The 65,883-nt window shown below is 41.4% G+C and overlaps 1 protein-coding gene across 1 annotated transcript; it reads left to right on the forward strand.

Moving 5' to 3' along the window:
- The first annotated feature begins 33,606 nt into the window (after positions 1-33,606).
- Positions 33,607-57,974, forward strand: RNF11 (ring finger protein 11). Its single transcript, XM_088536830.1, has 3 exons — positions 33,607-33,766; positions 56,791-56,960; positions 57,452-57,974. Exons 1-3 carry the CDS (start codon positions 33,644-33,646, stop codon positions 57,621-57,623), a joined length of 465 nt encoding a protein of 154 aa, XP_088392956.1. The 5' UTR covers positions 33,607-33,643; the 3' UTR covers positions 57,624-57,974.
- Positions 57,975-65,883: the final 7,909 nt, after the last annotated feature.

The raw sequence follows: 65,883 nt of genomic DNA on the forward strand, positions 1-65,883 counted from the left end.
GCAGTGAACCACGTTTCCAGTTGCATTTCTTTGTTCCTCTGTAAGCAATTGCTTTCTGCTACGAGTAGAAGTAATTCAGAGGGCAACTATTATTTATGAGGGTTTAAAATAATAAAAAAGAAAACTGATTCCGTAGAGGAGAAGATGAGACATTTTGCTACACACTGCGACCACTAAAAGGTTAAAGTCAATTCGGAGCTCCCGTTGAAAGTTTTTCTTCAGCAGATAGTGCCTATCAAGATGCTCTTTCTCTTTGCCTCTCACACACTGCGAGCCAGGAGCAGGGCAGTGTTTAGAGGACAATGTAGCCCTGCTCACTCCTCAATATTAAGATTACTATCAACAAAATGATACTTTAGACAGCACATTCGCAGAATTAATTAAAATTTAAATGAAAAGACACATATACAACACACTGCACAACAAAATGTGATACCCTGTGAGCACACAAAGATTTCAGAAACCAGTGCAGAGGTTCTTTTTAGGGTTTAAACCTAACGAAAGACCAGAACCACACCTGGTGCACATCACATGTGTACTCAGAGTCTACTGCAAACTTGAATAAGGGCTATTACTAAAGCTGTTCGAAATTTTCTGCTGAGTGAGGATTGCATATTTAGGCCTTAAGTTATTAACATCTATTAATATGTAAATAAGGACATTTGGAAACACTTTGTAAATCACTAGGAGTGTTTTCTCCTTCAGGTAGGCTAATAGTGAGGTGATGTATCATATGGATATCTGCACTTCTTAATCAGACACTCGAGGGTGCGAATATATCGATAAAGAAGCCTAAATCATGAACTTTTGCTTATATTTAGTAATGCTGGAAAAACAGGCAGAGAAGATTTGCAGTCCCCCCTCGCTAGAACACAAGCAGGCCTGGAAACAGAGCTGTTAATTGCGTGTTTGTTTTCCCTACAGATAGAATTTTTAAGTCTTCTAAAAGGAGAAGTACACTCTTGTAGAAAAAGCAACATCAAATCTGTGCATAATATATAGTCCTTAAGGGTGTGATTGTAGGTACACAAACAGAGCTGTATTTAATCTCTTTAAGGGATTTTTATAGGAAACATCTGGTAAAGAAGAAAATGTATTTGTTTAATTAACACTGTAACTTTTAATAATATCCCCTTCTTGCACCCATGGATTTTCTCTAATTGGTGTGATGTATGGGGATTTTTCAGCTGTATTTCTGTTTTAGCTTCCATAAAGTAAGAGGCAGAGATAAAAAGCTGTGCTACACCATGGTCGATTCACAGCATTCACAACCCAGCAGTAAATCCATATACTGAAGGGAATGATAATTTCTTTCTTGTACGAACATTTTAATTTAGAGAAACATATTGTTTTATATAAAAGAAGGTAGTAGATAATTAACTGTGTTCATTTAATCTAATTATAGGCCTCTGAGGCAAAAATCTGACACTTTTCATTGTGGTATATTCAGAGAAGTTAATTGAAAAAACATTGCAGCCACAAGGCACAACATGCCCATCGCATATTTGATACTAATTCTTTTTTTTTTTTTTGAAAAAAATCATATGAATCTGATGCTCACTAAAGATAAGGATAACTATTAGTCACTATAGAAAGGCAAATTCTGTGCAAGCTTGTTATGCAATGCTGCAGTGCACTGCAATATCTCTGCAATTCCACAGCTAACCACAGACAACTTAATTTGCCAAATTGCGAGATGGTTTTGTAATGTACACAAGTATCTATTGCAAATTAAGAAAAGATTGAACACATTTTTAGCTGGGACGGAGGTCAGAATGAGAAGAGAGATCTGCTTCGATAAGTGATAGGTCAGTCTATCAACTCTGTTTAACCCCCTTGATAAGAATTTTTAGGAGGAACCAAGTAACATCAGCAACCGAACATTAGGAATTGTTTATTAAGAGCGTCATTAGTGCTTTTAAGCTATCAATATTATGAACGGATTAATATACGTCAAATTGACAGTTGCAACTCCATGTTTTATCAGAATAAATGCATAACAGACCACTTGCAGTTTATGAATAGCTTTTCCTACCACCAGATATACCAGATACATATCTTGTGACAGTACTTTCATTCTCAAAAGGAAAGTAAAGCAGCTGAGCTCTGCAAAACTTGCCTTCCAGATGAAAGAGAATATAACACTCCAGCTCTGCTGGCCATGGGGAAAGAGATTACCAGTTATATTAAAGAAATTCCAATTTCCAAACTGAATTATCGTGTCAGACACAAATACCACCCTCCCCTCACCCCTTTGTGAGCAGCATGGTGAAATTCTCTGGTGTTTCTGTAGTCCTAGCAGTCACTGTACAGGAGCCCTCCCACGCCACCTCCTGCTTCTGCGCTCCTCTGCTTTCTAGTCAAGTGACCTCCATTTCTGCTCTGCTGCAGGCGTGCAGAGGCACTCAGAGCGCAGCCAGGCGCTCTCTCCTTCTGGGGGCTCCAGTGCAGACACTTGGAGCTGCTGCAGCTGCCAATTGCCAGGGCAGTTCTGCTCAAGCTTCTGATCAACTGCACCTACTTACTGTGGCAACAGGGCAAACACTCATGCAGGGATATTAAAGAGCAACCGAGAAAAATGACATCAAGCTGAGTGCAGGGCCTTGGTTTGTTCTGCCAATGGGAGGTATTGCTGGCAGCTCTACCTATAATTTTTAAATTACTTTAAATATTTTCAAATGAATTTTGCAGAAATATGTTTTTTTTGCTGTGGTTAAAAAAAAATAACCCTATTGCACTTCAGGCAATTAACATGTTTGTTAACCATTAGCAGAAGCCTGAAAATTTAATGGATAGTGAGATGCCGCTTCCTTAACTCTGGAGCTCTGGCTCAACAATCCTCAAATATTTGACAAGGGAACATGTTTTAACAAGAAAAAAAATTATTACTACAGAAGTCATTGATTTCCCATTCCTATACCATGAAAGGTAATTAAAAAGCTGCACTGATGTACTAACTCAAAAATCACTCTGCTCTTAGTATTCATTCTGCACTGACTTCTTCCCTTCTTTGCTGCTCTTAAGTAATCTCCCATCTACCTGTTCTAGTTTTCTCCCTTACATTTACAGCCTTCATCTCCTCCTTTTGCCTCTTGCCTTCTCTTCCTGCTCAGGCTCTGATTATTTTGGTCCTTCTCCCTATCTCTTGTCTTTCACCTTTGGATTCCTCCTCCTCGTCTCTCTCACTGCCTCAGCAGTAACAGAGGAAAGGCAGATCAGGCACTGGGCATGCAGGAGAGGACCCCTGAATGCACCGTTCTCTTCTAGGAATATAGGACGAGAAAGAGAAATACAGGAAAATGCTGCTTGTCCCTATTGCCTCAGGCTAGAACATACTTGGCTGCTCTGCGCAAAAGTTGCACATGGAGCCTACATGTCATATAGCAGCTGTACCCAAAATGAACTCTGTCAGCACAGACCGATCTTTGGAAAATTTAGCTGCCAAAAATCTAACAATTCTTAACTGATCATGTGCAAACTGATATTTTATGAAGTCTTATAACTTTGTTAAATTTGGATGCACATCTGTGAAACCACAGTAATCACATAGCCAAAGTGCAAGTGTCTACTCAAAAGGTATGTGTATGAGCAAAGCACAGTGATGGTGTTACATTGCAAATCCCTTCTGTAAAGAAAGGGAGATACCAACACTTCTGAATTAAGCAGCTGCTTTTTTTTTCCCTCTAACATGGGCAAAATATTTTTTTAACCTTGTTCCTGAAAATGACTACAGTGGTTTAGCTGAGAACTGCCAAAAAATTAAACCTGGGGCAGATGCTTGGCTTGGATAATTTCAGCCCAAACAAGATTACAAGCAACTGCAAACAAGATATTATTATAAAGCATGGGACAATATTAAATAGAGCAGTTCCATGACTTTGGGCTAAATGTGGAAGAATTAAGTGATTTGTGATGATTCCTTAATAAAAACTTTGTGGAAATAAACAGAATGAATGTAGATATGACAGTTTCAGGCGAAAAAGTTTCCTCTGAGAATAAAGGTTCTGATCCACAGGACTAAGACTTTAAAAGGAGAGCACTGGGATCGAGACAGGGAGCATTGGGGCTGAGGGCAGGAGCAGTATCTCTGGCAACAAAGCCAGGCTGGAATACATACAAAAGTGTAGAAATAAATGGTAAAAATGTATTCTGCGGAGATGAAGTTTCATAGAGACACTAGAGGGAGAGGGAGAAAAGGGTACTGGGCGGGGGGGGGGGGAATATAAAAGCAGCAGAATGGGATATCAAAATATTTTGTTCTCTCTGGCTCTGATTCACGCAGGTGCATGGATTAAACTGTGGGGCACCCTCTCCCCACTCCTTCACATAAGCATCTTGCCAGGGCTGGACTACAACCCCCAGGTCAGGAATAAAAGAACAACTCCGAGAGCAACAGCACATTTCCCGTAGCTCCCTGTTTACCTGCACATGAGGGCAGCTCAGGAGCAGCTCCAGGAGATGTGAGTCATCCCCTCCATGGCAACGAGGAGCTGTGGCAGAGCAGCAGGTTTGCTAACCGACCAGAGGATCCACGTCAGTCACCTGATTAAAATCATCTGCTGCCTCTGTGCTAGAGATTTCAAGAGAACAGGTTTATGGGGACGATTGCAACAGTCACCACCGTGTACTGTTTGTATTTGAAATTGCAACCCCATCCCTCTGTTAAGCCTGAGAGTGACAATCCTCCTAGAAACACAGTAGTTCTTTTTAAAAGGTAGTGGACTTTCTGTTAAATTGCAATTAAATTAACATTTTTTAAACTATAAAAATAATTTTAAAAATAGCAGAGCTAATGGATTCTTGGTCACTTAGCTACATGCTTGTCTAAAAGATATGCTCTAGCTTGAGAAGAAAATAATTCAGGAAGTCCTGTGGCCTTTGTTTTGCAGGAAGTCAGACTAGATGAAAATGGTAGAGTCCTTCTGGCCACCTCTATCAGTTTTTCTTTGTCTATGTTTTTTAAGAGCAAGATTAAACTAATACTTTTAATTTGATGTGTAGTTCCAGTATTCTGAAATCTCATGCATAGCCTCTATTTGAAAAAAAAAAAATTAAAAAGTTCTCTTTAAGCAAAATTCTTAACGTTAATTATGATTATATACACTATGGTCAAGACGGTGACCTGTGGTAACACGATGAAAAACAGGAAATTAAAACTCAAATTAAAAAAAATACTTTTTTTTGTGTTTGTAAATGCATTTTTGATGCTGTTGCTTGACTTGTAAGGTTGTTTGGTTTTCTTAAACTGCATGTATTCCTTTTAACATAATGAGATTGCTTTTGAGGTTTAATATTAATCATTGCAATGCTTAGTTTTGAGAACATTTCATATTTTATTCTCATCATCTTCCATTTTACACTGCTTCATCCTTTTCAGCTGGAAACTTCAGGTTTAAGGAGAGCAGAAAAATTGGCCTGTCAACATGACCTAATGAACCACTAAACAGGCTTCAAGGAGACAAAAATATCAGGAAGTTCCCTCACCCAAGGTATTAAAAATAGACTGTACCAAGTACTAGAATATGCTCACTAATTATGTAATGATTTTTTAATGACAAGCATTAGGAAATATTCTCACTATATATACTTCTTTTTCCTTGTGACACCCAATTCACTTCTTTAAATTTTGAAATCTCTTCATATGGATACTTCTTCTAAGAAGTCTAAAATTATAATGTTAATTCAAATAACCTATCAATTAGTCAGGCACATGATGACACCATCTAATGTAGAATTGAAGTATTTGAACTTAATATGCCATTTTTCTAATGTCACATATAAAACATACGATGGAATCCACCCCCCACAAATTTCAGCCTCGATTTATTTATAATAATGCAATAATTTTCCACTGGAGGCATCAAAGGAGAGAAATCAGTTTGGGAATGTATCTTAAATAATGAGAATAATCATCATTTTGGATTACTGAGAAGTCTTTCAAAAATATTTCAAAAAGTTTACCACTTGTTCAATGCCTTTTATACATGGAGGCATCTCTTGAGGACTGAGGATTCAGAGAATTGAGAGGATTCAGAAGACTTGCAGATAATTTCTACCACATTGAAGAAACTAATCAGTAATTAATTTGAAGACCACCTTCCTCAGAATTTTCCTTAAAAACTGAGAAGCTTTTTCAGAACTATAAATATAGTTTATACTATATTTATAAATATAGTTTTATATAATTTATAGCCTATACTAAAAGTATCTTAATATGAAGAAAAAATACTTTCTTGTCTGTCCAAAAGCTTGTCTACTTTGTCTAACTTGTCCATAGAAAGACCTCTAACAATTTCATGGCTTTTCACGATTTTCAGGGATTTTCATGGCTACAATGAAATTGTCATTAGAATTAGCAGTTTCAATTCATACTTCAAATACAGTAAGATTTCTTAAAGCCCCACAGTTCCCTCTCATTGAAATCTATAGCTACAACACACAATGTATAGTTGCCACATACCAAAAAAGTGCTCAGTAGGCAATATACATTACTCACTAATGCCAGTCAAAGAGAGTGATAGAAAGCATTATGGTGGCTGAAATTCAGCCCATGTTTTGGCTCCTACTAGTATTTTTTTCCTCAATTTGTGTAAATCCCAGAAGAACGCAAATGGCCACATATATTATTAGACAGCTTCTAGTGTCATCTAGCTTTTCCGAGATGTCTTTCAAATATTTTCTTAACTAAAAATCTTGGAGCACTGTTTGTTCCATGCTGTTCTCTGTTCAGAAAAAAAAAAAACCCAGTTGGGCACAATCAAATTAAACATCTGCCTTACTATTTTGGCAGAATTACGGAATTAAAAATCTGTATTGGATACGTGGAGAAAAAGTGCTACATAAAAAGGTATTTCATTTTTGAAAGAGACATAAGCAGTAAAAGCAGGAGAACAAGTTGGCCTCTTATATAGAACCTGTTTGATAAAATATTAACCGACATCTTAACAGGCAGTCTGGAAGAAAATGAAGTAGGACATACTGAACCATGTTGAAAAAGTCTGTATTGGAAGAAAACATAATGAAGTGAGCATTTGATCTCACATACTTTACAGAATGCCTTAAAAATAAATAAATAAATAAATAATAATAATAAAAAAAGGAAATTAAGGTATCTCTAAGGCCATAAAAGAAAAAAAAAGATTAAAAGAGATTAAATTGCTTCTGGATGCTGTTATTCAAACAAATTGCTGTAGACAATGAGCCTAAAGTGTAATTTATGGGTAAGTGAACACCTATTTTTCTATACTGATATATACGTAAAGCTCAATTTAATAGTAACAGGAGGAAAACCTTTCATTTCATGCACAGTGTTCAATAATGCTCCAAATCCATTTTGAGGAAAAGATATTTTAGAGCAAATAGAGAATTGCAATCTCTTGCTTTTTTTTTTTTTTCTCTCCTCTCTCTAATGCAATGCTTCTCTAAGTCACTTGTGAATATTTCTGTTTTTTATTAGACATTTGTTTTTTTACGAGATTTGCTTTCACTGAATTTGATATTTGGGGTCAACATTTCAAACATATTTGTAAATGAAATCTTATATTTTTTGCTGGATTTGAAACCTAAAGTCTTCCCTGTCCTTAAACAAACATGGGAAACTTTCTTTACATATTCAGAGGAGAAAATATTTTCCCTGTTTTCCATAATCCATTGTTATTTTGCTTGCACTTTTCCTGTTGTGCACATACCCATGTTTTCTTTGTTGAAAGTTGCTGATATATCTAAGCAAAAAAGTCATCTTACTATAAACTGGGCAAATTTGACATCATCTTTCAAAAACAGTACGCCACACTTGAATCAGCTTTTCACAAAAGCAAATATTATCCTTTGGCACTTAAAGCTATGCTTTTATAGTGAAAAAGAAAATTTGAATTTTACAATTTGTTGATTATGCACAAGAAAAGAATAGATAGTACTGTCACAGCTCAGGACAATTAACAGGATGTACGTAGAATATTTTTAATATGCTAATCTTTTCTTTTGCTTGAAGCAGCATACCCCTTGAAAGGAAGAGAAATCATGCTGAGACAACTTGCTATTACTATTGCAAATTAACGGTATGGTCTATTTCCCAAGCATCTAATTTGGCCACAGTAACCTCTTTAAATTAGATGGGTAGTTAGAGAATGACATAAAAGACCAAGTTCTAATTTTCAAGGGATGAGAGGAAATGGATGGCATTATTGTTTTTGTCCAAATAAGACTCTTCAAAACAGAGCAAGGAAAACTCAGTGAAAACTCAGCCTCACCAAAGTTCATGGTACTTCGGACCTTTTGAAAATGCTGACAGAAAAGAACTATGGACTAGAAGACTGGGGAAAAAAGTCAGACTTCATATTGCAAAAGCATACAAAGAAAATGTAACATTCTATATACAATAGAAAAGCCTGAAATTTGGAATACAAGCTCTTAAACAACAGTATCAAATTTTCACTGTGTTGAGTATTCTTTGGGCTAGGAATAGGGACAGCTACACCTGCTTAAATCTGAGCCCTCTGCTTGTGAGGCACCTGTCACTACTGGCCTGACTACTGCACTCGTACAGGTAACAGGCTACTGCGAAACAGCTGATACTCTATGACCCTCTTTACTTCCCAGGCAGGGAGCTGGATTTAGCCTTTTACAGCATTTTTTTTTTTGGTAGCTCGGCATTTTAGGAAGTACTTCCAGGTATGTGGCTCCTGTCCAAGCACACTCTTGTTATCTTGTTATGTGGGCCTCTGCAATTAAGCAGATCCCTAAACCACTGACTCCAACTTTCCCAGCCGGCTGCTGCATGTCTTTTCCTCACTTTCCTTTAGATTGTGCCATAGCTGCATGTATTTCAGCTTTCTCTTTGGGAACACAAAGATGTGCCCCGCCCCCCCCCCCCCCTTTTTTTTTTTTTTTTTTTTTTTTTTTTTTTTTTTAAGTGAAATACATCACATCTTTCTGGAGCAAAAAAAGATTTAAGGCCCATGGATAATGGATCTGGCATAATATCAATCTCTCAATGAATCCCTCCCTGACTGAACTCTGTTTCACTGTGGATATTCAGGAAACAACACTTAATTTTTTTCTCACCATAACAGAATGTGTTCACATCCTGTGGTTGAAAGGTGATGTATCACCCCTCAAAAACTCTCCCATTCTTCTGATTACTATATGTAAAGAACTATCATCCTTCACAAGAAGGCAGGCATAAACAAACTCTTTGCCAGTAAACTGAAAATAGGCAATTCCCATTGTTAGTATGTTCTAGGGATAACTTATTTTGAAAGAACCACCTTTTAAATTTCAGATTTCAGAGAAATAAGTCTCCCAGAAGCACAGGGATTTCTTTTACAAAACTGAGTTCAAAGAAAATATCTGTTTCATTCTGTCCCTCCTCTGTCTCTGCTCTTATCCTTTTGAGAAGCTAGCACCACCAGTGACACTCACTCTGCAGGCTCTGTGCTCCCTGCCAGCTTGCCTGGCTTGCACACCGGCTGCGTTGGGAGACGAGGAAAACTCCTTGTGGGGACTTGACACAAACTGATTCTAAGCTTTACTCCGAAATATTAATCTAACCCTTCGTACAAGATATCCATTCATTTATCAGGAGCAAATACAGCAGGGAACTAATGCTGCACTTTTGCTATTATTCAAACCTGCTGCTAACAATGAAGAAGATGATGTCATTCCCTGGATGTGACAAAGGACTAATATTATATGCAGTAAAAACAATGAGTCAACAGTTTCTGTGCCCTTGAGGTCAAAGCATTCAACAGTTTTGAAAGTAGACTGTTCTCTTTACACACAGAGCTTGTAGCTGGATATTAATACAAAATGTGTAAAGTCAAGATATAATTAATGTAGAAAGCACTTTTTTTGAATTTCAATTAAAGTTTTAAAAGTTGTAAGACTGAGCTAAAAGCCCAAACAAAATATTTCACAAAAGTAACTAAATGACACTAATTCTACTCAAATATCTTATGCTGCAAAATCTTTTTTTTAATACTTATCTATATTATCATTTGTATGATCTTGAGAGTCACAATTCCCAGTAACATTAATAAGAACTGTGAGTGCTAATGCAGTAACTGAAAAATGATATGTTTTGAAGATATTTTGTAACGGTTTGAAAGATAAGAAAGACCTTTAACATAGAAACGTGTTTTGAGAGACAAGTAAAAGCAAGGAGTTTAACATCTGAAGTCTTTCTTTTGTTTTCCAGATTTTCTGGAAAATGCAGGGCATGGACCAGATCTTGGCCATCTTTAATCACAAACACATCTTGCTCAGTCTAAGGCAAGAAATGCCTAACACTGAACGTAGCTCCTTTCATCATTAAACCCAGAATCATCATGGAGGACTGCTGCCCTTTGCATGAGGATAGCAAAACTGAAGCACAAAAAAGTGACAGCTCAAGGTCATTTAGAAGTCACAAGAATTTGGAATAGAAGCCAGATTTCTCAATATCAGTCCAACACTCTACCTACTAGGCTTTACTGCTTCTCTGAATATCTATTCAGTCCAGTTACTTTTCAAATCTAGATGTAATTTAACAAATGTTTGAAGTTTTAAGTCTCATGCTGTTGTCTACAACTAGTTTACTTTGTAAGAAAAAAAACACGTAAAAACAAATGCGAGCAATCTTAGACCAATAGTCACATCCATTCCTGTCATCTCTGCAGACAAATGTGATAAAAGTGATAAGAGGAAAAAAATGGATTATATTTAGATGAGGTTCTATGTAGAAAGAAATAACATTTTGTCTGCAATGATGCTATATTACAGTATTTTGAAAGAAAACTAGTCTCAGTTTGGAATTAATGGGATTCAGCATTTGGAAAAACAATTGAAATTAGACCTTAGAGACTGGATTCCTAGAGATTTGTTCTAGGAAATTGACAAAGTACTAGAAAAAGTTTTCTCAGTTTAGCTGACCACTTCACTGTGTCTCCTAAAATAACTTCGCAAATATATTCAGACATAATTTGTAGGGCAGATCCCAGGCCCAAGGCACTATTTAGCCAAAAGAGGGAAAAGTGCAGTGTTAGGCTGGTTGTTCACTACTCTTACAGTTTTACTAAAGAAATAAATGCTAAATGTGTGACACAATGAGATCTTTAAAAAAGTCTGTGGTTTCTAATTCTTAAAAAAATCTCTTCTCTTTCAGATATTTATCCCTTATGCAAAAGCCTAAAGATATCCAAGGTGTTTTAGATTTAGAATATACAACTCAGGCAAGATGAGGAACCTTTTGAATTACCCAGTAGTCATAATCATACTGAGGTTCAAGATGTTGCCTTGTTAGCTACAGAACCCGTAAGATTTTAACATCAAGAATTCTTATTAGTGGACTTAACACATACACATTTCTACTAAAAATTCAAGGACAACTTGCTCTCACAAATGCAAATAAACTTAGATCACAAAAAAGGGCAAAATGAGCATAAAATAACTTAATTATGTCTGAAGCATATAATATGAACTATATTATTGTAAAATATTTTAAACTGTTATTTTAAGATTGGACCCTATTGCAATCCCCTAAAATCTCATTTTTGCCTCTGATCACAATAGGAGACTTATTTGTCCATTTGCGGTATCACAAAATAGAATTTCCTCTGGATATCTCTAGCTAATTACAATTTGTATTTCAAGCAGTGTTTGGAATTTGCAGTTACATTGTAATCGATCCACCATAGTGGTAATTAAGAAAGAACATAATGATCCTGATATCATGTAAAAGGGTGATGAAATACACTTCCCATGTGAAACCAGAGAGAGAGATGTGAGATTTCTAAAGTTGTGCATGCAACAGATTGCATGCAACATCCCTTACTGCTTTAATAAAAGCTAAAAGCAGAAGGTAGTAAAAAATGATTCACACATAGCACAGTCATGTTAGGTTTGCTCTTCAACAAGATACATACATTTGCTTTGTTCCCATGACTCACACAAATAAAAATATATTTAATTATATTAAAAGTAGTATTACTGGTCAGTTAATTAAGTAGATTAAATAAATAATAATAAAAAACATAATGGTGCATATCCTAGTGTGAACCAAGTAAGGATCTTTATCTGACCTTTTCTTTAAAGCCCTGATCCCAGCAACAGACTTTAAAAAAAGTGTACTCTAAGTACTTTTGAAGATGTTCGTTTGTTAACCAAGATACATCAAGCTTAAACAAAAGACAAGGATTCCAACTCAGGAAAATGCTTAATACCAGTGAATACTTAAAATTAAAACACATCTTCAAATTTTATGGTAAATCAAAGGTTACATTACCAGATGACTCTTTTAAAAAACAGTATTATAAGGACATCACAACAAAAGTAAAGGCATAATAATTCTAATATAGAGGCATCTGTCACCTTATTTTTTCAAAGTTTTGCTAATACAAGATTTGACAAAACCAAAACTTTACTCAATTCTAGTTTGACTGTCAGCACAGAGTGTACAGACCAGTAGTATTTGTAAATTTATAATGACAAATGCATCCTTAATGTTAAATAACCTAGATGGAAAATAACAAGAATAAAAAGATTTTTACAAAACCTCGAAAGAATTTACCAGTCTGTCAGTCTATTTTGTGTGTATTTTGTGATATGTGTGTATCACATCATCAAGCCATATGCCATCATATCAGTCCCTGATTGTATGTTGCAGTGTCTATTTAGCATGTTACTAATAACATAATCAATTTACGCAATATATTATCGATCTGAAACTTAAAAGACCATAATCAGGAAAAAAATATTAAATAACACCAACTATAATTCTGAATTTGCGTGGTAATACAATTTATATTACCTAGCTGCAAGAATACACATTTCCAGTTTTTGTATTTAATAAATTGATTCAGAGTTCTATTGTTATATTTTTATCTCTTAACACAGGCAACAGACTTCCATAATAGTTTCTTGTTTCTTCCTTTTTTTTTTTTTTTTAAAAAAAAAATAATTAAAAAAAACACCTAAGTTGGAAGGTCCTTTGAGAGGACATCATATACTCTAATTATTCCACACAGCGAAGACCTTTTCATGCTTTCTCTCTCCAAGGAATAAGCAGGGACCCTTTATATCAATTTTTATCTATTCTCGCTGATGAATCAAAGAGAAATAGGAATAGTGTGTAGAATATGTTAGCTATATTCTGTCAGCCCTGTAAATTCTCTGCTGAGAAGGGGTTGGCATACAAAATCTTATGGATACTCCTTCCCTCTCCTGCATAGGACCATAGCCCCTTTCTGGAAGGGAACTCTCCTTGGAAGACTCTCGATTTGTCTGGTCTTTCTCCTGAGTACACATATATGTCCGAAGTCTACACTGTTAAAGGAAACTGGTGAGAGAGGTTGTGAGCAGTACCTCATCACACATTATCTCTAGCTATAGAACTGTGAATGAACCCAAATGCCACATCTCAGGACAAGGAGCACAAAAGGACGCCTTTTTTTTTTTTTCAAGACAAAGCTGTTAGTGAAGGCAAAACAGTCTTAGAGCCAATTTGCTGCTGAATTACAACATTAGACTACAGACAGAAGATAGAGAACAGGCCTGTCCCTAAACTCTACAACTAGATAAGCAGGCAGGGGGCAACTTTAGGTAAATGAATTTGGTGGGATTGTTTATTGAGATGAAGAAATAGGGCAAGATTTCAGATGGGACCTGCTGACCTCTAATTTTGTTCTGAATACATAAACATACATATATATACACAGATTTCTATCAGTAAGATGAAATTATTCACTCCTCGCAGCCTTCTACATAGCTATGGTTTTAGTTTTACATCATGCTCCTTGATAGACCACGGTACTGTGGGTTTGGTGGCATTGTGATAAGTTATGTTGATCTTGCTTGTGTTTTTGGATGGAAATGTACTGTCTCCTTCCTGACCTTTGTTTGCAATTCATGTTTATAAAAAATAAAGTGACTAACAATAAAAGACAGGATTTACATAGACTTATTCCCAAATGTTGGCTACTGGCCCTGGCATAATTAGCCAGTTTTTCCTAAAAATCTCTAAGCACTAATTAGGAAACTGCGTTTTTTACTCTTGCAAATGACATAATAGGCATTTTTTAACTGAATAAAATATTGCTTTTTAAACAAGGGTGGATGTTATCTCTTCAAATGTGCTTATATGCATTTCCTGTGCTTAGATATAGTCTAGTAATAATAATACCACAATTACCAGAATGTATAATCTTTAACATAGTCCTGAGTAAATCAACACACAGCTGAATGAGTTACACACATCCTGTAGGATACCACTGTCATTCTAAATTGTTTCCTGTTAACACTGTGCATCTGTAGTATGATTGCTAAACTCTGCTGGGTGTGACTCAACTTAGCATGATAAGTATTACTATTCTACAAATATCAAATGGAATATAGATATAAATATATAGATACACATCTAAAGCATAGTTTATTTGCAATTGCCTGAATGGGAAACCACAAAATTCCTGACTTTGAGAAAGAATAGTTCTGGTGTTTTAAAAATATTTATGAGATTTTCAGTATGAATGCAAAATTGCTGCAAATGCATAAAATGCAATGACAATGGTTCTGGATTTCAATTTGATTGTTAAATTACTACTGATATAATGCATACCTGGGTTTTATATGCAGTGGGAATCTGTATCTGTAATCTCGGATGCTCTACCATTCCCTTTAGAATATTTTTTATTCTCTTCGTATGCATCTACAGGTCAACACCTAAAAATAATAATTTCCAAAAATAATTTTATATAGTCAGGTAGAAAAAGCAACAGAAAAACTAAAACAGAAATATGTCAGTATAATTGCAACATACATTGCTGATACATTCAGAACAATTTTACAGGAATATCATAATTTGGACTAACTGAACCACAAATTAAATGTGGCTAACCTGTTCACTGAATTTGCTCATTTAGTAAATTCTCCAGCTTTGACATTCTCAGACAGATGTTAAAATCAAACCAATATAAAGTTTTAAAATACTCCACACTACTGCAAAATATAACTAAAATTGTGATCTTTTAAAAGGGGTCTATGTTATTTGATACCTTTTAGAACTAGGCTCACTAAATTTGTAATTTTCATTCTGTTTTACTCTTGAGAGACAGACTGCCACTCACGGGCATATATCATTTTCACTGAGTCATACAAGCTACCCAAATTTTAGCATATTTCAAAGCAACAGTGTAGTATTTAAAAATATATATTAAGTGAAAACAGTTATCTTTCTCTTTTTGATGCACTTCTACCATATCAAAGCACAATTCCAACAATAATAGTGCCGAATGATGCAAACTATTCTTACTTGAAAAGTATTTTTAAAATAGCCATTTTAAGTAGTCCATTTTCTTTGTACTTCAGCTCTTTGGGGACATGTTAAGTCTGCTACAAAACAAAGAAGCCATTCAGATCTACCACGAAGTACTTGCAGTGTAAGGTTTCATTGTCTTTTCTGTATGGGTTAGTTGATTCCTATGGTCATTTTATGTTCGTTGCTATTCTTTTTTACATTCTCTGTCTGATCTTATGTAGAAAGATGCTTAAGAAATTTGATCATGTCTACGAAAGACAGTTTAGGATGGCTAAAAAAAAGTTTGGGATGGCCACCCTTTTGATAATGGTCGAATAAAAAAAAAAAAGACTACTACTAAGTTTTGCCTGTATACACTAGTCCAGCTGTTCTCCTACTATGTTCCTCCCTAAGAAGCTAATACTCATTTTGGACATTAGTTACCTGTTCATCAACATATGACAGGATAAGGGGAAGCCTGGCTACCTCTGGCTTACGTATATATATATATACACACACACACATACACACACACACACATATAAATATATATATAAAACCTTGCTACAGAATATGAATTCTGCTCCTCTTAATCTCTCTGAACCTATTTCTTCACTCCTCATTATTTTCTGATATCCTGAGCTGTCTCTTCATTTTTATACAGTTTCCAACATTTGCAGATATACAAGTGTCTCTCCTACACAGACAAGATGTAGACCATCCTTGCTTATGATCTGGAGGTATGAACAATTTAAAATAAACTTCCAAATCTGTAATGTCATCTGAAATGCATATATTATGTATGACAAAATATGTATCCTTTCTTTAAGGATACACATGCTTTAGGCAGTTACAAAGAGCAGGTAGAATTATCAAATGATGTTTGTCTTATTTACTGCTAGAACTTAGCTGTGGCACCACCTTGTGGACACTGCTCAATGAAATAATAAATTGAAAAGCAATCAAAACAGAGTCATCATTTTGGAGAAAAAAAAAAGAATTAATAGGCATACAAATGTGTTAAATTTGAGCAAAATAAATTACAAGTATAATTCCTAAAAATCCAGTTATGCAATACAATGAAGACAGTATTTCTCATGCACTTTATTTAGTTGCCTTCTCTGAGTTTTCACCAGCTCTACTGAGCATCAGCCAAGAAGAGAGGTAGCCCTCAAAACTGTTCCTTCTTGATTAACTATCAGTATTTGATCCCTGTTTTGGAAAAGTAACATTAAACATGGAATTGTATTTTTTTCTGTTCCCATTTCTTCTAGAAGCAACTGCACACAACATTTCAATTTACGTAAAGTTGGTGCTGGGGAGATGACAATTCATTCAACATTCCTCCCTCTTTGGATGGGCAGCAGACCTTGCACCTTTGGATCTTACGCAAAACAAACTCGGTGGGTTAAGAGCAACGTCTATGTTTCTACACAGAATTGGGGTGCAGACATTTCATGTCTCTTTTTCAAAGACCATTTTGGTAGTATATGGATGCTGTTGTAGATAGTCCACCCACGCTGGCATTTCTATTTCTAGTTTAGCTCTTTGGCAAAAAAATCATTACTAAAATGACACACACCAACTCTGCAAAAGAAGTTTTCTTTTGGACAATAACCAGCTGTATGACAAACACAGTAGCACTGCTCAATCTTCCCTTTTCCTTGGAGCTTTTTTCAGAGTTCACTCAATAGCCTTCAGCTGAGAAAACTTTAAAAACAGTCATCTTGGTCAAAATTTCTTTCTTTGATAGACTATATTGTTTCTAAAAATAAGTCTGCAGAAGTTCCTCCCTTCTCAGCTCTGTTGCACACACACAAACTCTCCCCAGTCACTAGTTGTAGATGTCAGAATAAGCACTAAACCCAATCTTGGCTAATAGCCCCAATGGGGCTGTACAATAGTCCACTGCCTTCATACTCCATTTTTTATTCAAGTGGGCCAATACAGGAAAAACAAAAAACAGACAAAAACTATCTATCTAAAAGTTCACTATGTTGAATTATAAACGATTACAAAATATAAATTACTTATGTTGAATAAATACACAGAAGCAGCACTCTCATAGGGATGCTTACTTAACAGTTACAGTAACTGCTAGCAGAAGGGAGAAGCCTTTAGGAAAGCAGGGCCAAACCGCTCGTGAGGAAAAATGAAGCACAGAAAAACCTCAGGCTGACTAAAAGTTTCATACAGTGCGTCAAGGAGGGCAAAACCGGGCGGCTGTGGCGGACATAAACCCACCTGCTTGGGGCAGGAGCTCTTTGGGTGGTTCCTCAGGCAGGGGGCGACACGCGAAATGGAGGGAGGGGGCGAGGCGGAGCCGTTAACGGTCGCTCACGCGGCATCTCTGGGGTCAGATGTGAAGCTGCCCATGGCGGCAGCCCGCTGAACCCTCCCAGCCATTAGCAACTAGCCCTCCCAGCCACAGCTGTGGGGAGGAAGGTGAGAGCAGCCAGGAATGCCTATATCCCGGCGGCGGGGGACGCTGCCCTCCCTGTGCGGGCAGGGAGTCGGCTATGAGGCAGCCCTGTCGCACCCCGACCCTTTCTGCCCCCGCCGCCATTTTCTCGCCGCTCGCCAGAGGGCGGCGCCGCTCCGCGCGCCTCGCCGCCTGTCATGGCGGGCGCTGGGCGGTGTCGCGGACACGCCGCTGTGGTCATGAGGCGGGCTGAAGCCTCGGATCTCTCTGTGCTGTGAGGCTGAAGCTCCGGGAGGGCAGGAGTCGGTGCCTGCTGCTGTGCTAGGTGCTGCTGCACGCAATGAGGGTGGTCTGATGGGGCTGCGGGGTTGCAGAAGGCTTCCCTGGTGCTGCTGCAAGGTGATTAAGTCAAGATCCTGTTGCATTGATGTGGTAATTTTGTAAGCGGCAGAGAAGAGTGGTGGTTTTACTTCTCTGGAATATTATGAGTGAAAAAGTGATGTTGCTGGTGCCAGTATAATACTTGTACAGCAAAAGAGGAGTCTGGAAGTTTCCACAGCTAGAAGATTCCTCTTGGTAATGGGCAGCCAGGGAAGCTCATGCCCCTGCCATGGAGATAGCAGATCTTGCCCAGGATTTGCAAGAGGTTCTTAGGAACATTGGCTGTGTGGATTTCACAGCATACCTTCTTCCATATTCCTACAGTTACACACGTTTGGTAAAGCAACTGAAAGAACATTGCTCTTGTTGACTACTTCGTAGAAGAAGAGGGATGAAGGGATTGTGATGGTATCGGAAAATTCTGTGCTGAAAATAATTTCTGATTAGAGCAGTAGGGTTAAATAGCTAAAGAAAACACAGAAGTAGGCCATTCCATACCAGTGCAACCCTGAAACAAATTTAAGGGAATGATCAGCTCAAGATACATATTTTTAAAGTTAGCTTATTAAAATGCCGTATAATGAGGATATAGTTGGGTATAAAGTCTGTAAAACATTGGAAAACCATCTTTATGTAGCAGAACTAAACATACACGGGGTAGTTGGGCCAAAGGAACTTTGGAATTAACCAAGGAAAAAATGAGCAGAAAATAATATACTTTATAATGAAGATACTTCCATTAATGTTGTAAAGCAATGTCATGCTTACTTGCCTTCATGACCATCTGAAACTGGGTAGTCTGAACAGGGGGTGCTGTTATATGCAACAACACTATTTTCACACTGAACTCTCAAAACTTTTTTGTTTATGTGGATATTTATCCTCCATTCCAGCAACAGGCACTACAATTTTTTTTTAATTGCTGTCTTTCCTTTGGGAATATCAATGTTTTACCTGTTTTATAAAAGATCATGGGGTGTTTTTTTCTTTAATATCTCATAAAATTGAAATATGACTTTTTTTTTAAAAAAAAGACAATACAACTTTGATATTTTCTTTAGATTTTTTCTTAGGAAATGAGTTATTTTGTTTATTCTTCAATAAGGAAATATTTTCTAAGCATCAAAAAGATGAGGTGACTTATGCTGGGAAAGCTGTTGCCCTTTAGTACCTCTGCACAAGAAATATTACAGGTTATTTTATCTTTTTGTGTGCTCCTTAATTCCATAATGTGTGTTCTTTGAAAAACAGAGAGTTCTAAACTCTATGAATATCCTTAAAGATTGACTAATAAAATTATTTTAAATTAATCTTCATTAATTGTTTCTGAGGTAGATAAGGCATTTGCTACTCTTTATTCATACCAAGTATATTCTGGAAAGGACAAACTAAATTGTCTTTCTTATACACCACCAACATAAATCAGTTCCACATTATCATCAGTTAAACTAGTACAGCCTTATTAATGGCACTGGAATGTTCAGATGGAAGTTTTCAGAAAAAGAAAAATCACCAGCAGGGCCCCAGGGGTAAAACTATGTGGATATGTAAAGCCCCTTGCGTCAGCGAACCATGCAATCAATGCAGGGAATACGGGAATCACACGCAGTACCAGGAGCATAGAGGAAGGAAGAACAGGTTTCTTGGTGTCAAGAGCAAAGGAGAGTAAACAAATGCAGACACAGCCTCTTTTCTGAGGAAAGAATGAGTTCCTGACATAAGAAGTGGAGAAAGCCACCGAATACTAGACATGGAAGTTACACAGGTCCTTCATTCAGAGAGAATATTAATATCATATCGCTTCTTTTCTATAAACTTTATGTGAGCATCCACTAGTGAAGATGCAGAATGTATTTGGTCTACCAAGTGCACAAGTAACTAATGGAAGACAAGTAATATGAAGATACTGAATGTTTTTCAGTGATTGCAAGTTGTATAAACCTCCATGCTCATTCAACATTAGGTTTAGTTTCCTGTGTTCTTGAGAAATGGGTAATTCGGATCTTTGCCAGACCTGAATAGCTATAATAGGCTATAAAAATATGAGAGGAAAACAATAGACATAGGGACTGCTGCTAAAGGTATAAATTTAAACTAATACTTCACCCCACCCCAAAAACCCACCCCATGCAGAGACAGTAACAATTAGAGGAGATAAGCTATAAAAGTTATGTCACGGAAAAATAATAATAGAAGATGGGAACTTCTACTTTGTGTATCTAGCTTTTCCATTTAAGTATGAAGACTTAAAAATTTATAGTCTGCATATTTCCTAATACTGTAAGTAATTTCAATCAATTTCTTTTTTTCCAGACCACTCTTTCTTTCTTAGAGGCATTATGAAAAACCAAGATTTCTCCAAATGAGGATCTGCTACTTCTCAAAACTACGAGTCAGTTTCTCAGCATTCGCACGATGAAAAACCATAGGTAAATCTTCATATCACAAATGCAAATACCTTATCTCTATCTTTCCATTATAAATCTTGTGTTTATTACAAATGCAAGTCATTTTTGAATTACTTGTTTTTTTTTTTTTTTTTCCTCTGGTGATGCTATAAGACTAGATAAAGGGTCCCGTAAGGGACCAATATTTTATTTTTATCTTATAAAAACCAATATTAAAAAAAACCCAATCTTATTAAAACCAATAATTTTATTTTTATCTTGCTCAAATTGTGATAGTCTCAACTTTTTGAGAGTGGTATGTGGTTGTTACTAAACATGCTTGACAAAATACATTGTGGCTTGTTATTATCAATATTAATAAGAAAAATAAACCTGTAACAAACCAACAAATTAATTCGGTATCATGAAGCACCAAATACTAATTTATAGAGTGAAGTACAAGGTAAAATATAAAGATGCAGATTCCATGACCTCGCTGGGCAACCTGTTCTGGTGTTCCATGAGGTCACGGAGTCTGCATCTTTGGAGATATCTCCTATGTTTCAGTTTGTGCCCCTTGTTTCTCATCCTGTGGTTGGGCACCACTGAGAAGAGTTTGGCTCCATCTTCTTTATACCTTATCATCAAGTATTTCTGTACATTGATAAGATCCCCCTAAACCTTCTATAGCCCACCCAGTCTTTCCTAAACAAATGGCCTATTAAAAATACTTGTTTAGGATTAACCTACAGTGCTCTTTAAAAACATTTGTGCACTGCGTATAAAGATAATGCTGAAAATGTGTGAAAGTAAGTCTGTGTCTTTTCATTGGAATACAGATATCTTGGTGGGGAAAAAAAAAAGCAATCCTGAAAGGTAGGAATTCTCAATTTCAAATGCCATGAATGCAAAAATCTAAATATGGCAGATGAATTATGGTTATGTTTAACTACCTCACAGATAACCCTTGTAGCAGGAATATCCCGCTTGTAAACTTCTGCAGTTTCAAAAAACATTCCATACTGTTTCAGCAGCCAAAAATCAGTTCTCCCTTATGGATTCTTTCAAACCTTCCACTTCCTCTGCAGCTGCCACAGTGCAACTGTGGACAATGCATTGACAATACACAAATTTTCTGTGGAGAAAGGTCTATAGCCTTTTCAGTGGTTCTTCAGGCAGCCTAAAGCAATGAGATGTTCTGTTAGGTTTGTTTGTCTTGGCAAGAATGAGAACAACCTTGTTCTTGAAAAATCTACATTTAGTTCCTCAACTATAAACAATTTTCATCAGATCTTTCATCTGCAGTATATGTCTTTGTTTGGCAAACAATTCTCATTGTTTCTTATTATACATGCCAAATTGTTTCTGTTTTGCATGAGCTATGATGACTTAAAGGACTGAAGTTTTATGTAGCAGAAAAGGTTTTTTTTTTTTTTTCTATCTTAATTTAGTGGTACTGTTACTGCCTGGGCTGGTCCATAATTTCTTTGCATTTTTCATAGTCTGTTATTACAGAAAACAGGAATTAAGTAGCTCAAGCAAAACTTCTTGCTGTTAGCGCCATACCGGACCGGTAGAACAGTCCATATGCAGTCAAGTTAGGGAATTTCTACCTTCTGGAATAAAGCTCAGAGCAGGATAATCATAATGAAATAATCATTTAAAATATGCAGAATGAAGGTGCTTTCCATTCTTATTGCAGTTTAAAAGGTCAATAAAGAGCTCTGGGAAGGTGTCTCGGCTCTTCAGCTGCCATGTCTAAAAGAAAATTGAGACAAGCAAAAAATTCAGAACACTGTAAATAAGATTAATGTCAAGAAAAGCAACCACCTTTCATATTATCCCTAGCTCTCACATACCCATGTTGAAGTGAGATTAAAATTTAGATGCTAGGAAGTAGAATAGCTCTTTCTAAAACAACATTGGATTGGCCCAGGTGGCCACAACCTGCATCATTTTTCTTAGACTGATCTTTCAAAGTGCTTCATAACTGCCTCTTAGTCTCAGAGAGGTTGAATATCCTTCTTAGCTTTTTCCAATGCAGACCAGATGTTGCATTGTGATAATTTTCTCATGGGCCTTTTCCATTTTGACTCTCCATCAGCTAGGGATCCAAAGAGATATTACTTGAAAAACAGGAACTATAAAAGAGCCAGGAACTTATAAATTAAAACATAAACATTAATTTGTTTCCCGAGATACAGATGTCTTTTGTCAATTCAAGCCTTGATCTCACCATCAGTTAAAGGCAACGGTTGTTCTGTGGAAGCATGCACTGGAAATTAGCCAGTGGGTATTAACTTTTGATTCTGATTGAATGGGAAAAAAATTGTAACAGAAACCCAGAATTAAAAGTTCTGACAAGAACGGTTGACATAATTTGAAATTTTTCACGATACTAATCAAAAAGGTACGTTACCCCAAAGAACTATAGTATTGTGAAGCCTTTCAGGTTAGGGTCAGAAGATTTTTAAGTTGTCTTTGGTCTTTCTGCTTGACTTTCTGATCTGCTTCTGTCCAGAGACCAAAATCTGTCTCAGGGCAACTGAATCCTATGTTGGTGGCTGGTACAAGGGGTTACTTCAAAGTGTTCCCAGTTCAGCTCTGGAGAAGAGGCCAGGTCTGGGAGAGGTAGGGAAATAAGGCAGACAGCACAGGTGCAGAGTTGGATAACAAACTGATAACACAGGTTGAAATTTTGAATAAATAACTGCATATTTAAACTAATTGATAAAATACTACAACAACATCAGTATCGCCCTTGAATAAATTCTGTAGCACTGTGTCCTTACAGAAGCAAATTAGAAAGACAAAATGCTTCCTGTTAATAAAACAAGAATTTTGGTACGAAGAAGTTTCTCTGGTGAGTTTATAAAGAGGTAGAACAAAAGCTTTCTTCACTTTTGATTAAAAGCAAGAATGCACTGGTGGTCTGTAGGGAAGCTAAATTAAAGTGAGAGCAGGGTAAAGAAACAAAAGTCTTGAGGTCTATGCCAAGAAGCGCTTGTCTTTTAAAGAGGATAAATCAACCAGCTTCCATATGTGTGGTCAAATTCTGGTTCTCCTGTAAATTTACTAGCTTCATTATTTTTGTTGCCTGGGAAGAGAGGGAAAAGTAAAGTACTCTGACGTGATTAACTACCCCATTTAACAGAATTCTGAAGACATAACAATTTTTAAGAATACATAAGATACTCTTTTTTATATATATTTTGCTTGAGAATTTAAGTTAAAATCCTTTCTTGTCTTCCAGTTAATCAATTCCAGTATGCCCCGAAGGCAGGTAATCTTTTCAATATCTCACTGTATGGCACTGAGCCATATTATAGTCCCTTTTCTCAGTGCTCGGGAGCTCTATATGGAATGTTAGTTTTAAATTATATTTTCCTTAATTTAAGTTCAAGATCGCAGTGCAAGATGGAGTGACTTCTTGCTTTTTTTTCCAAAATGTTGGAGATACTTTAGCTGACAAGTCTCTATTCTGTATCTGTGGTTTCATTGTATTTTTGTTAAATATTAAGACATTTGATCCATACTCCTGTTAAGACTTTTCACCATGTAGAGGTGTAAACTTACGAGAGGAACAACAGGCCTTTCACTCCTTCCCACAGTAGCAGCAGTCAGTATGCACATGCTTCTCTCTTTTGTGACATGCCCATGCATCCTCCCTCTTCCATTCTTTCTCCATTTTTGCCCACTTACATGTTGAAAAAGAAATCTACAGTGCATTACACATATTTATCCTCTAACAAAAGGCTGATAAATAAGCTGGTACTTCAACTGACCACCTATTTAAGGGATACATTTTAAATAAGTTACTTCATCCAAAGGCATGATTTGGAATCTTGTCAAAACAGAAGTCTGTTCAGAAGTTTTGACTGATACTTTGAAACTTCTGGGAAAGATGTTTAAGAAAGAAGTCACTTTATTAGTCTTCCTTTCCAAGAGGGTGATAATACTACCAAATTAATAATTTGGTATTCTTTTTTGTATGACAGGAAACAAGCATTAAACAGAAATGGCAATCAGTTGCTTGAAACAACTTCCAAACCACCTAGCTGCCAAAATCTACAGTGTCGAAAACCAAATATAAAATAGGAGTACTCTGCCAAAATTACATACCAAAGTTGGAATTGAAGTATCATTACCGAGGCATAGAAATAATAGATCACTTTCATATATTATGAACCTAAGAGCTCAGAGGTCAAGTACATATATTTAGTTATATATCAACATAACACATCAAGCCTTGTTTTCTAGTGGCTTAAATTTCCATAAAGCTATCAAAATGCAACTTTTTTATATTGAATGTTTGTGGTTTTTTATATTAAATAACTTGATACATCAATACTATCTCTTCAAATTTTGATAGCAATAAAAATGTAATGTGCAAAGATTAAAAAAAGTAGAAAGGCTTGATACAATCAAAGAAAACGTTCACAAAAATGTGCACAATAAAATAGAGAGTTAAGGACAAAGATTTACTATTATCTTTTTTAACACAACTTTCATGTGCGTTCATTTTTTAAGGAATTGTTTTGTTCATCCTTAAATAGTAAGAATTTATTCACCAGTCACAGCTCTTCATTCCCTTTCACGTCAATTTTACATACCTACATAACTCATCTGTCAGTGGAATCACTGCAAATCTACACTTTGATTTTACAATTCTGCTCTTATTTTCTTCTTAAAGGCTGTAAGTGTAACAAGAGATACATCTTGCTCTGGAACTTTTAGCAAGTAAGCATCTGTTTATGATACACTGTAGCTGAACATTTTACAATACCTATTGACTGGGACATGTGCAACATTTTGCTCTTCAGCATCTTGTAGTCCCAAGATGCAGCCAGATTTTCAGTTTTGTCTCCTCTTTTTTAGGCATAAACAAACAATAATAATTCTATTGCACTCCTAATACTGGAAGCATCCCTGAATGCTTGCAGTGGCCTTACACTTCTCCCTAGACATCCACCTTTACCAGTGCTGTCAACAGGGCATCTGAATAGGTAGACCTTTTCTGTGATACAGTGTATCTCCTGCTGTATTAGGTAATTTTCCTTGCTTGAGATGCCTTCCTTCAGCTAAACACACCAAATACATCCCCACCAAAATTATGAGGGAGGAGAAAGGTTTTCAGACACATTAGCCCTTCTTTAGGTATCTTAAATGTCTGACAGATGATCTGCTTTCTCTAAAGGAGATACTGCCTGAAATTTCCAATCTCGCCTTGTCTGTGCCCTTCTGATGTCAAATTCATAACATTACCAAATAAATACTGGAGATTTTGGCTTTTTTTAGAGCCTTTCCCCTGGAATAAAGAAAAGAACAAAGGACTATCATTACTATGAGAGTTCATTTGCTGGAGTAGGTATTCTGAACGATGATTATCCCCTCTGGACATTGCCTAAGTTGTTGCTCTTGTTTGGAAAACTCTTGTTTTCCAAAACTCTCATATTACAATTTTACAAACTCATTTTTCTTCTCTTAGGCCACAACAAACTAATATCTGCCTGTACTTATCTCAATGAATTGCTCCTGCTTCATCCTTTAAGTGCAGGGAGTTGTAAGTAGGTGTTCCTACTTCATATACTGTTCCCTGGAGAGGTGAACTAGGATCTGCTCTTCCCTTTCAGTCCCTTGAGGAAGGGACACCTTACACTGGTTAGTGGCCTCATTCCACACTGGAAAGTGGAAGGTTTTTATAGCACAGTCTGGTTCCAAGAGAATATCTTTCAGATAACAATTTCAGTCCAATATATTCGTGAAGTCGTAATATTTCCTTCCTTAAAGGGCAGACTGAGGTCAAAGCTGAGAATATGCATTTTTCTCTAAGTTTCTGCCCTAAGTCAGACAACTCATCAAAGATGCTTATCCCCTAATATGCAGAATCCTATGTCAAGAAAGGCTTTAGTTTCCTAATAGAAACAACAGGAGCCATTCAGGAACTCTCAAACATTAACAAATATATTTTTAAATTGCAGGCATTTCTGTGAAGTTCCTTATAATCTGCCAGTAAAGTTCATTTATAGTTTTATTCATTCATTTACTAACAACAGTGACTTATTTAGATCTGTTTATGTTATGAACTAGTTGTGTTTATGAAATTCTCAGACTACTCAGGGATGAAAATCTAAATTTTTAGCTTTAGCTCAATAGGAAACAAACAGTTGCTTCAAACTACACTGTGAAGTGTAAGACAGTACTGTTACAGGGAATTTTTAAGTATCTCCAAAGTGAAACTTTCATCCAGATTCCTCTTGATACAGAGCAGGGAATTATTTATGTGCTTTGTGATGTTCAGAGAGGTTTCGATCAAAAAGTTTGTCCTTTATTTATTTATTTATTTATTTATGAATCAGAGACCTGTAGGAATGATCCATTGTATTCTCCCCTCACCCAGAAGGATCGATGTCATGCCCTATGCACATGCCAAATGCCTGCTTGCTCTTATCACCTCCAAGCAAGCCAGTCACAACAAAATTTCCATGGACACACTATATTCACAGAAAAAAAAAAAAGGGTGGTACATTTACAACTAAAGTTGTAGGATGTCTTTGATTTAAAGACCAGATTGGACTTAAGTGCATAGTTGCCTCCTGCTTAAATTTCATGTAGATGTACGTTGTAAATTCAGTGAGAAGCAGCTTTTTTTCTACTGTCCCAACTCAAAATTCCTCCTGGGGTGATTGAAAACCTTAAAATAAAGTTTGTATTCTCATATTTAGTGTATCTGTTTCTTAAGAGGTTGTGTTACTCAAAACAGCAATTCTTTCTGCATAGAGGATAAGTCTCTTAACTTACAAGATTAAAAAAAAATGAGGTATAAATGTTTTAAAATTAGAATTGGCATTTCTGCCAAATTTCCTTAGATTTCAATACACTTTATGACACATGTTTATTTCTTTCAGTGTGTCAAAATGTATGCTAAACAAGCAATGCCCTCTGCTGTCATTTCAAAATTTGATTAGTTTTTTGGTTTTTTGCTTTTTTTTGGTCAAAAACTTGTTTTCACATTTCTTTTAAGTATCCTAATGTTTATCCTAGCAAACATATTGGCTTTTCCATTTTGCTGTACTGAAACTAAGTATATCTTTAAGGATGTTTCCAAAGTTTCCAGATTTCATTTCCATTCATACTTTGCCGTTCTTTCTGTTTGAACAAATTTCTCAAAGAATGTTCTTCTGCCCTTTTATGAATGACCTAGTATTTTGTCATCTAAATACTCACTTTTATAATATAAATGTTACAGTAAACCAGTCCGGGAATTCAAGGCAGGGTTTGGGTTTGCAGTGCTTTGGCAGATTGAGACTTCAAACAGTTTCAGTCTGTTTTACATCTCTCTCTAGTTACTACTTCTTACTTGTGGAAAGCAACTTCAAAAAACATATGTAGATTTCTTCATAAAAATGACGCTTCCATATTTCCCACCAATATGAAGACTTTCTAGTTTATTGCAAAGATTGTCAGAATATCCTCAGGTTTACTGACTATTTCAAATCTGACATTGTGCTAAAGTAGTCCTTGATTGGTCGTCCACAAGATGGAGCTTCTACAGCAGAGATCTTCTCTATTCAAATTTAAGATCCTGAATCAAGAGCTACAGATGACAGCACAGTTCACAGGAACAGCATTTTATGCCATACTTTTAAATTCTGTCACAGGAACAGTTCTCACAAAAGAACCACCCTTTCCATTGCTCTTCAGTAAGAACAATCTTCCTTCATTACATCAGAACAACAGTAAGTGATGTTACCTTGCTCTTAGCCCTGGCCTTGTGCTGGCCTACAACTTGCCACTCAGAAGTAATAAGAACATTAAAAAGTGTCCAGCATCTTTCAGATAAGCTACAGAAGTAGCTTATTTTACTTCTACCTTAACTTTTGTGGAATAATACACAGACCAAAATGCCAAGACCTATGAAGTGAATGTTTTTCTGAGACATTTCCTAAGTCAGTGCATAGTGTAATAAACAACTTGCTAAAGCAAACTGCCACTTTCCTGGTAAAATGTTCCTGTTAATATGGTAACACCTGAGCAAGAGTTGGAGGAAGTGGATACATTGGTGAACAGAGATGAAATCAAATAGGTACCAGTGCTGAGAGAACTTCACGACAGATTTCCTTCACATGTGTGACATGAAGGAGGGAACCAATCAGAAGCACAGTTTATCATGCATTAAAAAAAATACATTTTTTAAAAAAGATTATTCGAAAGATAGATTTCCAGCTATTGTATGTCCACTGTGAGTTGGATGCTGGCCCAGTATTCAAGTCTCCCAAGGCTTGCCGTGCAGAAGTACCAGGAAGTCACACTCCCATTCAAACAGAGAAGTTATCCTGTAATAATTGTGATTTCTTAATATTTTATACTTGGGAACTTCACAACTCATTCTACTTTCCCATATTTTTACCCACTGCCATGTTTGTGACAGTAGGTATTTTCCGAGGATGTGAGAAAAAGTGGAAATTTAAATAATGAAAAGAATGTTAGTAGAACTATTGTAAATCACCTGAGAGAAATGAAATAATACAAAAGAGTCTGCTGCCTTTGGGAGCTCTCTGTATACAATCTACTGCATCTGAAATTCCAGAGACATTTTGCCTAACGTGCTTTTCAAAGCCTTCCCTAAATGAGTTTCCCAGGTAATCATTTCCATTGCTAATCTACTCTTGTAGCTTGAAATAATTTCCTAACGCCTGTCTTAAATCTCTAAGTCCATTATATTTTGCCCGACATCCCCTGAACATGGAGAACAATTTATTCCTTTTCTCTTTGCTGAGACTTTTTTTTTGAATATAATTATCTCTTTTTCCAAAACTTTTACTTAAGCTAACCAACCCCAATTCTTTCAATCTCTCCTCTCAGATCATATTTTCTAGGTCTCTGATCATTCTTGAAGTTGAGATTATGACAGGTATTACGCTAACACAAAGGAAAATTGACTGCTATACAAAAAATACTATGAAGCTAGGTCGCAGAGGAGAAATGACTTTGGTATGAAGATTGTCTACTTCATTTTTTTCCCAAATATGTCTTTTCTTATGTCTTGTGACCAATGTGCTTCATAGACCTCAGTATATGGAGCAGGCATTGCACTCTTAGGTGATAAAAATGTTTAGATCTGGCGGGAAAAAGCTATTATGGAAGGTAACTTAGGCCTGTAATGGAAAGGATAGCCTTGCTAAGATGGTATCTTCAGGATAACTGATGTGTGTGATACGGGGGAAATTTAGGCAGAAGCTTAGATAATTTTTAGCAATATGAACAAACTACTGTATCACAAAGTGCACTTAAAGCAAATATATTGGTTTCATAATCACTTTATTGTTCTGCATTCACTCTCTCTTGGAAAGCAATACACTTTTGTAATGTATACGTACAGAAATTTCTATGAATCAGCTAAAATATCAAAACTGGAAACAATCATGTGTATTTGGAAAGATACTGTGTTCTTTACAACCAGATAAATCAGTCATTCTCACAATCAGATTCACCTGTATAACAGAAGAATGTTATTTACTGGTATTCCCCAGAGAAATCTATCACATTTTTTTCTTCCAGATAAGTTTATAAAATCAGAATGTGCCTTATTTATCCATGTTACCTGGACAACCAGGGCTGTGTCTGCAACTGTGGGTTCAGTGGTATGGAAAGATTTCACTCAGAAGTTAACTGGACTTCTTTGTGTAAACTGAGCAAACTTTTTTTTCCCCCACAGAAGAAAGACAGGAGAGAGTAAATGCTGAGAAGAGAAGGCTGATAGAAGCAAAGAAAATTAAAACCCTTTTTCTTGCTGAGGACTGACCAGGTTTTTCAGGTAGTTTTGGTGAGTATGCCACATTAAACATATATAAAATCATGTTCAAAAATGATGACCATATAATATAATATAATGAAGTCACTGATGTTTTCTTTTTGAATTGCTAAATCAGGCAGTTTGTGATGTCAGTTATGCAGATGAACTGTTAACAGGAAGGATTCTTCAGGTACTGAGTGGGTTTATATTTTATTTTTTTTAGTAGTATAGTTCATCATCTCTGTATAGATCATGAGAGCCCTAAAAATGCACCTGTCTCTCCTTATATCAAAATCCCAAATAAAACTATTCAATTGTTTATGTCCTATATGAACATTTTTCATACATTTCCATTTTGCTTTTAAAAATATTTTTTACTTGGAAGATACTAGCTGCCAAATCATAACAACAAGAGGGCCAAAACAGCCTTGTGTATGACTGTGTATCATGTTGAAACTTAGGAGAATATTATTGCTGTGTACTAGAAAATTCAGTACAGTCTTACTTGTGAGCTCCCAAGCCTGCATGGAAGAAGGTTCTCCTGCAGCACAGATTTGTAGAGGGGAACTTGCTTTCTTCTGGTCTGTAGGTGCCTCCAGCACTCTGCACGTAGAAGGATCACCTCAATGTTTATTTTCACAGAAGCAGATCATTCTAAACGGTCTATGTACTTAAAATAGTATCTACAGGAAGTAGTTACAGTGAAGCCCGCCAGATCTGTTTAATTTTCTGTCACTTAATGCTGAGAAACAGTGAAAACAGTTCATGTGTTCTGTAGAGCAAGGCTCTGACCAAAAGGCTTTTGAGCACTGCAGAAAAAAACAGCACCTACTTTGAAAAGTTCTTCAGTTACTTTTTTATCCCTCAGCTGCAAAAAACATAGCTGACAAAAGTAGCAGCCTCACTATTCATTTGGGTGAAACCACAGCATGCCCAGAGGTGTTACAAGGGCAACCTTTCTGTGTTTGTGAACACAAGATTTTTTACATTCTCAGTCTCCTGGACCACTGTAAAACTTTTGGCTCCACAGTGCAAAGTTGTTATTAACCTGCCCCTGTACCCCAAAAAATAGGAGTAAATGGCCTATGAGAAAAGTGGCTTAAATCACCCCTACTTTGAAGAAATCAGTATGTCATGATTGATAGCTGTTCTTGCTCTTTCCAAGCTCTCATGACTGCAGAGCCTGCCATGTCACAAAGCCAAATGCGAAGTGCTTCCTTTTTAGTCTCTGAGACCATCATCAAAAGTAGATCTTTTCAGGTGTTTGACAATTCTCTGACTTTTAAACTGCACCTTGACTAACAGTGTCCTCTACATGCCTATGGACAAGGCTTAACTGGCCTTAGCACTTACTTTCCTCTTGGGAAACTCAGAGTAAATTAAGGCAATATCTATACTATGGCACCCCAGATATGTCCCAGCTGTGTTCTGACTCTGTCTCGGGATGAGGCCGAAGATCCATTTCTGTAAGCTGGTTTCCAAAGAAAGGAAATCTCAACATGCCATTGAGAAGGGAGACACCAGCTGCTCCTACAGGACCTCTATACTGTACAACAGAGAGCACGTGCCTGGCCATGGACTATACATAGCTACAGTGACTACACAGGCTTAATATCCACAGAAGGAATAAAACATCAAGTGGCAGATGAATAAAGAAGTCCTTTTAATTGCCAGTAATCTTGTTCTCTATGTTGCCACTACGTAACTAAAAATATCTGTAATTTAGCTGGGCTATCACCTTAAGATTCCCACAGAAGATAGCTCCGACATTGCCATAACCTTGAAATCATCCCTGGGCAAAGAGGTGGTTCACTGGCTCCTCTCTAACTAGTGCTTGGCTTCATAATTGCCCTATTAAACTAAGTCAACATACTTAAACACCCAAATGATGGAGTCACGTACAGTAGTCATTATTACACGACACTCCATTGCACAGCCTCTCCATCATGAGTAACCCTCAGCATTTGTGCACCATATTTTTCCCTCAGTTTCTTACCCAAACTAAAAATGTGTTTGAACTCCATAAATGCCAGTAATGACTCTTGTTACAGATTTTCTATTGAAGGCATTTAGGTTATCCATAGATAAACTGTAATGCAGACCTTCTTAACGGGAATACAAAGGAGATTGTCAAGGGACAAGCTGTCTGGATATTCAGCAAAACGTCTGCTCCCAGTTCTTCAAGCACGTAACTCTCAGCAGGACGTGTCCCACGTGTAACTGAAGGCTGCGGGGCCAAACGGATCAGTGCAGCTGGCGGTCACTTTGACCCAAGACAGAAACTACAGAGCAAACCAGGATCAAAGTAGATCAGCAGAGAACACTGGGGAATTTTAAAAAGCGGCCCGTGCTACTCTGTATTGCAGAGAGTTTATTTACATAGAGGATATTCACAGAGTGTGTATTATACTTTCTAAATATTCTCATCAGCCCCAAACTTGCTCATCTTCAAAAGAATATTGCAACAAAAAAGGATTTTAAAATGTATTTTGAGGTCTGGATTTCAAAGCCAGTGAGTGATTCTGAAGAGCTGTCCCAGAGAATGAAGCTGGAAAGGACACACCTAATGGATGAAAAACGTTTGAGAACGTTTTTCCCTCTGCTTTAGGTTAGCACACTTTATGATAAGTGTGCTAACGACACAGCAAAAGCTGCAGGCATTCACTTTGTTGAAATCTGATGTGGTATCAGAAAGTGGCTTTTTTTTAACCATTTTTATAAAGAAACACAGAGCTAAGCGCGCGGTTCAGGTGAGGCCCTGCTTGTGCCTGGAGAGCCGGGCCTGGGCCCAGGGGAGGCAGCGGCCGGGCAGGCGCCCGAGCCCGGCGGAGCCGCCATGGCCGCCCGGGCCGCAGCGCTGCCTGGGGGCGGGGCGAGGCGGCGCCCTCCATTTTGGGGGTGGCGGCGAGGCGGCTCCTTCGCTCGCTCCGTGCGGGCCGGGCCCCGCCGCGGGGCCGCCTTGCAGCGGGCCGGGCCGGGCCTAGCGGCGGCTCCCGAGCTGCCCCGTGCGGGGAGGAGCGGGAGGAGGAGCCGCGGCGCGAGTGCGACAAAGCGCCGCGCGCCGCTGACCAGGAAGCAGAAGCGCCGGGGCGGGCGGACCCACCTGAGCGCCGCTGCTTCCCCCTGGCGCCGCCGCCCCCGCGGGCGGGAGGGAGGCGAGCGCTGCCCCCCTGCTGCCCTCGCTCGGGGCGGCCGCGCCGTAAGCGCCCTAGGGCCGGGGCGGGCATGAGCCTCCCCGGCGGCGCGGCTGCCGCTGCGGGCTGCGCGCTGCGGCGCGGCGGCTGAGGCGGCCCAGGCGGCGGGGCCTCGGCGGCCGCGCTCCGGCGCCGCGGGGCGGCAGCGGCAGGAGGAGCAGGAGCGGCCGCGCTCCGGCCGGGGAAGCGGCGGGGAAGATGGGGAACTGCCTCAAGTCCCCCACCTCGGATGACATCTCGCTGCTGCACGAGTCGCAGTCGGACCGGGCCAGCTACGGCGACGGCACCGAGCCGGATCAGGAGCCGCCGCCGCCATATCAGGTAGTGGCGGGGGCAGAGGGGGCGGCCGGGGTGAGCCCAGGTGAGCGGCCCGGGCCGCCCCCCTGCCCCAGCCTCCCGCAGGGGAAGTTTCTTTGTTCCCTGCGCCGGGCCAGTTTGGGCCTTCCGCGAGGGGAAGCGGCTGGTTATTTATTTATATATGCGTGCACGTAGGTAGGTTTTTGGCGATGCAAAGATGACTTTGGATTGAGGCACAAGGCCATAGGTGATGAGAACAAAACAAGGCACCGATCCCAATTAAAGCTAGAAGAGAGGGCTGTTTATTATTGTTATTATTATCATTATTTTTCCACCCATCCCTCTGGCGGGCGTCTCCAGAAGACAGCCCTGCATTCTAAGCGGTCGCAGTGGTCTCTCCCTTTCTGGCCAGAAACGTAAGACTCTTTTTTTTTTTTTTTTTTTTTTTTTTTTTTTTTTTTTTAAGTGTATGTGTGTGCAGCTTCCTTTGTTGTCCTCGCGCAGTGACATCACTGTCTGGTTGCGCTTTTCGCATCACGCTTAAGCCAGGGAACTCACGAGCTTTGCCCCTGAACTGGGCTTTGTGTCTGGTCATGTTTCAGCCTACACTTTGCTCTCTTATTTTTAGCTGTAACTCACCCTCAGTAAGGAACTTTGCTAATGCAGTAGGTCCTGTTTCCTTTGGTTGTGCGGCATAGCAGAAAGGAAACATTTTCCCATTGTTTTGTTTCTTTTTGTTTTCTGTCTCTGAAAGAATGTATTAATTTGCAGCTTGTGACTAATTGGGAAGGTTTAAAAAAAAGTAGGTATTTTCTTTTCTGTATCAACGTGAGCAAAACTGTAACTGTGATGCCGTTAATAGCAAAAAGCTTGCTCCTGACCTGTATTTGGTGATGGCCACAGGGAGAAGGAAGCTGAACTTGTGGTTGCACTTGTCGTCTCCTTGTCACCTCTACCCTGTAGGTAGAAACATACATTGCTTTAAACAAGTGGTCTGAAGTAGGTGATTGCATGGCCATAAAAATCGGGGGGAAAATCTAAGAAATAAAGGAACATAAACGATACAACTGTATTCAAGTTTCAGAAATACTATATTCTGGAAGAGTAAAATGCATTCAGGGAAATCTATAAAAATGGCAGATTCGCATGTAAATCCTGGAAGGTGACTTGAGAGTGCTTTATTCTCTGGGAGAGGAGTCATTTAGTAGTTGCAGAACTGACACGTGATTTAAAAAAATTGCAGGAAGTTGTTACCTGGGTGGACTTGTAATCTACAAGTGCTGTAACAAGTTCAGGAATCACAGCTCTGATAGGAGTTTCTTTAAGCATCAGAGAGAATCTCTGTATGTAGCAGTCGCTGACGCTGCAGTGAAACGACGGTGGTGTTTCTTGACAGTGCAAAGCTGTTTGTTTTGTATATGTGCAAAAGATTAATATTAGAATGAATTTGTTCACAGGAGGATTTTTTCCTAAATTCTTAATTATGTCTGTTTAACTTCAGAGAACAAAAAATACTTTGTGTCAGATTATTATTATTTTTTTTCTTTCTTTTTTCTTTCTTTTCTTTAAAGGACGCATAGTGTGAGCAAAGTCTAACTGATCCATCCTGTTTAGGAATGTATTATATTTTTGTTAGATAAGTGTATGAAGTGTGGCTGTGTGTGCTATTTGTCGCCTATTCATCTGTGATTCCTAATGGTGGGTTGTTGTTTTTGTTTTGTTTCTTGTGTGTGTTTTCTTTTTCTTTTTATTTATTTATTTATTTATTTATTTTTTCTTGGAAATAACCTGTAGGAGTCTTGAATCAAGTGCATGCACTCTGCGGGCCTTCCACGGTTGCTTTCAGTGGTGGATAAATTGTCTTAGTCTCAGCCTCTAGGACTTGTTTTTTATTTTTTTTATTTTTTTCAAATTAAAAAAAAAACTTCTTGGATATAAGTGAAGGTGTTTGACTGACAAAACAGTAGGCTGTAAAATAACTGGCTTTACAGATGTCTGTTATTGAGTAAATACATTCATCTTAAGCCTGCTCCACCTATGAAGCTGTGCATCAGTAGGTGACCAGCATGTAAGAGTTCGGCTGCCCGGAAACCCCTTTACTGATCTTAGCAATCCCTAAATTTTAGGGCTAAGGAGGGCAAACCTTGTTGTCTTTAATGTGGCATTTGGTGCAATTTTCCTGCCTAGTTAAAATTCAAAGCTGTGCTTCCCACAACTGTCAGACCACGATGCTTTGTGATAAGAAGTCAACCCTACCGACAGGATTGTGTAGTTCACATGCTTTGAGGTCAAGGGAAATATGCTACGCTAAAGAGTTTTATAATTTTGAATTGTTTTAGACAGGCCAAACCCTAAAGCTGAAGAGTTCTTTATGTTCTGCCATGATAGCAATAGTGCTGCTGCTGTTTTAACTTTCAAGTGACAGCTTCAAGTCAGTGTTATGAATGGGATTTCAGGCACTTCTTCCTTATGTGTGATAATTGCTTCTTTTGTAGTGTTTTAACCAGAATTGGAGTCTATATATGGAAAGTGTATATGGAAGCCCAAGGAAGGAAAGCAAAGAAAAGGCTAAAAAGAGTTTGAAAGTTTGTTGGGGGCATCTAGTATCCTGCACAAGAAACTGCAATACTAAGAGTTTAAAATATAGCTCCTGAGATTTCAGCCATAAAATGGACACATTTTAGAAGTCAAAATCTGTTATATTTGCTTCTTTGGGTTTGCAGCAGTGATGTGCCAACTTTCTGAATGGACCTTGAAGGTGTGAACTGAGGGCAGGAGGCCGGTTTGGTAAAGAAACATTTTCATCATGGATCTGCCTTAGGAAGTCTTTAAGAAATGGTAGTCTTGTATATGAGTCCCTTGTTCAAGCCCAGTTTGCTTTCTGTTTCCAGTCTCTCCCCTACCATCACTTCAGAAATTTTGTTTTACAATCCAGGCCTCTGCAGTAAACAAAGTCAATGAAAGTGTTGCAGGTATTTATTTAGGTCCCTGTTGGAAAAGATAGTTTCTTTCTGAAGTCTCTCTGCTCCAATACATGAAATACATTGTCACAAAAATTGTCAGAGAAAGGAAGGAAAAGACAGGGATATGTACATATCTTCAAGACTTTCACTGACTTTGTTTACTGCAGAGGTCTGGATTATAAAACATCTAGAGAAAATGGTCCAGCGAAGCATCACCCATTTTCTAGTGCATCAAGGTCAAGAGCTTACATGGGAAATGATTAAAAGACAAAAGTAAAAGAGCATGTGTGGGGGGGAGTGATTTCAAGTGTACAGCAGTGTTTTCTGAGAGTTTTTTTGTTGTTGTTCTTGTTTAAGTGCCTCCATTTCAGGAACTGAAACTACAACTGTTGTGCTGAGCAAACACAACTCTATCCCTAACTGGTGAATCTGCGATGAGGAAAGCGTTAGTTTTGTTTTCGTTTTGCCTCAAGTCCTCAAAACTGAGTATACTTTATTTTTCTTTTCTGTCTATGACTTCTTTGCCATCTCTTGGCAATGTGCCTTCTGCTGCTTTTCCAGACAAGTTCACTGCTTTCTCCAGTTTCTCATACTTCCAGTAGTTCTTCTAAAAGACTTTATTTTTGCAGAACAGTTATAACACTTGTCCTATTGTTCTTATAGTTCCTTATCACTTGCAGAAAATATTTTCATAGTTTTTAAAATTTGAGTTCTTTTACAGTAAAGTACCCAATTCCTAGGGGAAAAATAGATCCAAAAAATACAACTGTGGACAAAATATTTCGGAATATCTTAAAAAGAAAAATCCAAACTTGTAAAACACTTGCTGAAAGCATGAGAAGTAAGTGACAGTCCCTGATATTGATTCTGAATGCTTAAAAATATCTTTGAAATTGTGATATGGAATATAGGCTAATGCCCTTTGCCCTTTAACTAAAGGGTTTCTAAAGCTTACGGTGGTACTCTGTACCACCACCCTCTATGCAAAATATTTTAGTAGACCTAGGGTCTTTTTATTTGGAAGGATGCATTAAAAACCTTTAGACGTGGAAACACCTTTGTGCAGACCGTAGGCCTGTGAAATGAGATGGGGAGCTCGCACAGGAGAGCTTCAGACAGGGCTGCGCTCCCATAATCTCCAAGCTGCTGGGGAGGGCAGGTTTTGAAAGCAGAGTCTGGGGTGTTTCTTGTCCCCTCTTAAATTGAGGCTGCCCTAACAGCCCCCTTGGGCCGTCTCTGGTATCTGAGCTGGCACAGCTGCCTGGGCCAGGCTGCACCCTTGGTGCCCCAGCAGGACGTCTCGCTGGGTCCTCTGAGCACAGCGCTGAGGATCTGGCCCTGGAGCGTCACTTGTCCGAGATGCTGAAAAACTCCTCAGTCAGAAGTTTTTGAAACACTCTGCTACTTTTCTGCTTGAAACTTGCCATTGTGGGTGCATATATTGAATTTATTCTGCTCTGCAGAACGACAAAGCTGTCACCCTACACTCCTCATGACTTCAGTCATAACACAAGTAATACAAGTAATTCTGATGTTGTCTTCTAAAAGGTATGCTAATTAATTAGCATCATTAAAAATCACATACCACAATAGCTCTGGCATAGGAATTGTGCCTATTCATAGAAGTACCTATACAGAAAGCTACTGGGCTGGGAATGAGATAGTTTGTGCCTGGTGACCGTGTGCGTTGCTCAGGGATGAGCACTGCAGGGTGTCGGAGGTGGCACTGAGTGCTTGCATGAAGTCTAAGCTGTTGGTGTGTGTTGGGAATAGCATAACAGGAGGAAAGATGTGCGGGGAAGGAAAAAATATGTACAGAATGCTAGCCATCTTTTTATTAAAATAAATAAATAAATAAATAAGGCAAACCCAATAAGCTTTATGCAAGAGAAAGGAGTGTGTTTAAAAACTTCACGTACAGGCCTTTTCTGCCCTGGTTCTGCAGGCCTTGCTGGTGCTGGTGAATCAGTTGCATTTGTGGACCTGAAGTGAGACACCGATCCTCTGCGGGCACAGGCTCTTGGGGTGTGTTGTGGAGAGTGTCACTAGCCGGTGTGTTCGGGCGGTGTTGACCCAGGTGGAGATGAGCCTCAGAGAGGAGTGACAGAGGAGCTGGAGTTTGGTGCTTGTGGCATGGATGAGAAGTGGTAGAGTAAGCCAGTGTTGTTTTGTGTTTATCTCAAGAATATGATCCTAAAGCTGTCTTATATAACTTGTTTTCAAAAATGCACAAGTGTTGTAACAACATCCTCTAATAATATCCCTAACTGAAAGACCAAATGCTACATGATATAAAGTAACTCCTGGTAAACTGTTAGGATACAATTTAGCTGTATTTAGAAAATAGGGAAGCCCTCTATGCCTTGTGTACTTATAGGCAGACATATATGTGCGTAAGTGATGCTGTTATAATAAATTCTTTGTGCAGAGTGTTATTAAAGTGACATTTCTGTGGTTTAATGCCTCTGTAGGGGTATACATTTTATTTATCCAGGCAGTAGTAAAACATACATACTATGAATTTGTTGCAAGGGCGCTCAAGGATATTTGGATAGTGAACAATGTGCCACAACACTTCTTATTCCTGCCATGTCCAGACACCTCGGAGAGTCGTCTGGAGTGTTTGGTTGCTGCTAATCAATGCTAAGCAGAGCGTTTCCTGGGGGTGCTGAGTATGACTTCCTCTCTAGATAACAGTGATTAAAAACTGTGCACCTGTATTTCCAGTCTTAGTGCATACTGGTTTCAGCATAGGCAAGCAAGCTAACTGGTGCCTGCTCCCATTTTGCTAGGGGAACATCAAGGAGGAAGGGAATAGAGGAAATCTGAAAAGTAAAGGATACCGTATGGTGTCACAAAGTTAGATAAGTTTTTTTTCAGCATAGTAATATTGGAAAATATCCTTTCAGGATTTGTTGTAAAGAATATTTTTGAATGTTGGCTGGATATTCTAATTATTTGCTATCTCCAAAGTAGACTTTAACTCTATTTTCAATTATATTTGATTCAAATACATGTGAATTGGGCCTGATTTGGAGCAAATGTGGTGCGTATGCTAGGGTTTGAGTTCTCTGTTTAAATTCCCTCTATTATGAACATTAAAGCTGGTTTCTAGACTTGCAGTTGTTGAGTCAGCAAACAGTAAAGATCTGTCCCTGACTGTGCTGGACGGAGGGTTTTGCAACAGCAATTTTGAAAAGGCAGAGGAATGCGTATAATGTTGTCTGAGAGAATCCTGCTCCCTCTTTTGCGTGCAATTCTGAAAGAAATATCTAAGTTGGATCAAGATATTACCCGAGGCCCATTCCTGTGGGTTTGTGTTCACCACTTTTATTAAAGGAAGAAGCAAGGCTTAATGAATGCTTCTGTAGGCCCTCTTAATGTTGCTGGTCACACTGGTTGCAAAATGTAAGGTCAAGAAACTAAAAATAATGGTATGTAACTTGTGACAGACAGGTATCTTGTGTGTAAGTATTTTTTTGTTTTGTTTTGTTTGTTTGTCCGTAATAGTTCATCCTCACAGACACACATACACAAAATAAAAATATATTTTGAAGAGTTTGCGATCTGTGGAACAGGCTAAGGCAAATCAGCCATTGCTTCTCAGGGAGCTAATGAAACTGTGGTCCTGTGAGACCAAAGAATTACAAAACGAGCAGGTTTTTAGGCATGTCGTAGCTGAATTAGAATAAAACCTGTTTGGGGCAAACAGCTGCAGAGTCACTGCTCTGTGGCTCTGGGAACTGCCAGGCTGGCTCAGTCTGGTGTTAGACTGCAAGAAAAACTTGCCCCAATGTTACCAAACTCCTGCGCATGGAAGGTAGAATGTGGCTGTGTAGAGGATCCTGAATTTCTTACCCTTCTGCCAGCCCTTGGGCACAGCTGCCACAGGAAGAACGTAGGAGCAACCTGTGGCTTTTTGCTGGCTACAGCTGCACTGTGGTTTCAAGAGCTGCTTGATTAGCCCTAGGATGAGCTGTGGTTCTGTTTTATTTGGTCTTCAGTTTAGTTTCTAACTTTTGGCAAATCACTTAACTGTGCTCCAGTTTCCATGTCTGTAAAATGAGGAGCAATAAAGCTTATCTTTACTGCAGACATGCTTAGTAATTTAATTCGTGTTTGTAAAGTGTTCTGTGGTAATTTGATTTTAATAAAATAATATTCCTCTGTTATAAAATGAATCTCGGCAGGAATTTATGACAAGTCTGCTGCTGTAGCAGGAGAGCTTTATTGTAAGAATCTGTTTAAGGCACTAGATAATAGTCCCTCTAAAATCTGTTTGGAATCTGATAATTTTATATTTATTTGGCAGCCTGTGTTCAAGATGCTGGATTAGCAGGGCAAAAAAGAGGCCTTGGAGATGCAGTGAGAAATCCTTCCTAATCAGGATAATAAATCTTCATTACCATAGGAGATGCTGGGAGTCTTTCAGGCAAGCCAGTCAAAACAAACAGCGCTGCCCTTCCCAAAATCCTGGGCCAGCTGGTTTTCAGGAAGCCCTTGTGTTTCCTCTATTCCCCACCAGCTCGTTTCTGTGCTCAGCAGACGTTCCTGGCTGCACTTCTGGGCTTAGGTTTCAGAAACAGGGAAAATACACCCATTTTAGCCTTTGAAAAAGATAATGACCAGTGGAAGGGAGTAAAGCGAATCAACCATGACTGCTCTGTGAACTAGTGAAATAATTTCTGGGAGACCAGAGTGTTATAAAGAGCAGTTGTTTTATTTACCAGCCCTCCACAGGAATCTCTGTAGGCTGCTCTGTTTCCCAACAACGAAGCAGCAAGTTGCAGCGCCACAAAAGCCGCTCGGCCGCAAGCCCCGAGCAGCGACGTGGACAAACAACAGATGCAAGCGGCAACTGGGGGAGAAGAGCCTTCCTTTGAGCCACGCTTGCGTCAGCCAAATCACAACCAGCTGGGTTTTTACCCAGGACATTTCTGCTGATGCACCAGAATGCTTATGTATGCCCCCTGCTTAGTACACACACACGCGTGAAATCTGGTCTCTGTCTTTGGCTGCTGGTTTAGTCTAGGAGTGATGCAGATCTGAACTGCCTGGCGGGAGGACTAAAGGTGTGGGATGAACGAGGGAAGCTGTGACTCAGGGATTCAGTTCCTCCCCTAGCCCCAGCCTGCCATGGAGAAGGTGCAGACTATTATCCCTGCAGCTGTGGAACCTGTTTCCCTTGAGCTTATGTTTTGGACACTGAAAAAGCCATCACCTCCTCTCTAGCTTCTTCCTCATTCAGAGCAGAGTGTGTTTCTAGAGGAATGGGTCAGGAGCAGCCCTCCTACTTAGTTCACTGAACTTTTGGCCAAATATCCTGGTGGCCACAACCTATTGCTCAGTCAAAGATGGATCTCAGCTGGCTGACAGTGCTGAGTTCTTTCAGAACTTGGGCCTGTAGTTAACCCATGTGCCATTAGAGCTTGGGCTGCTAATAAAGGTCTTGGAAGCATCAAGGAAATGCCTGTTTTATGACTAACAAAGTTTAATAAAGGCACATGAGTGTTCAGGGGTAAGAGAAAAATAATTCAGTGTCATTTTGGATAAGAACGAGGAATCGTCTATCCTACAGCTATGACTAAAACCACTGATTTTGCTTGATATTGTCAGGTTCCAATTTTTGTCATGGCCAAACTGCTTGAAAAAGGGCAGACTGGGGTCTGACCTATTTCTGGGTCATGACCCAGAAGTAGCTATATTTAAAGTAGACATCTACTCTGACAGCAGTTCTGTAGAGGCTCTAAGGTTTCCCTATAGCCCTCATCACTCTCACTTTATATGGCTCTCCTGATGATTTGTACCCTCAGTCTAGCCAGAAGGAAACAATATGCAATATTTATATGGCTCTATTTATTGGTGGAAGCTGCATCTTGGTAGTTAAGGATACAGATCTCTCATGATTTGGTGTGCAAATGCTGCAGCATTGGCTGGGGCTCAGTGCTCTTGCCCTTTCTCTTTCAGAACTGCGGGAGACATATCCAGGAGCTCAGAGTGCATCACATCCCCTTATTCCAGGATCTGTGGGGCGGGATGATGCATGGCCACTCCAAGTCAGATGCGGAGGCATCCTCCCATTCATCATTGTAATTAAACCCAGGCACAGGGTTTGTTCTGTGCACTGAATGTTAATCACGGCGTTTTATTAATGCACTTGTTGAAATCTGTATTTCAGACATAGTAAAACTTTGCAAGATAGATTAAGGCCAATATTTATTTTGCCTGAATTCATTTTCTTTAAAGTTCAGGAAGAGAAGTGATTGCTCTCAGTGTTTGAACAAACGAGTGTAAAAATTGCTTGACTACACAGGTGTTAAACTGTTGAACTGGTTAGGGCTGTACTGTTGCTTGACAGAAGGTTGTGTGCAATTGAAACTTCATTAAGAAAAGTGCACGCTGGCAAAGTAATGATTTAGTTAAGACACAGGAATGGAGATCTTAACACTTGTAAACTCCAGCTTATGCTTTATAACAATACTATTGAATTGTCAGTCCCAGTTCCTGATGTTTTGTAGTAAAAAAAAATCCCGTTGCATTGGTAGTGTTAGTCTAAGGTCTATGCAGAGCCACCAAAACTCTTCTGGCTTAGGCCAAGCCCTGCAGCTCGCTGCACCCCAGGGGCCAAGTACCCCCTGACCGCCGGGCCAAAGCCCCATGAGATGCTCGGCCACCTTGTCCTCCCCTGGAGGTGCTGCTGGAGCAGTTAATCCCCTGGAAGGGATTTGAGGGAGAGCTGGACTTCTGCTTTTTATGTTTGATGCTGCTTTTTAGAAAATACTTCCACCTAGCCACCTATAAGTTTCTTTTGCTGTAGGTCTGAATTTAGACAAACCTACTGGAATTTCTGAAGTTAAGCTGCATTTCATTATTTGGCTGTGTGACTAAACTATTGAAAATAAGTTCAACAGAGAATGTCTGTTCCCTTCTAAGTGTGTAGAAGATTTTTTTTTTTTTGATTTGTATATGATGGATACAGCTGTTCAGAGAAAGTGTTAAATGTACAATTAATTTTAGTAGTTCTATTTAAAAAAAATCAGAATGTTTTTAAAAGAAAAAAAACTACCCACTTGCACGCACACAGTCTTCATGCTTGCTTCAAGTCATCTTGTTTTCCTTTTTCTGGGCCGTATCCTTTCCTTTCCCTCCTGCCTTTTCGCACCTCCCAGAAGCAGCGAGATGCCCTAGATTTGGAGCTTCCTGGGGAAAAGTTCACGTCATCCTATATATAGTTTCTCCTGAAGCGTCTTTATGCTGTTAAAATTGTCACCTACTCTGAGGTGATAAAGTAAGGAGAAAAAAGCTGTAGTTTTATGCTGGGGATGGGAATAGCGGGTGTTTTATCCTTTATCTTTTTTGGCTATTAAGACTTTCTTATGCACCTGCTGTTATCTAAATTCTGCTGAAGGTTAAGAGTTTTGATCTCCCAGCTGTAATATAAAGAAATTACACCTATTTCTTTCAGCTTGGCGTCTCCTTAGTGTGCTGAGGCTGAGGAACAACAAATTACCTCTTCATTAAAGAGTGCCTTGGATCAAGTCTCCATGCTGGCAGGAACTTCTGCAGCGGGCTGTGACTGTGGACCGAGTGCCCCGAGGTCAATTCGCGCCTCTGCTGAGCGAGATTCCTGCAGCTTTTTCTTTCTCTTTTGGAGGTTCCTCCAAGAACTAGTGCTGGTGTTGCAGTATTTCTACTGCAAAGCAAAAACTGGGAATACGATAGTAACAACTGCGTAACAGATGCTACCAAACAAGTTGTTAGTGTTGACAGATCAGACAAATGCTTTCATCTCGGGATAAACTGTGGCAGCATCGTAGCGGGAGGGAGGTTTGTCTGTCCCTTTGTCAGCGTAAGAATTTTTTTTTTTTTTAGGTGTAAGGGACGCTTGTCTGATTCAGCACATCAGTAACTTGAGCTGTCGGGGCTTCTGCAGCGTCTCCAGGTAGAGAGGGGTGTTCTCTGCGCCGCTCAGGAAAGTGCTGCTGTCCAAGGAAACCAAATACACCCGTCTGGGGGCCTGCACTGGGACTGGGCCAGTTAAAGACATCAGAGCCCCTAGGTTACTGTGTATACACCTCAAGCATGTAGGGAAGTTACAGTTTGTGTTTGTTCAAAGTGGATTTTCTTCTGGATTTTCTTCTACTGCTTAAAGTTTACAGCTTTGACAGGCTGTACTCATGAGTGAAATTCTATGGATATAGAAAGAAAGGCTCTAGAGGTGGCCATATACTCAGTAGAGTCTGAAACCAAGCTAAAATACAGTATGGTGCAACGCACCTTCCGTTTGTCCTCATTTCTGAGTCCAGGAATGCTGATCTATTTGCTGCTGCCGAATGGGCTGTGATAGCTGCACTCATTGCAGTCCGTATATTCCATTTTAGCTTTGACATCTCTGGAAAAATCTCGTGGTGCTGGATGTTAGACACGCTGTTGTCACAGAGCACTACAGGATCTTTGGTTTCTCCATGTTGTGGTTAAGAATATACTTGGGCTTCACTACATAGCAGAGCACGCACAGAATTAATGCCTATTATTAGCTGGGATGATAAGGATGGTAAGTGCATTTGGGAATGGTCCGCATAGGAAATGCAATTTGAACATGCTCTTTCTGACTTTGGTGGGGCAGTGATTGCAAATTAAGGAATCAGGCCGCTTCTGGATAGAAACATTTCCAATACAGACGAAGCCTCAAATTCTTTCTTTTTTTTTTTTTTTTCTCTTTTTCCTTAATAGTGATCTTATTAGAGAGAGAAAAAAAAAGAAGAAAAAAGGATCCCCCAAAACATAATGGAAAAAATATAAATCTGCCTGCCACAACCACCATTAAAGAAGCTTCATTTTGGTTACCTTCGTCCATACATATGTGTAGAGTCCCATTTTGGGGTGCTTTTATTAAAATGACCTCCTGGAGGTCTGAAGTGTCCAGCTCTTGCTGGTGTGTGATTTCCTAATTCTGAACTAGTCAGCGTAGCCACCTGGTTTTAGATGTTATGAGTCTTTCATCTGGTTTGGTGTTTCTCAGGTTGCTGATTTCATGTTGAAGCCAATCTCAGTTAGTGCAAACTGAGGAGTGAAGTCCTGTTTTGAGAAAGGAGCCTGAGAAGGAGACGTGGCTGCTGTCACCGGGCAGCGGCTCCAGCTCGCGCAGGCCCTGCAGCACCTCCCACCTCCTTGCTCAGCATCTTCCTGGCTAGTTTTTCTGTGTTCGTAATTAGCAACACTCAACTCAGGCAGTAAATACTGCCTTACAGCTCTCGTATCTCAAGAGCTAAGCTGCACACCAGATCTTTTCTTTTATTTGTTTGTTTTAATTCTAGCTGCAGGATGATTACCATGTTCCAGCAGTGAAGTGGCTGCCGATCAGTGCAGACTGTAACAATCCCCCATACGCTTTTTCACTTAGGCCCTTATATTTTGCCTGCCCCAGGCCTAACCCTGCTCTGTGGCATGGCTGCCTTGTGCAGCATAAACAGGTTTGTAAAACTGGACATTTCCATATGTGGTAAAATTTCCTGCAAGCATCCAGGCAGTGGAGCGCGCTTTGGAAAGATCTCAGCGGAGGGTGTTGAGCAGCAGCAGGCCATGGGGAACCGGGTGAGATTCAGCCACGTTACCTCCAGGCTGCTACTGCCTTCCTGCCGCGGGGAGATGCACAGGGGTAACGACTTTGCGTCCTTTTGAACGGGTGCAGTGCTGAACACAAGCATGCCAAAAGCCTGTAGACCTTTACATACCGTATGGCAGCTGAAATATAAACATAATCCTTTAAAATACCTTTCTATTGCATTTTATAGCAGAGAAGTCATTAATGAGTTTCAATATACAATATTACATTATAGAACCAGTAAAGGAGAACAACTGGAGGAGACGTAATGAGAAATTGCAAGAACAAAACCCAGGGATTTCCGTAAACAGCCCGTGTGGTGCAAGTCCATGCTTGTAACGAGATCCTAAAATCTCCCCCTCAGCAGTTGTCCTCATGGGTGAAGTTTTGTCCAAGAACTTTGTTTTTCTTTTAAAGCTGTTCTTTTGTTAGATCTTAAGCTGCCAGGTGGACTCATTTGTGACATTTCCAGTAGTTTCAAAATGTGGCTCAGATTTAGTGCGTGTCGCCTCCTGCATTCTGGTTACATGAGCTCGGAGCTAAATATGCCAGGCATTATAGCCGGGGTGTTTCTCCTGCTTCTGAGATGGTATTAGCTTGGATAACAGCCATGTTCAGTTCAACATCTGAAATTCTGTGTAGTAAATGCGTGAATATCCTCTGGACTGTTTCCTGGTGGATGTGAACAAGGGAATATGTGGATGGTTACACCTGTGTTCAGTGTTTCCTAAAGATAACATACTATTTTTTCCAGAAGTTGATCAAGTTATGCCCTTACTACTGATACTAAGGGTCTCTCTAGCTCATCAGAGAACCAAGGCTCAAGAAGCTTTTTTAGCAGCCTAGGTTATGGCTAACTTGCACCTGATACTCCTGCACCAAACAGTCCTGTTGTTTTTCCTTTCCTGATGTTTACTCTCCTGTTTTATTTAAGATCAATCCTATACCCCTTTCAGGCTTTGTTTTTCTGGGCCAACGTTTCTATTTTTATTTTGTTTGTGGAGATAAAACTCAATAAACTTGCTTTTTCTTGGAAAAAAAAGTTGTATGAATAGTCAGTGAAACAAAGCAAAGAATATTTTACGTGATTGAGGAGTCATTGACTGACTGCCCAGCATATTGCAGCATTAAGGCCTGATGAGTTTTGTCATGATGACTGACAGTGGCAATCACAAATAATAATTTACTTCAAATCTGCAGACCTCGCAGCAAAGAGCGGTCAGGAGGCGAGCGCCTTTCCAGGCACTAGCAGTTGTTACCGTCTCTTGTTTGGGACCTAGTCAGGAGCACAGTGTTATGTGAACTGGTAAATGAAATCAGGACCAGCGCTGTAATTCATTTGAAGTCTATTTTCTCTACAAAATGTTGGCCAAACAAAGAAAATTCCTTTTCTTTCAAAGAATCTGTTTTTTAACGCACCTGACCATGCCGCCGAGGTGCGGATGGAAGTGAAGGTCGTTGTGGAGCCTCTGAGGCTCGAGGAGCGGCGCTGCTCGCGGGCCCTTCCCAGCCTGCTGCCCGCAGCCGCGTTGCTGGAATTTGGTGCCGCCGAGTCCGTGTGGCTGCTGTTGGAGCTGGTCCTCCCGGAGCTGCACAGCGTGCAGCAAGGGGGTGAAGTCACATCCCCGTCTCTCCCATATGTTTTTCTTGTTGCATTTCAATACCCCAGCAAAAGATACAGCCCCAGACCTCTCCCTCTTTACTGTCCAAAACGCAACAAGCTCTGCACCCGTAGGAGTGGCCCATGTTCAGGCTCTCAAGCAAGTTTTTAGGCCCCGCTCGGACTGAAAGCAGCGGTTGTGCAAGCTCTGTGGTGATGTTCAAAGGGATCTGTGGCTGGAAGTGTGTCAAGCAAGCGTTACTGTCAGCGTTCGGCCTAGCAAAGGAGCTTTGGAAAGTAACAAAACTATTTCTGTAGTAACTGCAGTAACTGACCGATGATTATTTCTGCTTATGAAGGGTTAGTATCCAAGCAAGAAGTTTCCCCTTCCTTTTCTCCTTGTCTTTGAGCCTCATCTGCGAGGGGAGATTATCGAGCATTATCACAATGTGCTACCATGATGACTGCGATGTGAACAGTGGTGTTCTAAACTAAATGATGTAAATGAAACCATAAAGGAAAAAACAACAGATTTTCTTGATAACTGTTTTGCTGTGGCTGCGTGTATTTTTCTGACCCTGAAACACACTGAATACCTCCACATTTCCTACCTTGGAGCTTTCTGTCTGTGGCTTACTGTTGCTCCATCACAGTATTGCATCATGACTGAGGTATGTGCAGTCTATGTTTGTATTGTGTTTGGGTAAGCTAGCAAAGTTCACTTTGTGCAGATTTTGTTCTGGATTTCAGGGGCAGTGTCACACAGCCCTCGCTGCGTGCGTGTGGGCATCCTGCACTGTTGTCAGGCTCAGCAGCTCTTGGGTAGGGCTGGTTCGGAGCAGAGCAGCCCGGTGTCCTCAAACCTCGCAGGCTGTATGCAGAAAAAGAACGTGTCTGGCTTCCTCTTGAGCAGTTTCCTGTTCTTGGGCGACGCTGCTGCCACCGCGCGAGCCCTGGTTTGGGGCAGGACCTCGGCGCGTGCCCCTGTCGCACTGCAGTCGCTGGCACCAGCGCGTGCTGCGCGCTCGGTTAACACCTCCCGCTCTGGAAGCGCCTTTGCTCAGGCGAACGACGTTGTTTCTGGTGTGAAGCAGTGCAGACGAGAGGGGCTGGAGAGGGTCTCAGGAAATGGCAGTGGCTTAAAATAGCGGCTAGGCCGGCAGCCGCTGGTGCAGCTCCCGGCGGGCGTCCCGCGTGCGCAGCTTGTCCTGACCACGCCGGCCACTGGTGCGTTTCCCACAGGCTTAAACAAAAGAAACGACCCCAGACGCTCACCTGGGCACTGAGCTGTCTGCATGCATTTATAACTTCAGAATAAACAGGGAAGAATACGCTGCGCGAGTGCTGCGCTCGTGCAGCCGGCTCCTGCGAGGGCTGTTTCTTGGCGCAGGCGCCGCGCGCGCTGGCGGCGGCCTGGGTCCCGGAGCCGAAAGTGCAGAGTCACTGCCTGCGAGGAGGAGCCGTGCCCTTGTGTTCGCTGCTGATACTGCACGGGGAAGGAGAGCTGTGCAGAGCTGCCGTGTGCCGTCGTAGCTACCTTGCTGTTAGATACAGCACTGCTGCCTTCTTTTTTTCTTTTTGTCTTTTTGTCTTTTTTCATTTTCTAACACAGTTTGCAACAATCATCATCATGGGGGCCGTTCCTTTAAGGTTAAGAAGTGACCATCTGAGATGAGCCGGTGCCTGAAACTGGGCCTGTGACTATATGCTATTGCTCTTTGGATCAGAAAAATAATGGAAAGAATTGCTGATGTTCGACAACGCTGAACAAAGAGAGGAACTGCCTTTCTGTGTGTGTTACCGCTGACAAAAGCGGGATGTGGAAGGGAATAGGGGAACATGACCCGTGAGAGGAGGCCGTACCCTCGCGCATGGCGCTCGGACCGGGCATCGTGGTCGCTGCCCACCGCAAACATAGCAGCCCGCGGGGCTGTTGGCGCTAACTGCTTCGAGTCCTGGTAACTGTGGAGTTTACCGAGCGCAGCACCTTCCCCTGCAATGCTGAAGAAGTGGTTATAGCACAGGGGCCTCGTAGCAAAGCCAGGACACAGCACGGCCCAGCAGCGGCTCCGAGGGCTTTGCCCTACGTTTAGGGGCCCTAACGTAGCCATATTCACATACCTGGGGGTAGTGCAGAAACAGGCTTTAAAAAGCCTAAGTTGAGTTTTGAGTCATATACTTGGATCATAGAGGCCTCCCCTGGGTGTTAAAAATTCAGATGTGATTAAGAAAATAAAAAGGTCTGAGTCCAGCTCTAGCATCAAGCTGTGGCAGCTTCCTGCTTGAGCAGGCGATTTCAATTCAAAGTGTGTTAAGCAGGGCAGTCCTTCTCTCTCCTCTGTCCTTGGCTGTGCAGAAGTTTGAGCCGTCTGTCAAAGTCCCCCAGTTTAAACTGTGCTCTGCTCTCTGCCAAGTTTTGCCTGAATTGCTCTTTCCTATGTTGTCCCTTCTATTCTTTTTCCATAGAAACCACCATTTGTCCCCTTTCAAGCCTCATTTTGATGGAGGCTTGCACAGGAGAGTATTTTATTTTGCTGCTGAGGCTGATACCGCAGCCACTGTTATCGACACGATCAACAGCAGCTGCAGCCCTGCCGCTTCCCCGACCCGCGTTGCTGCTTAGGGCAGGCCCAGCTGGCACCTCCCCGAAGACCTTACGCAAGGTTCTTGTTTCAGCTCCGACTGCTGGTGTCTGTTTAAGCCCTGTTTTAGCAGCTCGATGTGTTGGGACTTGGATTTGGTGTTTTGGGTACGTGTCGGGACTCGTTTGGGGCAGGGCTGCTGTCCCGGGAGGCTCTCCGGGTTGCTGAGCAGCGTCCGGGGAGCCCTCCAGGCCTGTGCAGCGCCCCAGTCCGTGTCTCGTGCGAGCTCGCCGTGTCACTCTGGACAAGGGGGTGAACAGTGCGGCTGGAAGAACCTTCCTTGCTGAGGTCAGAAAGAAATATGTTCATTTATCTGTAAAACCGTATGCTTAGGCCACTAGTTCAGGCTAGAATGTAAGATGCCAAAAAACATCTAGAGAGATGTTGTTTTGCACTTGATTTCATTGATTTTTTGATGCCCTGCTTGCTGTTTACTTTTCCTAAGATGCATTCCTAGTTTAATCTGTGAATCTTCATAATATTCGTTCTTTTGCTATATGTTCTTACTAGCTTGAAGCAGTGCTTTGATTACAATTTAAATGTGCACAAACACGCTGCGCATTTGCAGTGTTAAGTGCAGCCTGTGTTTATACGTCCGCAGCTCTCAGCAGGCTGGTTCTGTGCCTGTAGCTTAGGTCCATTTCATGTTTTCCTCTCTGTTTTGGCCTTTTGGCTGCAGCTGCTCCTCCATTTACCTCATTAGGGCCAATTTCTGTAATTTTGCTACCTTGTCCCTGCAGTACCCGGAAAGGCTCTTCTCAGAATTTCCTTCAAGCTGACCTTGTTCTTGTTAAAAGACTTGCTGGCACTTTCGCGTTAAAGTCAGGACTTTGGAACAGGCTTGAGCCCCCCACTCGCCCTGGGTGCTGTTGGGTTACTTGGGGTGCTCAGCACTAGTATTCAACTATACATCTCCTTGATTTATATTCCAAGCAAATTGCACTGGCCGATGGATTACACTTTGTAGAAATATGAATGTGCAATCCAAGCAACAAGTGAACGATTTTCCATTTTTCCATAGCGAGCAGTGCCTGGTCCGGCAGCATTTTCCTTCTAGGTGCCAGTGCTTCCCTCGTCCCTGGGAGAGCAGGGATTTCTCTCAACTGTTTACGGGTCCTTCCCCTGCCTGTACAAAGTAACTGCACAAGCGGTCGCCCTGGTGGCCGCTGGGTTGTCTGGCAGGAATCGCAGCCTGATGCCAGAGGCCGCTCGGTTCCGGGGTTCAGGAGCGCTGGTGACTGCGGGTTTGCGGGAAGAGCAGCTCCCTGGCGCGTGGCGGGGCTGGACGTGGTGGCGCTGCCGGAGGAAGAGCCATGTAGGTGCAAGGTACCCGGGGGCCATGAGGTCCCGGAGCCAGAGAAAACCTGCTGGGTAGGCTGGGGGTGTAAGAATGCCCCGATTGCATCAGGAAATTGTGCTTCTAGGGATTAATTACTACTTTTTAATTACTACTTTTCCCCTGCATCTCTGGCGCTTATGTTTGTGTTGATGGTTAATCAGATTTCGGAGCAGTGGGTTGCTAAGGCCGGGTGTTTGTGCTGGCCAAAAGGAGAAGGACGTCGCAGCCGTTCCCGGCGGCTGCGGAGCTGCTTGGGTTGGTGCGGCGGCACCGGCAGGAGGCAGGGAAAGGAAGCCCCGTGGGAGAGCAGCCGCGTGGGGCTCTGCCCGGGCCTCCCTCCCGGCCGGGGGCAGCGGCCAGGGCTCGCTCTTGCCTTGGTGCTGACCGCGTTTCTCTGCCGTTTCGGTGGATTAACCGCAGAAACACGGGGGGCTGTTGGACAGTTCCAGTAACCGTTCAAATACAGCCGCCCCCCAAGTGCAGAGCCAGTGTGGGCCTGTGGCACAACGAGGCTCCCGCCGGCAGCTGCGTCCCAGGTGGTGCAAGCGGCTGGGCAGAGACGTGCGGAGCCCTCCTCGCCTCTGCAAACCCTTCCACGTGCAGAGTCTGTACTAACCCCTGCGGACGAGAGCGCTGGTAGAGCACGTGCAAAACTAGACGTGTCTGAAGTGAAGAGCAGGTTGCTGCTTCTTAGCAGGCTGTTTGTCTAGCTCTGGCCCAGTAAAATACTAGTGCACACAGTTACTTCTGGAAAAATTAGTTTTAGGTAATTGTGATACTAATTAAAAGGGAGAACTGAGATAGGAAATGTATTATGTTGTGGCTTTCCTTGGTCCTTCAGCGCTCTCAGACTTATCAATAAATAGCTCAAAGGAAAATAGAAGGTGGATGTTAAAATCCTCACAAACTGCTCTTCAGCTGCCACCTGAGCCCAGGAGCTCTCCCCGGTCCCTCTCGGGAGAGGCGCAGGACGGGGCTCCTGAGCACGAGCGCTCGGCCCGCGCCTACCTGGGAGCAGCAGTATAAAAGATGAGGTAACAATTTCATTACATTGTGTTTTGTAGCAGCCTGTGTTCAGCTTTAGAAATGACCCATCCTCATCCGCACGACAAGAAACGCTCTTTCTAGCTGGCAAGTAATACCCTAAGGATTACTAAAGCAAGCTGTGGTGACTTGGAAAGCGCTGTGGAACGGCGAGCGGTGTAGCGCGATGTGTCCTGGGAGAGGATGCTGTTTCAGAGTGTGAGTTACCATGTGGGTAGAGTGGAGTCTTTCCACCAGAATCAAAATGGCATCTACAGAGAAGGGCCCTGGACCCCTGTCCCACCTGGCCGCTTAACGAGGGTAACGAGGCCAGGAGCGAAGGTGCCACCCCAAAGGCAGCAGTCTCGGTCACGGGCCGAGCCGGGCAGCGGCCAGGAGCCCCTTCTCATTTTGCTTTTTATGAACTCAGTGAGAAACACTTATTTTTTATGACGTCAGGCAAGAAACAAACAAAAACTGTGATTTCTACAGCTCTGTAAGTAAATTGGTGGTACCAGACTTGCATGAGATTTTTTCCCTTCCAGTTTAGGAAAAAACACAGAAGCAAACCACGTATCTAAATTATAATAATTTCTCTAGGTGTGTATTTTTAAAGTATCATTTAGAATTAAAATTTACTTTGCATTTTAAATAATATTTACCCTCCTGAATATATTTGGTTCCTTGTGACAATTAGTTTCTCCTTTTGGAGGGCAGACTGGTGGATCTCTGGATGGGGGATGAATTATTTGTCTTCCCTTTTAGCCTCCTGCAACCTTTCTGAAAGGACTCGGGCACGTGAGAGCAGCTGCTTGAAAACAACCAAACATCCAGCCCCCTGGTAACACACTGCTGATAGGGAGCAGAGGGATCTTGAAATAATCTTTATCCAAGGATTAAGAGTTCCTGATCTACCACTGACCTGTTTTCAGAGCAGTAGAAATGCATTACACTTGCCAGAACAAGATGAAAACGCTGTCAAAGGCAAGCGGGGCCGTTCGCAGCAGCGCAGGGAGCCGGGAGGGACCCTGGGGCTGAGCAGAAACTGCCTCCCAGTAGAGACCTGGCAGGAGGGAGCTGCCACCTGCCTGCAGGGGAGGCGCCTGCGCTTGTTAAGAAACATAGAGAAATGTCTAATTTTTTCACTAACATAAATAAGCATCCAGGTCCTCTGTTTTCCCCCCCAAAAGGAGGAGTCAGCGTGAGATGGAGACACAAACCCAGCTGTCGTCCTCCAGGCTGTTATTCCAGGGTAAACATTAGGAAAGAATCATTTCTGGGCACGGAGAGCCAGGGAGTCCTGTCTGGCAGCGCCTTGGAGCGAGCGGAGGGCTGAGCAGCCCCAGCGCTGGCTGGGATGTTCATCATGATTAAATTCTTATGGGAAAAAATAATTAATTGATTACAGCTAATTGAGTGCCAGAGAGTGATTTTTATTTCATTGGCTGACATTAATATGCGGTTTTGGTTATTTCTTCTTGGCTTCTTCTAAGTTATTTTGCATGAAATTCATCTTAGCTTGAAACGCCTGACATCTTTATCAAATGATAAATAACAGGGACTTTGGCAGAGATTCAGTATTTCCTAATTATGGCTGCAAAGCCGTTTTCCATGAGAGCGAAGCGAGCAAGAGGAGCACCAACCCCGCGCTGCCTGTGCTGGCGCGGCTGCTCTGCAGGACGAGGCGGTCGGGCTGGTGAGAACGGAGCAGAGACGGCTTCCTCCCCGTGTGCTCCTCAATAAGCAGTTGGAAAAGCGTTCCCAGCCTCACAGAGCCGTGAACAGGCCTTTTCTTAACAGCTGCTGGAGCAAAAGTGGCTTGACAAGGTGGTCGCTGGTGTAAGCGGTAGCTGGACTGGCTGCGGCGCATGCGGTCACCTTTTCTGTTTCAGCAGAGTGTTCTTAAGCACAGGGCGAGCAGCCCTGGCTGGGCAGGCGTTTCACGGTAACGGGGCTGGGATTAGCAGCACCATGAGGCACTGCCCGACGCTCTGGGCGCTTCTCAGAGCCGCTGCGCCATCCCTGCACCTCTGTTAGTCACGGCTGGGAGCAGCAGGACAAGACAGGTCGGGGCTCTTCCTTGTGTGGACAGGCTGAGTGTGGCGAGCTCCGGCATTTGGGACGGGGCAGTAACTCCCTTGGCCAGGACTCCCTGGCTGACGGGTCACCCTCGGCTCCCGCGGCAACTCCTTATCCGTATGATGACTAGTGACTACTCCAGAGAAATTAAGTGTAACCTACTCCCAGTGCAGTAAAATTAAGGGGAGAAAAACTATGGATTTTTAGCCTGCAGCAGAATTGCAAGGGGCAGCATTGAAAGTGCCAGACAAACTCGTATCTTGATTTTTAGCGTTACTTATAGACCAGCAAAGCTGTTACTGGGAGCGAGCCCCTGCTCCTCGGGGCTGCGCCCTGTCCCCCGGCCTCCCAGGGCTCTGGTAACTGCTGCGGGCAGCTGCAGCCCCAGCTCAGCACAGACACAGGGGTGTCCCCAGCAGGACTCCCTCCTGCGCATGCACTGAACCTCCTGCAGGGAATCGGTGCTCGCGCCAGCGGACTCCTGCCCACACGCTGCTGGAGCAGCGGCCCGGCAGGCAGAGCAGGGGCAGAGAGGCAGTTTTGCTCCCTCTCTTGACTGTATGCACAGACCCTCTCCTGGAGGCGCCTGCTCCCGTTCCCTCTGGTTGCTCCTGGCGGCAGCAGATTCCTGGGTCCGTCTCGGGCTGGCTGGGAGGCGGCTCCATCCCTGCGCTCGGTGCCGGCGCGGGGAGGCCGCGCGTGCCCTGCGCCACGTCAGCGCTTCCTGCGGCGGCTGCAGCCGCGTCCTCCGGAACGGGAACCTGTCCTGCTCCCAGACAGGTTGACCAGTGTTCCCGTGCCCCTGAGCCACCGGCCGTGCTTTCAGGACATCCCTAAAAGAACACACTTCCAGCTTAGGAGGCTTTCCTCCCGTTAACGGGAGCTGTACAGTGACGAGCCCATACCATCCTAATAGCTGCTCTTCAAATTAGTATTTATTCCCCAAAAGGTGCTTCAAATGTATGTAAAATAAATACAACATTAATATAAATGTTAGCTTGAATAGCTGATGTAAAGTTAAATAATGTTCAAAAGAAGTGTTGAGAGTGCAGCACAGGAAAGAGTGCACACATCTAAGTTCTGTGTTTTTTTTCTTTGGAAAATAATGTATTCTAAATGTATATTGGTTGATATCCAACTTGGGAGAACTTGTACAATTACATTAATGTGTGAGAACAAGTGTAAAACTTGAAGTACTAATTTAAGCAAGTCTTTGCATATTGTTTAGGTTACATTTTTATGCATGCAAAATTAAATCTAGAATTCTGGATTGCTGCTTGGGTAACCTGGAATAGTTCTCACACACATACGTATATACGTGTGTGTGTGTGTGTGTGTGTGTATGTACACACATGCACCCTTTTATTTACCACTAAAACATTTTTCTCTAAAGCACTACATACATACACCCTCCTTATCTTTGTAAATAATTGCTCCAAGCGTAAACCAAAACTTTTCTAACACAAATACTTGGGCTCCTTCCCGAGCCCTGGAACCGCTCGTCTCCCTGCGCCTTGGCCAGCCCCGCAGTGTTCTTGGTCTGCCTGGTCTCTCGTAGCATTTGTGCCCGCACGGAGTCTGAGCGCGACTCTGCAGAGAACAGCCAAGAGACCCCTGCCCGTCTTCCCACCTGGCCTTGCTCTTCTAGCCCTTTCTCCATATAATTACATTCCACAATTTGCAAAGCAGGATTGGGAAACCATACAAAGGATCATAGGAATAAGTGAGGAAAGAGTTAAATGTGTTGCCTATAAATACTCGGAAAGCAAGTTTTTCACCTGCACTGTTTTCATTTTAGGAGCAGGTGCCTGTTCCTGTTTATCATCCAACCCCCAGCCAGACTCGGCTCGCGACGCAGCTCACGGAGGAGGAGCAGATCCGAATCGCGCAGAGGATAGGCCTTATTCAGCACCTGCCTAAAGGAGTCTACGATCCTGGGAGGGACGGCTCTGAGAAGAAGATCAGAGAGTAAGTTAGAGATTTAATTGAACTCACGGGGGACGTGACAGCCCCGATCATGTGAAATAATCTGTTCCTTTGCCTTATTTTCAGAGGGTAGAACTTGAGGTGTCCTTCTGATGACCCGACTATGCAGAGGGCACTTTCCCTTCTCCTTTGCATTTGTGTTTGTTACAAATCCAAGTCACTTTCCTCACTTCTGCCCTACCGCTCATCTCCTTTCAGGCTTCTCCCCCCTTTACCGCCTCTTCACAGGGGAAATAATTCCAAGCCCCAGCTACCTCCTCCCCTGTGGCAGAGCTGTCCCTCTGCCTGTGGGTCCCTGCTACCGTGGGGACATAGGGCAGCACCGGGAAAAGCAGTGCTGGAGGCGGCAGGCACGGGGCTAGGAAATCCTCCTGGTGGTTTGCCACAAAGATCCTGAGGGTAAACATTGCTCCTCTTCGACATTTCCAGTGAGGTGACAGTGCTGTAAACGTTCTGCATTTGTTTCCCCCTAGATGTGTCATTTGTATGATGGACTTTGTTTATGGGGACCCCATCCGATTCCTGCCGTGCATGCACATCTACCACCTGGACTGTATAGATGACTGGTTGATGAGATCCTTTACCTGTCCTTCCTGCATGGAGCCGGTGGATGCAGCGCTGCTTTCATCCTATGAGACTAACTGAGCCAGGGTTTCTCCACTGAACCTTCGAGGAGACCATCCACTTTCCTGGGTTTGATCCTTTTGTCATTCAGCCCAAAGAGCCAGGAATTAGGAATTAAGATCATGCACAAAATATACATTTCCTAAATAAAAATAAATAAAAATTATTACTGAATGGCTGCAAATATTGGGGAAAAAACATAATACTTTAGAGACTATAGAAAAAATAGGTTGTTATTTTTAATGTAAAGCCTTGACCCACCATTGTCCTTTAATGTTTGTTCTTACACCCATATATAGGAATTGTGTAAAGTGTTACAGCAACTGTAAATGTTTAAACTGCGTGTATCCAATTTTATTAGCAGCAAGATAAGAGTATTTTTTTCCTAAATAAAGTAACTGGTTTTGTTATGATTCTTTTCACAAGTCCTGGCATTTGGGTCAAGGCTTTATTAAAATCTACATTTTATAACACTGGCACAAAGAAATAGTTTTAAGCTTGTTTGCACAGTTCTTTTTTTCTTTTTTTTTTCCATTGGAGATGGAATTCATTGCCTTAGGTCTTTTTAATAGTGTGTTATTATTGTTGGGCTGGCTCTGTGCTTGAAAACCAGTTTATTTATAACTTGTTAAAAGTGCTATATTTTGTTTGCAGTTAGGAATATGCAGAATTCAAAGTGATCTCCTAGCTTGTAAGCAAACTGAGATGCATTATCCCTTTTCTGCAAGTGATGGTAAACATGGAGGTATGAAACAAATTCTACACTAAAATTATGGCTTCAAGGTTTTTATAACTTGCTTGGGTTTTGATGAAATAATGATCCTTAAATTTTAGAATGTCACTTTTAACTTGATCAAGTTTAAAGTGGGCCAGATTGATAATAACTGCTTATCACGATTGGAAAAAAATATTTGGAACAAATGTAGCACTAGTGTTGATAACTATTTGACTTTTTTGCTCCCTAAAAATGGTTGGTTTTGATCACAGCAAAAGGATACTGCATCTCTCCTTCCTGTAGTTCTTAGGTTATCGGAAGTTAAGAATAAACATACTGTATCTCAGTCTCCTGTAGTATATGTATCTCTTAAGCCCTGCTGGCTGACACATCAGTCCACCAAGCAGCTATGAAATCAGATATGAGAAAAATATATTTTATTTTCTGCACATAAAGGCAAAGTTTATATAAATACAGAATTTCTTAGTAGCAAGTGAGTGGGGAAATAGTACTGCTAAAGCCAGAATGACACAATTATCTAATTTCTGCAGCAAAAAAGTATGTGCTTGTTAAGAGACGGTCTAGCAAAGATCGTAGTTGCAAAGTCCTCTTATCCACTCCGCATGTTTATTTGGTTTCCTTAACACACCCTGCTGTGACTTTGAGACGTTCAGCGCAGCAGCGCTACAGGGAGAGTCCTGGTCTTGCAAGGTGAGAGGCAATCTCAAGCTCATCACAACGAATCAGGGATCAGTCTTGATTGTTCTGCGTGTGTAGTTCGAGTGCTTGGTACAAGAAGTTGCGCTGCAAGAACCAAGTACTTGGACGACTCCGTGTTCTTACCCATACCAGAGGAATTATGCCGGTCATGGATCATTTTTGGAGGGTTGGTCAGCAGAATGTAGAATCAACACGTCGGATTATTTATTACTCCTGCTGCTCACAGGAGCAACCAGGTTAAAGCAGTCAACAGTTTGAGATTCACAGAAATTGCTCATGTTTATCTGGACACGTTTTTGCTTAATTCATACCTACTTATTTACACTGAGCAAAATTTGAGAAGGCAGACCTGAAGTTGTGCAATATTTTTCAGTGGAAAATCATCGTTCCTTTTCATCATTCCATGTGTGTTCTCTTGTGTCCTTCTTTTTGTCTGTTTGTTTGGGGGGGGTGTTTTTTGTTTTTACATAATGCATAATGTCCACGTAAAATATTAGTTTCTTTTCTTTTACCTTGTTAAAACTGGCAAATGAACAATTTTAAAAAACACCTTTGTCATGTTGGTATTGGTCTTTATTTATTACAAGATTTTAGTAAGAAAGAGCTGAAAGAAATAAGTGCCTAGTTCCTGAGCTGGATGTTTTTCTGGGCACTTTGTATACGGTTGAGCTGTTAACACCGACATACTTACCCTGCTAAGAGGGAAAAACACTTTTACTGAAATAATGGTTAAATAACAGGTGTGAAAGGCTAAGACTAGCGCTCAGTACAGAAGAACATTCCCCCAAAAAATCAAATTTTAGCTTAAAAACATGTAAATATAATGAATAAATCAATTGATTTTTCAAGGTTTTAGGTGCAATGCTGTTCTAGATGGGGATTCTCATTCACAAAATAATTTATCTGAACTTACGGAAAAATAACGCGTAACCCGAGCTTTCCAGGCAGCTGCGCTTTGGCAGCAGCCCCGCAGCAGTCTGAGCTGCCCCCTGCACAAGGAGGGGATTTGCCCGCGGCCTCAGAGGTGTCTCATAAGGCAGGAGCGGCTTCGCGCTCGCGCAGCGCCCGGCCCAGGCGGCGGCTGCTAAGAGCTGCACAGCCCTGTGAAGGAAAAGAGCAAACACGGAGCGAGTGCGAGCATGAGCGCGCAAGCAACGCGCAGGCTCACCCGGCAAGCATGACCCGGAGCAGGGGCAGCGACCAGCAGCTCCAGCGGGGACACGGGTGGGCTGCAGTCCCGGAGCGCAGGGGCGGGTGGGTTTGACTCACGCAGCAGCAGCGACCAACATCCCCGCAAACCTGAAGCAAAAAAAAGCAAAAACAAGGGATGGCGACTCGGTTCTATAATGGCCTTTATGTTTAGAAATGATTGCATGCTGCGGGGGTTATCATTTAAATAATTTTACTTCTAGGGACAATAATTCCCATTACTTATTGTCGTTTCATTATGTAAATCAGAAACACTAAAATTTTCCATAGACCAAAAAAAATTCCAGGGACTTTTAAAGTCTGTGAAGGGGGTTAAAGGCTTTAACTGAGTAATACTTCCAAAGTTCCTACCATCTCGCAGCGTTCCAAGGCTGAAAGCACGTACGTGTCTGGAAAGCTCACGGGCCTCTCCTCTTGCCCTGGTCGAACTTGTGCGCTGCTGGGCTGAGGGGTTACGAAATACCTGAACTTCAACTTGTCACAGATTCAAGCCCTGATATTTCCTGTCCTTGTGCAATCTTGGTAAAGATGAGAATTCTTCTGAGTCAGGCTTAGTTAAATAAATAGATGGCTGAAGCCTAAAATACAGGGCGTCTCATCAGTTAAATCCTGGATTAAAAGGGCTTTGCAAAGTGGATCCTAGTTAACTGGAAACACAGGTAATTACACACACCTTAGGACTGCACACACCTTTTAGAGACCATTGCAGGTATTACATTTTTATTTAAAACATACAGAGTAGTTGGTGACCTATAAAAAGCTGGAGAAAAAAAAAAAAAAAACTGCCTATAATAACATTTCTTGATTTGATACACAGCCTGAAAATTAGCTTCAAGGATTAAGTTTTCCTTTTGTACAGAATTTTAATTCTGGGGAATATCATTTATGCTAATCCTACCCTGTCAATTATCTTACATTTAAACCTACTCTGAGATAAGAATTTGGGACCTTGGATTTTTTTGTATACAATGCGGCTTAGGCCCCTGGCTGAAGGGCAGAGGCTGCAGAAGCCTTCTTTGGATTTAAGCAGAACTAACAGCATTTGCATTCTGCCAACAAATTTCTCACACTGCCGCTTTGCATAGAGGCTCAGGAGGGTTGAGGAAAAACCGCAGGGACGAACCGGTATGTAATGGACACGCTACCTGTGACACGGCCTGCAGGTCTGTCCAGCGAGGCAACGGCCCGGCTGGGCCTCAGCCAAAGGGGGCGACTGTATCATAAACCAGAAGAAAAGCCCCCACGCTGCTCTGCCCTCCCAGCTGAAACAGAAGAAATGCCTTCCTAAACCTGCACTTTGCAGCCTCAAGCTCAGGAATTTTTCTTTTTCCCCTTAAATAAAGCCTTCCAAAGAGACCTGGGCGCACAACCGCAAACGCTGGAGCTACCACACATCGGCGGTGCCCCTTGCTGTCCCCGTGGAGGGTTTGTTCTGGACACCACAGGCCTGTCTCGCTCAGCAGCTGCAGGGTTGACGGAGCCGCGGCTCCACTGCCAACCCCAAATCTCTGTATTTCGGCCCTGGCTCCAGCCAGCCCCACCTGAGCCCCGGGCAGCTCCTCAGCGCGCGCCCCGCGGGGCAGGAGGCGGCCGGGCAGCGCCGGGGGCCGGCCGGGCGCCTGCAGCTTCTCCGGGCTCCTCAGCACGGGGGGCGCGGAGCCGGCCGGGCGCCTCGGCAGGGCAGCTCCAGGACCTGCCTGTGCCCCGCGTGCCAGCGCTGCGTATCCTGCTCGGCACCGCGCGGCACGAAGAGCCAGAAAACGGGAAATGCAGCAAGCTGAAGAAAAGTGAGCGTTTGAGCAAAGCCAAATCACAGGATACTAATCCAAATCCCATGAAACTCTCAGTTTGTATTTGCTTGGTAGCTGTTGTTCTAAAATACAAACATTTCCCAAGCTACCCAAATCAGCATTTTTAAAAACACCTTAGTTTTATTTTCTCAGTAGAAAGCTGTGAGCAAAGCCCTTCATGGAGGCTTTTCCATCATGGGCATCTAGCACTTCATCAGACTCACAATCTATGAAGTCATGAAAAGGTGAAACACTTATGTATACAACTTACCTGGTTATATTGCTTTTCTCGGTAATAAAGTCAAACACCATAAAAGAGAGAAAACAGGGTTGTGCTTTTTTTTTTTTCCCCTAACAGTTATGATTTATTTTTGGCACAATTACAAACAACTGCATTTAATACTAGTTGCCAACTGCAATATAATTAGAAGAGAAAATCCAGGGCCTGGAAATAGCTCTTTTTGCAATTATTTTTTCTGCATTTGTCACAACAGTTTTGACTTGCTGTTAATAGAGAAGTTCAGAGAGGCTTATTTTATTTATTTTTTATTTTTTACCCAATTCTGCAGAAAAGAACAGAATTTTCCACTGTCAAAGTCAAAAACACAGGGCCTGGATGCCTTCTTTATACGTAAACAGTAACCTTTAACAATCACTGGCTCCCTCACTAGGAATGAATGTCAATTTAATAGATTCAGACACCAGATATTTCCTCACACTATCTGGATGTTACAGTCCCTTCATGAGGCTCATTACATTTTGCATTAGTAAGTCAGAAACACAACTAAAGTAAAAACAAGAGGTAAAAAAAAAAAAAAAAAAAAAGGGACTGCTCCACTAACATTCATCCACAGACCTGGCACAGTTTTTACAGTACTTGACTAACATGGGACAAAATGTTTTTTTGGCTGCTTTTTAAAAAATTGAAGTAGCCAATAGAGAGTGTGCTGGGGGGCCTGGGAGTGCTCTGTCTGTGAAATAGCCAAGGACAGGGAAAGCAACTGGATTCACAATCCACAGTTTTAAATAAGCAATTTGCCTGTGTCTAGCCAGCAATCAAAGAGAGATTTAGAGAGGTTAAGAGATTTTAAAAGCCCAGAAAATAATGGAACAGAGCCTAATCCTACAAAAATATTGTTGAATTTGGAAAAAAACGTCATGCAGTTTTTTTTTTTACCACAGTGCAATGCAGGTATTTATTAGTTCTGCTCATAAATCTTTGACATAGAGATTTGCTGCAATTTTTTAAAAAAAAAACATTTGAATTTGGCTTTTTTTTTTTGATGTATTTGAAGCAAGTCTAGAGAGCATCTTAAATTTACAGCATCTTTTAAAAACATCTTTTATGACGACAACTCCTTCGGCTGAAATACCAGCCAACGTACACAGTACCACAAGAGGCACCAGCGGAACGGAACTCAGGAAGAGCAGGTTCATTTCCAGTCTGCTCAGGTTTTCATCAGCGACGTTTCCGACCACTTCCCTGCACAGCCGCAAACCCCGTGACTCACCCCTCTTCCTCCCGGCGCGGGACCGCGCGCAGTGCGTGTCCTGCTCCCTTCCTACACCTGGGCAGGGCTGCCCCGGGGGAGAAATGCATCCTGCAGCGGGACTGGAAGTGTGCGAGGTCCTGGGTGCCTTCTGCACCTCCAGGCAAGCTCTGCGTCCCGCAGAGGAGCGTTTCTTTCACTGCAGATGCTCCTGTTGGGCCACAGTCAGGCAAGGTGGCACCGCCATGGAACCACTGCCCGTAGCTGTTTGGAGGGAGGCTTTAGATCAACGAGAGGAGAAATAAAAAGGCACTGGAAAGTTACTTGTGAATTCAGAAAAATACACCCCTAGGATCATCAGAACACCTGTGTCCAGGTTCAGCTTTGCCTCAGTGTTCTTCACCCCACAGGCTACCTCATCTAGTGCTAGTTACAGGAACCAGGTGTTGATGCATGACCAGAACCCCGTGTAAGCTGCTTGCTGACGACCTTGCAGCCCATACCCACCCCCGGTTTAATGAGACATACTTGAGGTGCCCCTATGAGAGCTAACGATGAAGGTGATTCTCACTCACTGTTTCTCCCTTCCTTGCCATTACCACTCTCAGATGACGCAGTGATATCGCACGGTGAGTCAGTCACAGCTGCAGAGATGCAGGAAACCAACTATGAATTGCTTCTTCTCAGCTACTGACAGGAAACCACTCATCAGTGCTACTAAATAAAATACATTAAACAAAAGAAATGCAATACGTAAGTTTTATGATCAAGGTCCTGCCAAGTGCAGGGTACTATTTTCTGCTATCTGAGCTAGCAGCTTGCCTTTGGTTAAATACTTTGGCTTCATTGAGGACACAGAGTTGATACCAGCAGTTGTTGATTAAAATCTAGTACATGGAGCGGGTTTCTCAAGCATTAGCCAGACTACAAGAAATCTGAAAGTGGAATTAATCACTCCTCCTGCAAATGAGATAAGATACTGGCTCTATCTACCTGAAAAAATATTCACTCTCTGTGAATCTTAGGCCACACTGGAATCCTTATGCGATACCACTAGCAGATCCTCTCTTTTGGTAGGTGAATATACCAAGCTCTAAAGCTGTTTGGGAACTTGTCCCCCCGCTTCTGCTTTCCCTGATTCTTTGCACTTGGCAAACCAGACTGAGGAAGCCATTCCCCACTCTGGAGAGCTCCTCTGGGGGAAACGCAGCAGCTGCAGTAACAGCCACAGGAAGATTCTCCGGCCTCAGACACAACCCCAGGACAGACCTTCTGGGTATCGTTTTGTGATTTGCAGGACAGACACCTGAATTTTTGCTTAGGAGCCAGAGAAGGGCATTAAAACAAAGCACATGTGTGGACAGGGAGTATGGCTGGGCCAGAATCAAAGCTAATGTGCAGAGGTCACATAATCACATACCAGATCCTCCTTTCCTCTCCTGCTAGCAAGGTGTTGCTTTCCTTAAGAGAGGTCAGAGTATCACAGTCCATAAATCCCTGTTGCATCAGGCAGGTGACTCTTTCCTAAGGGCTGGGAGCTGAAAAGTCAGAGTGAAAGGACAGACCACTTGAAAATCACTAACAAGGTCCACAGTGGAGAAACCCAACCTGGAAATCAGGTCTATGAAACCACTGGTGTTTTTGCTGGATCAAAGATGACTAGAAAAGTCTTGGGATTTCCACGCCTGCAGAGAATCAGGAAAGCTGACTGCACATTGCAGAGTCTTTGTCCCTTGTGCAAAAATGCAGCTGACAGCAGAAGCGAAACCTGTGGGCGAAGCCTCAGAACGTGTTTCAGAGGCCTCAGAGATGAACCTACAGTCCCCAGGATTGTTCACTGACTGCAAAGTACAAGATATGCTGATTTTCATGGCACTGCTCGCTCCAAACATACTCAGACTGCCAAAGTGTTTGAAAAGGACACAACTGGAAGAAGAGGCGTTATGTGCATGAAGTAGAACAAGAATCTTTTTTATTATATACAAAGAATGGCTGAATTTTTACACTTAAATTTTGATGCACAGTACGTAAATAGTGTAATTGTTCATACTGAATTTCATTTATGATCATCTGAACTGAGAAAGAGACACTTAAAAAAACCTCACATTATTCATCTGTGATTTTAACTTGGGAAGACTTTTCTGCCTATTTTTAAGACAATGCAAGTTCTCAGTGTGGAGGAACAGCTGGTTGTCTCCTTGCACATGAATTTGCATTATAAAATAATGTCATTTTCCTAGAGGAGGTAAAAGCAAAGTTCTAAAGTATCGATTTTCTCTTCTGATAGGGACTGTCACTAGAGAAATATTATTACTGAGACACACACAGACAGGAATCTTCCTGACAAACACCTCCAC

Source organism: Tinamus guttatus, unplaced genomic scaffold (assembly GCF_059628265.1).
Source record: "Tinamus guttatus ecotype Peru unplaced genomic scaffold, ASM5962826v1 Tinamus_guttatus_pri_ptg000044l, whole genome shotgun sequence".
Taxonomy (NCBI): Eukaryota; Metazoa; Chordata; class Aves; order Tinamiformes; family Tinamidae; genus Tinamus; species Tinamus guttatus.

Excerpts from the sequence above, each read along its gene's own strand:
- RNF11 (XM_088536830.1), top strand. The coding sequence starts at position 33,644 with ATGGGGAACTGCCTCAAGTCCCCCACCTCGGATGACATCTCGCTGCTG. Across the intron at positions 33,767-56,790 it reads AGCCGCCGCCGCCATATCAG|GAGCAGGTGCCTGTTCCTGT; the intron begins GTAGTGGCGGGG and ends TTTTCATTTTAG. Across the intron at positions 56,961-57,451 it reads TCTGAGAAGAAGATCAGAGA|ATGTGTCATTTGTATGATGG; the intron begins GTAAGTTAGAGA and ends GTTTCCCCCTAG.